At 33.0% G+C, this 58,004-nt stretch overlaps 9 protein-coding genes across 13 annotated transcripts; 6 read left to right on the forward strand and 3 right to left on the reverse strand.

Moving 5' to 3' along the window:
- Positions 1–1,212: 1,212 nt before the first annotated feature.
- On the reverse strand, positions 1,213–5,857 carry LOC106311557 (histone-lysine N-methyltransferase MEDEA-like). 2 transcript variants are annotated; one of them, XM_013748758.1, is made up of 18 exons: positions 5,828–5,857; positions 5,514–5,597; positions 5,071–5,324; positions 4,805–4,963; positions 4,355–4,442; positions 4,153–4,275; positions 4,029–4,076; positions 3,863–3,934; positions 3,710–3,791; positions 3,531–3,612; positions 3,169–3,295; positions 2,869–3,077; positions 2,605–2,736; positions 2,432–2,519; positions 2,294–2,341; positions 1,979–2,107; positions 1,812–1,889; positions 1,213–1,571 (listed from the first exon to the last, which is right to left on the reverse strand). In XM_013748758.1, the coding sequence occupies exons 1-18, from the start codon at positions 5,834–5,836 to the stop codon at positions 1,404–1,406; spliced, it is 1,980 nt and encodes a 659-aa protein (XP_013604212.1). In that variant the 5' UTR covers positions 5,837–5,857; the 3' UTR covers positions 1,213–1,403. The 2 variants fall into 2 exon arrangements, with proteins under 2 accessions (XP_013604212.1, XP_013604211.1); XM_013748757.1 differs by lacking the exon at positions 5,828–5,857 and having other exon boundaries at positions 5,514–5,621.
- A 22,661-nt stretch (positions 5,858–28,518) lies between these two features.
- Positions 28,519–29,502, reverse strand: LOC106310558. The gene is made up of 2 exons (XM_013747789.1): positions 29,247–29,502; positions 28,519–28,955 (listed from the first exon to the last, which is right to left on the reverse strand). Exons 1-2 carry the CDS (start codon positions 29,479–29,481, stop codon positions 28,528–28,530), a joined length of 663 nt encoding a protein of 220 aa, XP_013603243.1. The 5' UTR covers positions 29,482–29,502; the 3' UTR covers positions 28,519–28,527.
- Positions 29,503–32,329: 2,827 nt separating this feature from the next.
- On the forward strand, positions 32,330–33,669 carry LOC106310083. 2 transcript variants are annotated; one of them, XM_013747286.1, is made up of 8 exons: positions 32,330–32,575; positions 32,703–32,814; positions 32,892–32,987; positions 33,083–33,135; positions 33,211–33,259; positions 33,375–33,422; positions 33,504–33,582; positions 33,655–33,669. In XM_013747286.1, the coding sequence occupies exons 1-7, from the start codon at positions 32,355–32,357 to the stop codon at positions 33,576–33,578; spliced, it is 654 nt and encodes a 217-aa protein (XP_013602740.1). In that variant the 5' UTR covers positions 32,330–32,354; the 3' UTR covers positions 33,579–33,582; positions 33,655–33,669. The 2 variants fall into 2 exon arrangements, with proteins under 2 accessions (XP_013602740.1, XP_013602741.1); XM_013747287.1 differs by having other exon boundaries at positions 32,709–32,814.
- Positions 33,670–33,765: 96 nt separating this feature from the next.
- On the forward strand, positions 33,766–35,354 carry LOC106310082. 3 transcript variants are annotated; one of them, XM_013747284.1, is made up of 8 exons: positions 33,766–33,987; positions 34,108–34,167; positions 34,252–34,351; positions 34,431–34,526; positions 34,621–34,673; positions 34,767–34,815; positions 34,904–34,951; positions 35,070–35,354. In XM_013747284.1, the coding sequence occupies exons 1-8, from the start codon at positions 33,884–33,886 to the stop codon at positions 35,142–35,144; spliced, it is 585 nt and encodes a 194-aa protein (XP_013602738.1). In that variant the 5' UTR covers positions 33,766–33,883; the 3' UTR covers positions 35,145–35,354. The 3 variants fall into 3 exon arrangements, with proteins under 3 accessions (XP_013602738.1, XP_013602739.1, XP_013602737.1); XM_013747285.1 differs by having other exon boundaries at positions 34,111–34,167; XM_013747283.1 differs by having other exon boundaries at positions 33,766–34,167; positions 35,070–35,353.
- A 5,536-nt stretch (positions 35,355–40,890) lies between these two features.
- Positions 40,891–43,705, forward strand: LOC106310064 (polygalacturonase At1g48100-like). The gene is made up of 6 exons (XM_013747258.1): positions 40,891–41,446; positions 41,543–41,710; positions 41,940–41,987; positions 42,073–42,280; positions 42,750–42,834; positions 42,946–43,705. The coding sequence occupies exons 1-6, from the start codon at positions 40,985–40,987 to the stop codon at positions 43,454–43,456; spliced, it is 1,482 nt and encodes a 493-aa protein (XP_013602712.1). The 5' UTR covers positions 40,891–40,984; the 3' UTR covers positions 43,457–43,705.
- Positions 43,706–50,507: 6,802 nt separating this feature from the next.
- LOC106310501 (protein NIM1-INTERACTING 1-like) lies at positions 50,508–51,136 on the forward strand. The gene has a single exon (XM_013747733.1). It carries the CDS (start codon positions 50,534–50,536, stop codon positions 50,975–50,977), a length of 444 nt encoding a protein of 147 aa, XP_013603187.1. The 5' UTR covers positions 50,508–50,533; the 3' UTR covers positions 50,978–51,136.
- Positions 51,137–51,710: 574 nt separating this feature from the next.
- Positions 51,711–52,717, forward strand: LOC106309662 (ADP-ribosylation factor 1-like). The gene is made up of 5 exons (XM_013746742.1): positions 51,711–51,964; positions 52,057–52,133; positions 52,215–52,334; positions 52,408–52,547; positions 52,633–52,717. The coding sequence occupies exons 1-5, from the start codon at positions 51,814–51,816 to the stop codon at positions 52,715–52,717; spliced, it is 573 nt and encodes a 190-aa protein (XP_013602196.1). The 5' UTR covers positions 51,711–51,813.
- An 11-nt stretch (positions 52,718–52,728) lies between these two features.
- On the reverse strand, positions 52,729–54,555 carry LOC106309661 (cytochrome c oxidase assembly protein COX11, mitochondrial-like). The gene is made up of 8 exons (XM_013746741.1): positions 54,463–54,555; positions 54,237–54,361; positions 53,824–54,133; positions 53,670–53,722; positions 53,497–53,569; positions 53,300–53,404; positions 53,134–53,214; positions 52,729–53,054 (listed from the first exon to the last, which is right to left on the reverse strand). The coding sequence occupies exons 2-8, from the start codon at positions 54,317–54,319 to the stop codon at positions 52,899–52,901; spliced, it is 861 nt and encodes a 286-aa protein (XP_013602195.1). The 5' UTR covers positions 54,320–54,361; positions 54,463–54,555; the 3' UTR covers positions 52,729–52,898.
- A 345-nt stretch (positions 54,556–54,900) lies between these two features.
- LOC106309427 (leucine-rich repeat extensin-like protein 6) lies at positions 54,901–55,335 on the forward strand. Its single transcript, XM_013746454.1, has one exon. It carries the CDS (start codon positions 54,901–54,903, stop codon positions 55,333–55,335), a length of 435 nt encoding a protein of 144 aa, XP_013601908.1.
- Positions 55,336–58,004: the final 2,669 nt, after the last annotated feature.

The following is a 58,004-nucleotide window of genomic DNA, read 5'->3' on the forward strand; positions in this document are numbered from 1 at the left end:
TGTGGAAAGTGACCAAAATCTATACAAATATTTGTGTGTGTATATATATTTTAAGTATGTAACAAGAGGGCAAAACCAATTTGATTAGTGTAGATTGATCACCAGTCAATCATGTGCACAGTCATACTTAGCCATGGTCATTGGGTTCTTGTTCTTGATTCTGTTCTAGAAATTTATTATTCATTCGGATATTTAAAGGCTATTATCCAAGATAAATTTGGATCTTATTCAATTACAGTTTTTAGTTAATTTGGGTGTCAAAATTACATATCAATTTTTAAAATTTTGGATGATTCAAATAATTATAAATATTTCAGATAAAAAATTCTGATGATTAGTTTTGGATATTTCAGTTTATAATTAATATTTAAATTATTTAATTATTTTAAAACTAAATAGTTAATATATATAAGTGTATAAATTATATCATAGAAATTTTAGTCTTCATTCGATTCTTGTTCGGTTTCATTTCTTGATTCTATTGATATATAACTAAACCAAATCTCTTTGTTTTTCGGTTCGATTGTTCATTCCTAGGTTCATAAATATCTGTTCATGCGTAGCCATACTTAAGTTAAGGTTTCTTCCTTTTGATAGCGAAAGCATGACATCCACAAATCATCCAACTTCAATTATTTTGAAAATGGGAAGATATTTGTGAAACTGTGACATGATTTGTATCATCGAATTATTGTTTTTTGTCGTAGCAGATCATCGAATTTGGATTAGTCGCATCCTATTATTATTATTATTTTTCTATGATTTTTGTTACTTTTAATTATGTTATACGGAAAAGAGAAAAACAAGTTGGGCGAGTGGTCGAGGAAGGTTGGGCGAGTGGTCGAGGAAGTGGCCCCAAAGAAGTTGATGTTTATCCAATCCAACGACAATGCACGTTGCCACCAACGACTAACCACACTCACGCAGTGTAATTATACGACCATAAAGATCTAGCTGGAGACTCTCATCAGTGTTTTCACTCGTGAATTTCAATCGCTTATTTTGTACTGTTTACTTAAAGATCTTAATGGAACTGCACGTGACAAAAAGTTTAGTTTAATCATAGGTTTATCTTTTATAATTCGGATTGTTAGTGGGTTATTCATCAATTCGTTATGGTCTGAGTCGTCTGACAATGGTTGGTACGTACGCACTTCGAAATTTTCATAGGGATCTGATCAAGAAGATGGTAGTTTGGAGGAGGACGAGCAACATCAACATTTGGCTATAATGTTGAGAAAAAATAGTCGAAAGGAAACTTCAAGAGTTAAAGACATGAGACAGACAAAACCTTAAAACAATAAAACAATAAAACATAATACTTCAAAATTTGGTTTAGTTACGCAAAATAGCATTAGAATCCAAAAGCGACTGCTTTGTGTCGATCTTCCTCAGATTCAAGTCTAAGTAGATGAACTGCTGTTCTCTGACTTCGAGCTACCACTGTCGCTAGATATGCTAGGAGACCTATCCACTTCTCCTGGTTTATATTCGAAGAACAGCTCCTCACCTTCTCTGATAGCTTTACCAGCAAATAATCCAATCCTCTGATCTCCTTTAACAATCATCAACTGCAAAAACAATAAATTGTAAGCTAATTAAATGATGATCATTTAATTAGTTTGAGTTTCTTGGAATGTTTTGAAGATATATAATTAATTGTACATTAGAACTAAGCAGAAACGACTAAGTTGATACAAGCATGATTTCTAGTCAATTAATGAAAACTAACAGAAGTAACCTTTTCTAAATCAATCAATATTGTCCTAGGTATAATATATTTCCGAGTAAAAACTACTATAACTTGGTACCTTGGCGCAGCAGTTAGGATTTGATGAGTGATTGAGAAATCTAAACTTGTTTCCTTGACGGCGAGAATCAATGACGAACTGTAATATATTATTTCAACTTATGAGAACAAATTTGTAATAAACATGTAGTTATGAACGTAGAAGAGAAGGCAGGAGATCAAAATTACCTTATCATTCAAGTTAAAGAGGTAGGAATAACCAAGCTTGTGATCTGCTCTCTCACGTTCCTCTGCTTCATCGACGGAGACCAATTCTCCAGTATATTCTCCGAGAAACTCATTTTGTTTAAGAGAGTGCTGATAGATCAACTCAGTTTATATCATTAATGGTCTAAAGTTTGAAAAAAAAATTAAAACAAAAGAGAAAGGAGAACATGTTCACATATATAGGGGGATGGTTCTAACCAAGCTGGTTTGAATCTAAACACAACTCTAGTATTCTCCAAGATACATATGTTATATGATATTATTATGTTTTCTTACCCGTGTAAATGCACCCCATCCATGAACATTAGACATTCCAAGGAGAATCTAGTTAATAATAGAAAGAAAAAATAGATGATTTAATTATTTGGTATATTCGAAATAAAAATTCGATGCTGATTTGACGTCGATGGCAACCTTTTTATGTTTCTTAAGGAGGAATTGCATGTTCTTGCATTCGCTTGTCTTGGATGTCTCACCAAGAGAGCCATGGCCATCTCCACAACTATATTTAAAACAAAGTTTTCTTAGATTTTTTATTTTATTTTGAAATTTAATCACCGATTTTTATATTAAAATGAAAATGTTACCTAAGCGAACAACTCCGACATTGATCTGGATTGCATTCGCGAAAATTGGAAAAGCAAGGACATTTTCGGTTTATACATTGACCCTTTGTACAGTTACATCCTCCAAAGCGATTGTTGCATGTCTTTGGACACCTGAATCAAAAATATAAACTTTGTTTTTTGGTGCTGACCTCCATTGCGAATATGAAAGAACTTGATGAGTTTACGATATTAAGAGTTCAAGAATGTTTTCGATTGCGAATGTGAAGAGTTAATGGTACATACCCGCAATATATCTCACAGCAATTTCCATTACGGAAACAAGGGCATTGATCTCCACATACCGGCTCGCAACTGCATGGTGTGTACTGCTTATATGACTTCTCTATTTCGTTCATTGTATTTTTTATAGCAGCCGGATAACAAATGTGCTTTTGATGTTTGACTTTTTTCCGGACCAACCTAGGTTTTTTTCGCGATGTCTCTTTATTAACCTGCAATAAATTAAAATCATATCTATATGAAACTCAAAAAGTTAAAAAAAAAAAACATAAATGTCACGACGATTGAATATTTTAATTTTACCTGATTGTCTGTTTCTGAAGTTTCTTCATGTTCTAGTAACATTTTACATTGATCTTGCTCATGCATGTAATTGTAAACCTCTAAACACGTCTTAAGTCCGGGAAGTACGTTTCTTGTAATAAGACAACTGCGGCCAGTGCATGGACAAGGAACCCAATCACGTTGTAAGTATATATATTGCGAAAGTAACACCAGTAAGATACTTCAATTAGCTAGTTACGTGATAAACCGGATGTATGTGTGACCAAATGTTTTAGTTTTGATAAAGATTATTTCAATGATAATCGCGATAGCATTTAGGGAGAATTCTCAATTAGATTATTCGTATATTAATAGCATTTCTTTGTTTAACAATTTTATACCTGTTTCTACCAAAGAGTTTAGCTCCTTTGAGGTAAAGATCCATCTCTACAGACGTCCACTCATTGTATGCTTGAGACATCTCTGTAATTTCATTTATTTCTTGATTAGTATCAGTTAATACACAGTGTCCAGTTGATCAAAAAAAAATATACACAGTATCCAGTTTCTGTGTTTGTACCTGAGACCACATTCTTCCCTTTCTTGTTTGATACATAGTTATCATTATCCACCATATGATCAGCTTCTGTGACACCCTTTAGCTAAACCAGTAATAAACAAAATTAAGAAATGAACAAATATTGTGTGGGAGAGAGAGAGAGTGAGAAAGTACCTTAAGGTAGCAATGGTTACTGCACTGTTTTCTAACATCCTCCTTCTCAAACAAATTAGATTGGTTTTCTTTCTGACAAGCCAAAGTCATCTAATTAAGTTGATCTCTTAAGCTTCTGAGGCTTAAGCAATAAAAATAATAATTAGGTAAATTAACTAAAGCTTACAGTATAAATCTCAGGCTGATATTCTTCATGCACACGACAATCGAATCTCTGTAAAATAACAATATTATGCTTTTTTTTTGAGGGGGGGAGGGGGTGACAAAAAATAGAAGTTTCAAGAATTCACCAAGCAACGACGGCAAAAACGCCTTTCAGTAGTCTCCGGAGAAGAAGTAAATATGCGTACATCAGAAACTTCACCAGTATCTCCTTCATTGATCTTAAGCTTCTTGAGATCATTGTATCTCTCCTACAAACAAGAAAATAATATATTCATCGATCATTAAGCACAAACAAAATTATTGATGAAGGTTCGATTTCACTATTACCAAGATATCTGAAACATCTAATTCAAAGAACTTGGAGAGAGCACTTTGCACCACCAGGTCATCTAAATTATGTTTTTGCCCAACCTCCCTACAAAATTATAGTTAACGAACTATTGTTAAAGAATAGTAGAGGCCTCAATTCATATGTTCATATATACAAAATTTATAATCGGAAGTTGTATCAAGGGGAGGACACAGGTGTGTATGGGTACGGGGTCCTGTGCCCCTACTCTTTTTTTTCGTAAATAATTTAAGTCTATTTTGTTAAATATTCTTAGTTTAGAGAAGATTATGAAAAGGTGCCCCAATCTTATTTTCTTTTTGATATCGGGTGCCCCCGACTACAAATGTGTCTAGATCCGCCACTTATAATATGAATTCCTTTCTTGCATGCACATATAAATGATCGCTTAGTAATCAGTAACATATGCAAATTAAGCACAAACTAACCATATAAACCAATCTGCATCTTTGGAGAATTCCAGTTTTTCTTTCTCGGTTTCTTCTTCATCTTCTTCGTCGTCGCTGCTCAATTCCTCTGCCTGGCCATTGACATAAATTATTTGTTTCTTACCGATCACAGAATCACTTTCAGCCATTAGCTTATTACTGCAATGTTAACAAAAAATATAAATATATATATATATATATATTTACGTGTGGTATATATTGTATATGATTGATTACTGAAACTAACATGAAGTACAAAAACATACCTATCCGTGAAGACCCAGGTAATGGCTCGAGGTAGCTGTTTAACAATTGGAAGCTTGATAACTTGTTTCTTGGGAATTGGAGATGTAAATTCTTCCGGAGGATTATATTTGAAAACATGAAGAGGTTTTTTTATTCTCAAAGAAAGCATATTGTTGTCCCCTCCATCATTATTTACTCCAGCACCCCGGGTTGAGGCAAGAGAATGATGATATGCAACATGAGTAACCACATTTGGTCTATCCGCAAATGATTTCTGTCAATTCAATAATTCACTTTTTGGGGTAGAAATTTTTGTCAGATTATCATCTATTGGCAATACCTAGCGTATAACCATAACCTTTATAAGCCTTTGTTTAGTTCTCTCATCGGCTCATCGCTCATCGCTCTTCAACATAATTAAGATACGTAGAAAAAATCGTAGAAGCAACGAAAGTCTTATTACCTGAATGTGCAGAAACCTTTCTCTTTCAATTTGTTCCTTGATTTGATTCAGTTCCGGAGGCAAATTCTCACCTTCATGACTTTCCTGAACAAAACCGCGAAAAAGCATTAACACAAAGACCAAGTAAAATCCACAACATTCTTTTGGTGCTGGCTTCTCAGAAATTTAGTGAATCATGAGACGAACAACATGAAATCTATCAGAAAAAAAAATTAACATAAAATCTTATTTAGATGGACTTATCAAATGATCTTCGATTCCTCGTCAAAAAAGTTAGATAATGAAAAGAAAGAACATGTAACTAGTAAATTTACCCTCTCCATTAGTATCCCCTCGCCTCTTGTTTTCAATTGTTTTTGTTATATGTTGTTGGAAGGTATCACATCTCATTTAAATAGTAAGAACTAAGAAGAGTCAAAAAGAAAAAATTAACAGGAATATTATATGGATATATGAAAGTCAATGAATAAAAAGGAAGGAAATATTAAAATATTAAGAAATTTTTATTTAGACATATAATACTTAATATATGTATGGTTGTTGAATTGACTCTCAAATTAATGGGGTCTTATCATTTCAAGTTTAAAAACATTGTACGTGATATTGTGATAGGATCAAACGCTTGACAGCGTAAATTATTATTAGCCTGTCAAACATTATATTTTACTGAGTATTGGTTTCGCCTTTTGTATCATTTAGAGTCCATATCTCTTGAACCAATAAAAAAAGAAAAGAAATTGTGAATATATCGTTGTTTATGTAAATATTGTTTTCATGCATGAATCTACGTACTGATTCATTATGTATTTGTATTTTATGAAAATGCATGCACGAAACGCAATTTTTCTCACTCCATTACGTTTCCCGATTAAACAACTTATATATACAACAATATTGCAGGCTATTGATCCGTAGTTAGTAGTTACCCATTAATCAGCAACGAGGTATATTCTCGTTAATATCATAACACTCACTAATTTCAATATGTTTTCAAATGAATGTAAAATTTATAATAAACTGTTTATTTCAAGTGTTTAAAGAACTAAGGAATAAAGAATCACCCTTCCACTTTTCTATTACATCATTGTACTATATTAACCGGAATATAAGAATTAATGTCCTCAAAAATTTAATGTTGGTATAGACATGATTCTGCTTCTTACGGTTTTGCCCTTGATAATATACCCGATAATATCCGGATCCGACAAACACCAAACCAAACCCGATCTAATATTTATAATACCCAAATGATACCAATTTTCCTATATCCAAAATATCTGAAATCCGAATCTGATTCGGTATCCGAATGCCCATGCCTAGAGTTAACTAAGGGTTCAAGAAAAAAAAAAGATTTAACCAAATCATTACAAAAATCGTATATGCTGGCTTCAAGAAAGTAATTCTCTGTTACCATTATTTTCAGTCTGGTCCTAATTCAGGGTCTGACTGGTGTAACCGCAATGATTGCGGTTGCGGTTGCGATTGCAGAAATTTGCGGATACGGGTGGTTTCGGTTTTAAGTGATTTTAAGATATTTGTACGATTGGTACTGCAGTTAGAAATTGGTGCGTTTGCGTGATATTTATGACTGGTTAACCACTAAATACAACAGCGTTAAATAATAAATTAATAATATTTACATTTATATAATTATAAAAATATTAACATCATAATATTAAAATAAATATTTAAAAACTATAGAAAAATATTTTTGTTTTAAAAATTTATAATATAAATTAAAATATAATAGATATATTTTAGTATTTCTATTATTTCAATTTAAAATTTTTATTTTTATTTTTGTATTTATATTGTTTTCAGAAAAAAAAAATTATCCTTCTGCAGCCGTCCGCAACGGCAAACGCTAGCTGAAACCAGCTTTTGAATTTAAGAGGTTTAGAGCAGTTTGAAGCGGTTTGAGTGATTGTTGCAAAACGCCAGCAACCGCTACCAACTGCAAAAGCTGCGTTTGCAGGTGAGAGTGAGAAAACCAGTCATCTCTTTGGTGATTAGCTTTCCGGATTACTTTTGGTGTTTTCCCCATGAATTACGTTGAAATAAATATTTGATAGAATCCTTTAAGGCCTGATAAAAAAACATTTTTTAGGGTAATGCTACCATGTTTTAGGATTGCTAATGTCAGCAATTTTGCTAGAAAAAACAAAAGTTAAATCCAAGGGTTGAAAGTACTTTCTTATAATCCAATGGATGGTCAAAAAGAAAAATCTAAAACCCTGTCTATGGTTTCAGACTTCCAGGTAGGGTTTGCGTCAGCATTTTTTTTTATTATATGACAAAAAGTGAAGAAATCCCAACCGGTTAAAGTAAATAGAGTTCAATACAACGGACGGCCTAGATCGATCATATAAAAAATTCATTTGGTTTTGTCACATGTTCTTTATACAATCAATTTCACAAAATAAATATGACATGGCTACTAAAATTGATGACATGGCTTCCGGAAAAATATGACATGGATAATTTCACTTAATATTGATTTATATTTTTGGCAAATTTATTAAAATATGGTAATAATTCATATATTACATTTAATATTGATATTTCTTTTTTGGTAATTTTTTTTAAATATGGTAATAGCTCATACATCATCTATAAATAAATATATTCATATATAACATTTCAAATTTTGAAATATTATTATTTTGGTATAATTATACAATTTGTATTACTAAAGCTTTCAAAATTTTTTACAATTTTTAAAAAATTTAAATATATAATCGTAATATCATTAGTTTCGTATATATCTACAAAATTTATAAATATTGTTTAGGCTAATTTTTTGATAATTATACAATTTGTATTACTAAAGCTTTCAAAATTTTTTACAATTTTTAAAAAATTTAAATATATAATCGTAATATCATTAGTTTCGTATATATCTACAAAATTTATAAATATTGTTTAGGCTAATTTTTTGATAATTATACAATTTTATAACCCTAGCGTTTAATGTTTAGGTATGAATATATGTATATATACATATGCATATGAGTAATAAATATGTATATGCGTAAGTATATATGTATACGCGTAAGTATATAGGGTTTAGGTTTTAACCCTAGGGTTTAGGATCTAGGTTTTAACCCTAGGGTTTAGGGTTTAGATTTAAGGGTTTAAGGTTTAATATATGTATACGTATATATGTATATATATGCGTACGTATATAGGGTTTAGGGTATAACCCTAGGGTTAGGGTTTAGGGTTTAACCCTAGAGTTACGGTTTAGGGTTTAAACCTGGGGTTTAGGGTTATATAAATATTGGGTTAGGGTTTAAACTATGAATTATATAAATATATGCATATGAGTAATAAATATGTATGAATATGCATAAGTATATGGGGTTTAGGGTTTAGGGTTTAACCCTAGGGTTTAGAGTTTAGGTAAATTGGGTTTAACCTTAGGGTTAGGGTTTAGGTTAGGGTTTAGGGTTTAACTCTAGGGTTAGGGTTTAGGGTTTAACCCTAGGGTTAGGGTTTAACTCTAGGGTTAGGGTTTAGGGTTTAACCCTAGGGTTAGGGTTTAGGGTTTAACCCTAGGGTTAAGGTTTTGGTTAGGGTTTAGGGTTTAACCCTAGGGTCAGGGTTTAGGGTTTAACCCTAGGGTTAAGGTTTCGGTTAGGGTTTAGGGTTTAACCCTAGGGTTAGGGTTTAGGGATTAACCCTAGGGTTAGGGTTTAGAGTTTAACCCTAGGTTTAGGGTTTAGGTATGAATATGTTTATGTATATATGCATATGTATATATGTATATAAGTATGTATATGTGTAAGTATATAGGATGCGTAAGTATATAGGGTTTAGGGTCTAGGTTTTAACCCTAAGGTTTAGGGTTTAGATTTAAGTGTTTAAGGTTTAATATATGTATACGTATATATGTATATATATGCGTAAGTATATAGGGTTTAGGGTATAACCCTAGGGTTAGGGTTTAGGGTTTAACCCTAGGGTTAGGGTTTCAGTTAGGTTTAGGGTTTAACCTTAGGGTTAGGGTTTAGGGTTTAACCCTAGGGTTAGGGTTTCAGTTAGGTTTAGGGTTTAACCTTAGGGTTAGGGTTTAGGGTTTAACCCTAGGGTTAGGGTTTCAGTTAGGTTTAGGGTTTAACCTTAGGGTTAGGGTTTAGGGTTTAACCCTAGGGTTAGGGTTTCAGTTAGGTTTAGGGTTTAACCTTAGGGTTAGGGTTTAGGGTTTAACCCTAGGGTTAGGGTTTCAGTTAGGTTTAGGGTTTAACCTTAGGGTTAGGGTTTAGGGTTTAACCCTAGGGTTAGGGTTTCAGTTAGGTTTAGGGTTTAACCTTAGGGTTAGGGTTTAGGGTTTAACCCTAGGGTTAGGGTTTCAGTTAGGTTTAGGGTTTAACCTTAGGGTTAGGGTTTAGGGTTTAACCCTAGGGTTAGGGTTTCAGTTAGGTTTAGGGTTTAACCTTAGGGTTAGGGTTTAGGGTTTAACCCTAGGGTTAGGGTTTCAGTTAGGTTTAGGGTTTAACCTTAGGGTTAGGGTTTAGGGTTTAACCCTAGGGTTAGAGTTTTGGTTAGGGTTTAGGGTTTAACCCTAGGGTTAGAGTTTTGGTTAGGGTTTAGGGTTTAACCCTAGGGTTAGAGTTTTGGTTAGGGTTTAGGGTTTAACCCTAGAGTTAGGGTTTAGGGTTTAAACCAAGGGTTTAGGGATTAGCTATGAATTATATAAATATATGCATATGAGTAATAAATATGTATGAACATGCATAAGTATATTGGGTTTAGGGATTAGGTTTTAACCCTAGGTTTAGGGTTTAGGTATGAATATGTTTATGTATATATGTATATAAGTATGTATATGCGTAAATGTATAGGATTTAGGGTTTCGGTTTTAATTCTAGGGTTTAGGGTATAGGTTTTAACCCTAGGGTTTAGGGTTTAGGGTTTAACCCTAGGGTTAGAGTTTTGGTTAGGGTTTAGGGTTTAACCCTAGGGTTAGGGTTTCAGTTAGGTTTAGGGTTTAACCTTAGGGTTAGGGTTTAGGGTTTAACCCTAGGGTTAGGGTTTAGGGTTTAGGGTGTAACCCTAGGGTTAGGGTTTAGGGATTAAGGTTTCGGTTAGGGTTTAGGGTTTAACCCTAGGGTTAGGGTTTAGGGTTTAGGGTGTAACCCTAGGGTTAGGGTTTAGGGATTAATCCTAGGGTTAGGGTTTAGAGTTTAACCCTAGGGTTAGGGTTTAGGATTTAACCCTAGGGTTTAGGGTTCTGGGTTTACCCCTAGGGTTTAGCCATGAATATATATGTATTCATGCATAAGAGTAATAAATATGTATGAATATGCATAAGAATATAGGTTTAGGGTTTGAGTTTTAACCCTAGGTTTGGGGTTTAGGTATGAATATGTTTATGTATATATACATATATACATATGCGTATATGCATAAGTATATTGGGTTTAGGATTTAACCGTAGGGTTTTTAGGGTTTAATATATGTATACGTGTATATGTATATATGTATGTATACGTATATACGTATATATGTATATATAGGGTTAGGGTATAACCCTGGGGTTAGGGTTTAGGGTTTAACCCTAGAGTTAGGGTTTAGGGTTTAAACCAAGGGTTTAGGGATTAGCTGTGAATTATATAAATATATGCATATGAGTAATAAAAATGTATGAATATGCATAAGTATATTAGGTTTAGGATTTAGGTTTTAACCCTAGGTTTAAGGTTTAGGTATGAATATGTTTATGTATATATGCATATGTATATATGTATATAAGTATGTATATGCGTAAATGTATAGGATTTAGGGTTTAGGTTTTAATTCTAGGGTTTAGGGTTTAGAGCTTAGGTATGAATACATGTATATATCTATGTATATGCATAAGTATATTGGGTTTAGGATTTAACCGTAGGGTTTTTAGGGTTTAATATATGTATACGTGTATATGTATATATGTATGTATACGTATATACGTATATATGTATATATAGGGTTAGGGTATAACCCTGGGGTTAGGGTTTAGGGTTTAACCCTAGGGTTAGGGTTTAGGTTAGGGTCTAGGGTTTAGGGTTTAACCCTAGGGTTAAGGTTTAGGTTAGGGTCTAGTGTTTAGGGTTTAACCCTAGGTTTAGGGTTTAACCCTAGGGTTAGGGTTTAGGGTTTAACCCTAGGGTTTAACCTATATACGTATATATGTATATATAGGGTTAGGGTTTAACCCTAGGGTTAGGGTTTAGGGTTTAACCCTAGGGTTAAGGTTTAGGGTTTAACCCTCGGATTAGGGTTTCGAGTTTAGGTTTTAACCCTAGGTGTAGGGTTTAGGTATGAATATGTTTATGTATATATGAGTATAAATATGTATATGCGTAAATATATAGGGTTTAGGGTTTAGGTTTTAACCCTAGGGTTTAGGATTTAGAGTTTAGGTATATTGGGTTTAACTCTAGGGTTAGGGTTTAGGGTTTAAACCCTAGGGTTAGGGTTTAGGTTAGGGTTTAACCCTAGGGTTAGAGTTTAGGGTTTAACCCTAGGGTTTATGGTTCTGGGTTTACCCCTAGGGTTAGGGTTTAGCTATGAATATAAGTATATATAAATATATGCATATGAGTAATAAATATAATATAAGTATATATAAATATATGCATATGAGTAATAAATATGTATGAATATGCATAAGTATATAGGTTTAGGGTTTGGGTTTTAACCCTAGGTTTAGAGTTTAGGGTTTAGGTATGAATATATGTATATATGTTTATATGTATGTATATGCGTAAGTATATAGGGTTTAGGGTTTAGGTTTTAACCCTAGTGGTTTAGGGTTTGGGTTTTAACCCTAGGGTTTAGGGTTTATGTATGTATATATTTATGTATATGCTTAAATATATAGGGTTTAGAGTTTAGGATTTAATTCTAAGGTTTAGGGTTTAGGTTTTAATCCTACGGTTTAGGTATGAATATATGTATATGTATATTTATATATGAATATATGCATATGCGGAAGTATATATGTATTTATGCATAAATATATAGGGTTTGGAGTTTTTTTTGGGTTTAAGATTTAAGTTTTAACCATAGGGGGTTTAGGTATGAATATATGTATATGTATATATGTATATATATGCGTAAGTATATAGGGTTTAGGCCAATAAATATGTATGTGTGTATGTAAAATATGCATGGTATATATATATGTATATGCGTCTGAATATATGCTTATATATATGCATAAGTATATATATATGTATATGTGTAAGTATATAAGGTTTATGGTTTAACCCTATCGTTTAGGTGTTTCAACCCTAGGGTTTAATTCTAGAGTTAGGGTTTTAACCCTAGGATTTAGGGTTTACGTATAAATATATGTATATGTATATTTATATATGTATATACGTGTTGCTCAAAAAATATATGTATATGCATAAGTACGTAGAGTTTAGGGTTTAGAGTTATATATATATATATATATGTATATATGTTTTGACCAAATATATATATATGTTTCCGTAAAATATATTTGTATATATATTTGCGTAAGTATATAGGGTTTAGATTTTAGGTTTTAACCCCGGAGGATTTAATCCTACGTTTGGGGTTTAAACCCTATATATATACACCTATATACATATGTATAGGTAAATGTGTATATATATGTATATATGTGTGTAAAAAATATATATATGTATATATATGCATGTATATATAAATGTAAATCTATATGATTATATGTTTATATGTGTAAGTATATATGTATATACATATATACGAGTACATAGGGTTTAACAAATGATTCAAGAAATTATTTATTACTTGATTAATTTTTTTTTTTTGAACAAATACTTGATTAATTAATAATATAAACTTATGTGTGAAAACAAATAAAACATATATTATTGTATTATCGAGATTAAGGGTTTTTCCGGACTATCTCCAAATCAGACAAATATATATTTACATATAATATATAAAATACATAAATTATGGTTAGTTTATATAAAAAAATATTTTATATTGAATTTAAAATGCTCGAACCTTAAAATTAAAGTGGTTGTCTTTTGATTATAAAATATATATATAGGATGAAAAAGATGAAAATTAATAAAAAAGTAATTAAAAGGGCAAATCTCCAAAATAGCACATTTCTAAGTTTATATCACAAAAACAGCACTCAAAAACTAAAATGACCAAAATAGTACATTTCTAAGTTTATCCTTTGAAAATTTTAATTTTTTTATTTTTCAAAATTTGAAATCTTATCCCCAAAACCTCATTTCTCAACTCTAAACCCTAAAACCTAAACTCTAAACCCTAAACCCTAAACCCTAAACTCTAAACCCTAAACACTAAACCCTAAACCCCACCCTTTAACTCTAAACCCTAAGTTTGTGACTTTTGATAAAACATTAAGTGCTATTTTTGTGACTTTTGACCTTTAATGCTAGTCTGGGAACAAAAACTTGATTTAGTGCTATTTTTGTGTTTTTCTCTAATTAAAATTGTAACCTAAATACTTATTTATTTGACATATTTGGATTCTCATGAAAATACATTATTATAATTACTATTGATCTAAACTTATGCATTCATAGTTTTAATTAAAAAATCAACAAATAGTCATTATTTATATATTTTTTCTCTTTTTAATTGGATAATTCCAAATTTATCAAAATTTCACAGTCATTATCATTTTTATTGTTGCTCAAACTGTAAGTTTAATATGTAGATCACTTTATCAGAAATATATGGAAAGTCAAATAGGATGACAAATTGAAAGTGTTCGCTGTAATTAAAAAAACACTAATAATTAATATTTTAATAAAAAATTTAAGTGATACTACAAAACATTACAAAACGTTTCACAAAAAAATTAGTTGTAACAAACTGACGTCTGAGAAGCAAATTGATTTAAGGAAAAATTTAAAGTATAATAACTTTTCTTTTAAAGTATAATAACTTTGTGAAGAATCTGTCTTTCAATCTAGCATTGGTTGAAAAAAATATTCTTTTGAAAATTGAGAAATTGTTGAAAACTCGTGAACGACAAAAAAAAGAATGATTAGTAAGAAGACATAGCCATAGATATTCAGGAGAAATTTTTTTTAATATGTAACAAGTTGTTTATATGTTATCCCAGAGAAAAGATATTTTATATGTTAAGTTAAAGAACTTGTTACCTTTGACAAACTTTAACTTGTTACCTTTGACAAAAAAAAAGAAAGAACTTGTTACATATTAAAGAATTTGTCAAAGAACTTGTTACGTATTAAATTTTCTCCAGAATACTATGGCTATGTATTCTTACTAATCATTCATTTTTTTGTCGTTCACGAGTTTTCAACAATTTCTCAATTTTCAAGAGAACATTTTTTCAACCAATGCTAGATTGAAAGACACATTCGTCACTAAGTTATTATACTTTAAAAGGAAAAAAAAAAATTTCCTTAAATCAATTTGCATCTCAGACATCAGTTTGTTACAACTAATTTTTTGTGAAACATTTTGTAATATTTTGTAGTATCACTCAAAATCTTTATTAAAATATTAATTATTAGTGTTTTCTTAATTGCAACTAACACTTTCTATTTATCATTCATATTTGACTTACCATATATTTCTGATAAAGTGATTTACATATTAAACTTATTGTTTGAACAACACTAAAAATAATAATGACTGTGAAATCTTGATAAATTTGGAATTATGATCCAATTAAAAAATAGAAAACCTATATAAGTAATGACTATTTGTTGATTTTTAAATTGAAACTATAAGGGCATATGTTTAAATCAATAGTAATTATAATAACATATTTTTATGATAATCCAAATATGTCAGATAAATAAGTATTTATGTTACAGTTTTAATTAACTTTTATTAATTTTTGTCTTTATCATCTTTTTTTTGGGCAAACCATCTCAATCATCCTATATCTAATTTATTAAAACTGAAGTACAAATATGAACAAATGTTTAAAATAACCTCTTAATTATATCTAATGCCATTCCTATTCCCATCAATCTTTCATTTCCTAAAATAAAATATTGCAATCATTTTAAAAAGATTTTAATGGTGTCAAACATTAAACCATTTAATATCTTTTGGATTTCATTTCTCCATGTGGTCAAGCCAATAATCAAACCAAAACGTAGATATATCTTTTTTTATTTAGACATCATTTTTCAGTTGAGACCTTGAGATCATTTGGAACGTGTTTAACATTTTGCCATCTTTCCCACTTAGCATAAATGTTTTTAATATAAAACTTAACATATGTACTAATAAATTTTAGTTATATCTGATTGTTATTTATAGATTTATACATCATACATCGATTATTATTTATATAGTTAATGGGTTCGTACGTAAATTTGAGGTCATTGGAAATGGATCATCACAAACCATCCATTTTTTTAGTTAAATACATGTATATATAATTATATAGTTATCAACCACTGTTATTTCTTGGTTTATATATTATACATGTATCAGTTTTTATACATCATACAAGTGTCAGTATTGGTATTTATATACTATTGTTTATACGGTCAAGTATATTAGTGTAAAAACACTAAAAATTCATTTATGATGCACTAATTAAATATTTTAAATTGAAATATAAATAATATCACATTTACACTAGAGTTAATGGCAAATTGGCTAGAAATAATCATTAATCTTGGATTCTTGATCAACGTTTAATGAACGAACAAAATCTATATTATTCCACCAAATTAGCATATCTAATATATAAGTGAATAAAAAATAAAAATATCTCAATAATAATTTTGAAAAACATATAATATAAGAGATTTTGTTTAATTATTTTTTAGGAGATAAATAAAGGTTTCATATTTAAATAAACACAATCTTCATATCTTATCATTTTTTATTATTACTCATAAATTTCTTTTATTTTAAGACTTTAAACTAATTATGTTTTGTGTAAATGCTGCAAATGTTATAAGTTTATACTGGGTATATAAAACAAATTTTCATCCATATAAAAGTGAATAATATATTATATTACTTTTCTATAAAATCTGTATATTTTTAAAATATGATTTTGCTTACTTGAATATCCAAAAGACATAAAAACAACCAATACTATGTAATTATTTAGAAACAATTAAAACTATAATCAATCTTAAATTTTGATTATAAAAAATGAAAACACCCGTGCGTCTCAAAGTCTAGTATATATTTTATAATCAAAAGACAACCGCTTTAAATTTAAGGTTAGCATTTTAAATTCAATATAAAATTTCTTTTTTATATATGTATTTTATATATTATATGTAAATATATTTGTCCGATCCGGAGGTTGCCCGGAAAAACCACTAGTCTCGATAATACAATGATATGTTTTATTTGTTTTTACACATAAGTTTATATTATTAATTAATCAAGTAATAGATAATTTCCTTTTAAAAGTTTGAAAAGAAAAAAACGGTTCCTAAAAAAGAGAGTGGAGAATGTACCTCTCACCAAAAGGAACATTTGCCAAACAATACAGACTCGCCATTCCTCATCATCTGGTTCTCGTCTTCATCCTTGCCACACTCTGTGAAAGAAACATTTAAATAGTCAAACAAAAGTCAACCCCTGTCCAAAACCTGATTCAGATTCTTTTGTTTATTTTCTGATGAAAATTTGATGCTTACGTAATGATTCTCGATGAACTGCTCCAATTCGAATCGGCGACTAGGGGTTGTGGCGTTTAGACCGCCGCCGATGCAAACGGTTTCTCCACCGCTCGAGAGAAAGACCTCAAAAAGAAATTTCTTCCTTGGACAGTCAAAATCGACTTGATGGACCCACAAGACGGACAGCTCCGAGAAGTAGAGAATGGAGCTCACTGCCTCCGACGGATCTAGAAGCTTGGAACGGAAAGCGAGGTAGCTGAGCTGAGAAGAACCAGAGGAAGACTTGAAGCTCAACCTCACCGTTCAGCTTCATCTCCTCGCCGCAGGTCCCAGCTTCATCCGCCAGCAGATCTGGCCGGGAAAAGGCTTCGAGGCCAGAAAAGCTCCCAAGAGCAAACAATGTCGGAGATGAGAAGCTAATGATGAAGAAGAGCAAAAAAAAATAAGATAAGAGAAGTGACCCGCCACCGGCGGCGGAGAGCTGCTGGTGACGGTGAACGGAAGGTGCAAATCTCTTTTGGTTTTGGTTTTTTCGAGAGAGCGAGAGAGAATTTGACCAAATTAAATAAAAAATGGACAAGTAGCCGTTACAAACGGAGTGGGTCCTTGCCTCCAAAAGGTTTACGGATTAAAGGAGAAAGTTAATGTCAAAAGTAAGATTTTCACTTTACTTCACTCCACAGTCCACACAGTTGTATTGTCGTACCTAATTAATTAGTCATCTCAGTGAGTGAATCAATCTCTCGTTACAAGTTTTGTATGTAAAGACTGCTGGATCTTTGACGACCATTTCTAGTTTCATAACCTAGTTCTTGTCATAGTTGTTGGGGTTAGTAGGCCTGGGCACGGATCGGATATCCGGGTTTTTGAATTTTTGTATAATTATACAATTTGTATTACTAAAACTTTCAAAAATTTCTACAATTTTTTAAAAATTTAAATATCTAATCGTAAGAACATTAGTTTCTTATATATCTACAAATTTTATAAATATTGTTTAGGCTAATTTTTTGATAATTATACAATTTTATATCATTTTATTAGTTTTATACAAATTGATTTAATATATATCAAATCTATATTAAATATTAGTAAGAAAATAGTAAAATCTATGATATTTAATAAAATTTATTTTTAAATATAAGTTAGATTTAAAAATTTTCTTACTGCACATGGTGCAGAAAAACACCTAGCTTGGTTATATTTTAAGAGTATCGCTGCTGCAGGCTGCAAACCTCTTCTTTTAAGAAAAGTATTGCTGTTTGATTTGGATCTTTGGACATATTGTTGATTCCCGTTTGAACTTAATTAATCATAAGATCGTAACCCCGAAAAAAATAGATCGGTTAGGTCATATTCTGGTAGCATGGAGTTTGGTAATAACAATGTGGTAAAGATCATATTGGTGAGCTTTAAGTTTTCTTAAAATGGTTAATCGTATATAGGACGACTACTTAGACATATAAATCCTCCCTTTCATGATATTAGAAAACTGGATGTTGTTTACAGCGATAATTGTAAAACATGTAATTATAATCTTCATGTTTGAGATGTTAACTATCATTTGTTAAATTGCCAGTCACTCGTAGATGGTTTGGCCTAGGCGAGCTGTAACATTTTGTTTTGTTTTTTTTGTCTGCGCAAGGAATAAAAAAGCTCTAAAATGGGGACGAAATTGAAAAAGGCCTTAAGTTGGGAGATAGACAACCTCTCTGAAAGGACCGATGTGATGAAGTCGGATACCTTCTCAAGCGGCGGCTGCAATTGGTAAACTAAAAGGGGGGGGGATCCTTCTTGTGGTTGCATGGTGTCTATATCTAAAATTTTGATGTTTTCTCTTAGGTTTCTTGGCGTTTGTGCTCGTGATCACCTGTGTATGTACCTGAAAGATGTGGATACTCATAAATTGAGTTCTGGATGGAAAAGGAGAGTTAGCTTTTGCTTCGTTTTGTTGAATCAATCCGGCAAAGAGCTTTTTAGATCACCTGGTAGTGATGAGCTTCATTATATATGTTGCATTTATTTTTTTTTAGACGAAGGCAGACGCAGATTGTTCTGCGCTGAGGCCCCAACCTGGGGTTTACCTACGACGTTTCCTTTGACGAAGCTCCAAGAAAAGAGGCTTCTGGAGAAAAACAAACTAACCATTGAAGTCTACATGAAAGTATTTGAAGTTGTTCATGCAGGAAAATCAACCGAGAATGATGTTTTAGATTACAATGGTTTCCATATTTTTGCTTCTCAAGAAAGCTGAATGAGGTTTCCTCTTTCTTATTTAAACTAACAATTCCAGCATGGGTAGTTTGTTAATAATGTTTATTTTTGTTATTAATCATTGCTAGGCTGGTCCAGTAAGAGATATCTTTGCACAGCACCCAGACTTTGCGGTAGATGTCATACCAAAAAACCAAGGGGTGAAAACATCATACGTAGAAGGAACACCTTTGTTTCCCTCTGGTAAATACTTCACCAGAATGAATAGGAAACACTCCGTTATCACCCACTTGGTAAACTCATTTCCCTCTCATCTCTCAATTCATAATATATCTAACACTTTCTGAAATGTACAATAGTTGCTCATCAATAATCATATGATTTAATAAAGGTTCAATAAAAGGTTAAATAAATCACAACTTTTTTTATATATGCTAGTGACAAAAACCCTTTAGTTTAGTTGGGTAATATAGAAACCAATAAAAATAAATGTAGGTATTTAATAGGTTGTTTGGAAGTTATGTTTAGTTATTCTCCTTATCTTCTTGTGGCTTGTAGTGTGAGTTATGTTTCTTTACTATTCTGAGAAATTGTATATATAGATTAAATTTACTTATTGATTAACTCTGTTGTGACAATGGGTTACATAGACAAACCATTTCATATGGTTTATGAGAGGGTTTTCTCGGTGTTTTGGATTCTTTTATCAAGTCCTTTTATGGTTAGTTTGTTTTATTACTTTGCAGATAAGAAAATCAATGGCTCAATCATATGATATTACCCAAGTATGATGTATAACATTCTTTTGAAGTTTCTCTCTAGAAGATTTCTGTTTTGTGGCGATTAATGTCTATGTTTAGTGAATCAAAATCATGTATTTGTAAGTTAGATTTCATTGTGTCAAAACTTTAAAGAAGTTGGGAATATTACTGAGGATGACATAACGCATGTCCTTGACGAGAACGAGAATATAGATACCAACAATTCGCTTAAGATAGCATTTTATTAGTTCTTGATCGTTAAGTGCTCGGTAAGTGACATAGATATACAAATGTCAATGATTTGAGGTTTTCTTTTACTTTTATTTTTGGTACAAACTGTATAGAATAATGTTGCAAATGGTGATGACATTCTTTTTTACTTCTTGAGAGAAAAAATAATTATGATGAATAGAAAAGTGATTTGAGAATTAAATGCTTTTTGAACGTGTATGGAACATGCCACACTGAAATCTTCAGTCCGAGGCTCTACCATCTGAGCTATCCCCACTTTTGTCTTACACATCGGTAACAAATTTATTTTTCACTTATTAGCTTGTTCAAATTTGTAATGTTGATGCAAAACAGAGCAAATCTCTGAGGCCGTTTTGTGTGTGTTCCCTGCAAGTTAAAGCTCTCATATCTTCTCCAATAAACTGTTCAGTCTTTCTAATTCCATCTCATTCGAATGAATCTCACCAACGATCCCCTCTGCTTGTGCCATATCAAAGGTTTCTGTTAAAAGTAGACTGATAGATTGAGCAGCTAATTGCTAGATTAGAGTATGGAGTTGTTGTTGTGTCTTATCTCCCTGAGCTGTGAAAGCAAAACCTTCCCACTCAGATAACGTGGAAGGAAACTTTTCAGCATATCAAAACCTTTCTTACGGAACCAAAAACAGATCTCTACTGAAAATAAGCTTATCAAACATAGTTTTTTTATGGCCTTTTTAACAACAAATCAGATTAAGTTTTGCGTGTGAGAGAACATGAAGAAAGTTGATGAGGAGAAGAACCTGGAGAAGGCTGCTTCAGTGCTCTTTCCTGTATAAAACTCCTCATTTGAGCCTAATTGAAAAATTGGAATAAGATCGATCAATCGAACGATAGATTCAGTTCTTTCGAATCAGAGAGAAAGTACCTACCTGTTCATGAAGCTGACGCTGGGATATCTCCGGTGGAGACAATCTGAGCCGTAGATCGAACGGCTGAGTGAGCGTGCGTTGCTGCGCTTCGGCCAAGCTCATCGACGTATTTTTTTGCTGCTCCTCCGATGGGATTCGATCCTTTCATCTCAGTTAAATCATCATGAGCATGTTCCGGCTCGATTGATTTAGTTTCGGTACGAGCTAGATGAGAACACCTAAACCGGACTTGCTGGAAATCAGACCAGCTAACCAAGGAATATGATCGGTACAATTCAAGTACTCCGATTCCACGTTGTTTATTAGTCTCTAAAAACTCATATCCTTTCCCGAAAACTAAACCCATCGACGCCTTTCTTGAGTAAGTCACGCACTTCAAACACGGGTCCAGCAGCATTACCTATAAACGCATTCACCCATCTGAGTCAGTCACGACCATTCCATTCGCTTCTGCAGCTCTGCTCCTCCGAGCTTTTGATTTGCTTCGGGTTGAACATTTGGAACAAATCCCATGTTTCGGTTTAACATCAAAACCGGTTACGGTTTTGTCGGCAGGCCGGTCTGCAATAACCGAACTGTTCAGTATTTTCTTTGCCACTTCAGGATGACACGTCACTATCACCGAGATCAAACGCCATGAGCCGTTTGGCGTTACTCATCTTAGCCACAGCCGCTATGAGCTAATGAGCCATATGGAATATTGACCTTAGGCTCAGAGCCAGCCAGACCTGAATATTCATAATTCCTTCATCCAAAATTCAAACCCTCAACTTTACACTTGATCCTAAAGACTGTTGCCAACTGAACTGAACTATAGGTGTCTTTTTCAAAATGATTGGCCACTAAGACTTAATCTGTTATTTGGCCTTAAGCATGAAGGCTCATGCTTCCCACGAGTGGAACCCCTCTCGGACCGGGAATAAGATTCTTGGTTTTTCGGTTAAAGTAGGGAGTAAACCAACGAGTGTAAATATCTTCCCCAAGCCGTTCCGGGATGATGTGTAAGGTAAACCAAGTGATGGCTATGGGGACAAGGAAAGAAACAAAATGTTCCTGCATGAAAATATTGAAGTTTGATGCAAACCCACAAATTTGGTATTTCAAAGTTATTGGTTCGTGTTCAAACGGGTATATGCTAACAACCTAATATGCACTCGTGGTGATCTATATGCATATGTCATGTTATGTTTGGTACAATGCCACTCGACAAAAAATTTAGTGTAAATAAGTATCTATACTATTAAAGCAGGATCCTATTGTCATAATTACCTTAGGGGCATGTTTCCTTCACTAACATTGCATGTTTCCTTCACTAACATTGCATGTTTCCTTCACTAACATTGCATGTTTCCTTCACTAACATTGCATGTTTCCTTCACTAACATTGCATGTTTCCTTCACTAACATTGCATGTTTCCTTCACTAACATTGCATGTTTCCTTCACTAACATTGCATGTTTCCTTCACTAACATTGCATGTTTCCTTCACTAACATTGCATGTTTCCTTCACTAACATTGCATGTTTCCTTCACTAACATTGCATGTTTCCTTCACTAACATTGCATGTTTCCTTCACTAACATTGCATGTTTCCTTCACTAACATTGCATGTTTCCTTCACTAACATTGCATGTTTCCTTCACTAACATTGCATGTTTCCTTCACTAACATTGCATGTTTCCTTCACTAACATTGCATGTTTCATTAAGGGCAATTAAGTAATATTAATAACAAATCTATATTGGGTCATTATTTTTGGATCCAGCCCAAATCAAATCTCTCTTGGGCCATTTGGGCCTATTAAAAAATCAGATTCAATTCTCACCTTTTTTTTTCCTTTGGACCATTGAGTCCAAGTTCAAATAATTTTTTTTCAACTATTCTTAATTATTATTTTTTTCTTTTCTTAATATAATTTAAGCATTCATAAAAATAATTGAATTTTTTTATTGAAAAGTATAAATCTTTATTAAAAGTATATAATTTTTTAATTAAAATATTAACCCCATAATAAAATTAATTTATCAGAGTTATACCAACTTAATTCATTAAAAAAATAAAGTTTAATTTTTTTAATATAAATAGTCATTTAAAATGAAATACGATAAATAAAGATAAAATTTTTAAGTCTTTTATAAAATAAAACACAAATATATGAAAATGTGACATTTACTAAATATTTGTCAATTGAAAAAAAAAACAAAAATAAACCCGCGCTTTGAAAGCGCGGGTCAAAATCTAGTTGAAGATTATACTTGCATCTGTCTGATTCAAACAATTGTTAGAAAACAGTACTATGTATCTTTTAATGGTGGTCAGCTTTTAAATTTATTATAATTGTTTTTAATTGAGTAGTATCATATTTCTTATAATTTTCTAAGGAAACGCATACGTAGACAATTTGTATATATTGTTTTTTTTATAAAATCATGCTTTATATATGGTAATGTGTAATAAAAAGTGAGTATACTGTATATGCATCTTAATAAAGTAAACCGCATATCTTGCTTAGCTAAGACTATCTCCAACTCACCTTTATTTTCTATCTTTATAATTTCTTCTAAAACAAATAATCTACTTTATTTTCATCTTTATAATTTATTCTAAAACAAATAATCTATATTATAGAGATTGATCTGTTCCAATGTATACTTTCTCTATAATAAAATTCTTCGGTTTACAGAAGATAATATAGAGATGTGCTATTTTTACCTCTAAATGTAGAGATGTGTTATTTTTACCTCTAAATATAGAGGCTAAAGTAACATTCTTCTATACTTTCTTTTAGAATAGATAAACTCTATTACGTTAATATCTATACCATAATTACTATAATTTTCAAAGATGCCATTTTTCTGATGAGACTCCTCCTTACAAGTTGGGAACTGTATGACTTTCCGCCAGCAAATTGCTCTGACCTTTCCTTTGAATCTATCTCTTTTATGTACAGTTTCCAACACTGCAGCTCAGATATGCTAATATATTATTTAGAATAGATTGTTAATTTACCAAAACCATAATATAGCAACTAGTTTATATATATTAAGGTCAACTCCGGATTTTAATGGGTTTGATTCAATAAATACGTACAGTCATAACTTGAAGTAGTATTGTAGTAATTTACTTTTCTATTAGCAGAATCTTTCCTTTGCTTATAAACATTAACGAAGTAGTAACTTTACACGTATTACAGAGGTATCAGCGTGGAAATATCGACGTGTGTGGATGAATGCATGAGGAGGAATCATATAAACAAGTTATGATTATATAATCAATGCATTAAACAAATTTTAAAAGAAAAGTAACTGAGAAAAAACTTTTTTTTTTAGAGAGAAAAAACTTTGTAAACCCACAATGTTCATTTCTGACAAATAAAAACATTACAACGTTCGCTTTTATGATAATTAGTTGTTTTGGATATATAGTTTTCTCTAGACATGTAATAAGAATTTTTTTTATAACATATAATATAGCTAAGAGCATTTCACTATAGTGTTACGTCTTTCTGTCTCTAATCCCCTAAACTATATTTGCGAAATGATTTATACACTTGTCGTCATTACAATCATTCTCGCTGAAAAAAATGACATGACATTTAAAATAGATGACATGGTTTTAGAAAATAGTGACATGCCATCATATTAATTGTGAGATGTAAAATTTTCTTATAAAAATTTAAACTTTTTTGCAGCGATTTTAAATATGGTAATAAAAATAACTCATATATCATCATTAATATCAATTTTCCATATAAATATTTATTTATGGTAAACTATTAAATATATTAATAATTCATATATCACAATTAAAATAATAATATATATATATATATATGTATATATGTATCTCACATTAATAAAAATAAACTAAATAAAGTAACACTAATCCAAAAAAAAATTGATAGTTAAATATTTAAACATTATTTAAATTTATCTGTTCATCTTTATCATTTAAATTAACAAAAATATTTTTCAGTTTAACTAAAAACAAACAAAGTCTCAAATTTATTAGAATTTATATTTATATGTATATATTTAAAATTAGATGGGAAGATATATATATATATATATATTTAAAATAAATAATCATTAAACACAATAATATAATTAAAACTATTTTTATAAAATCTAATTTAAATAATTATACCAAATAAAAAAATAAGATTACAAAAATACGTTTATGATTTTTTATAACTATTGAAGTTAAAATATAAATTAATAATATTGAAATATAAATCAAAATTTTCTTTTGAAATAAAATATGTTATGTTAAAAATTACTATTTCTGCGCATGACGCATGAAAACTCCTAGTTGTATATTAACTAGCTAAATATATTCGTTGGATTCATTTTTTCTGGCACAAGTTGGACTTATAAAGCCAATAACAAATGGGCTCAAACAAAAATTCAACGAGTTGTAGCGAGTGTACAATTGAATCAACTTAAATGTTATAACATAAACCTTTTCTCTTAAATAAAATATTAATATTAAGTTTGATTAAGACATTAAACTGACACCAAAAAGACCAACTACCAAGTTTGATTAAAAGAAAACAACTTAAATAATCTTAAACTAGTGTTTGCCCGTGCTTGCGAACGGATGTTATTTTATTTTCTTAAAATCAAATCAAGATCCATTATGGTTTTTAGTTGTGTTAGCATATTGTTCTTAGATATTTAATCAAACAAATTGATATTGATTATTTTTTAAAACTGGCCAACCAATTAGACCAATTCAATCGTAACTCCTTTACTTAGCTGAATCCGCGTTGTTACTAAAACGGATTTGTGTTGACCCAATAAAATTACCAAAACTGCTAGAACTGTTACAATAGATGTCCTGATTTTGTTGAAAACCCCGATTTACAAATTCAATTATATTTGAACGATTGTTCTTCTAGTGGTTGTACGTCAAATATTGTTTCTTTACTTTCAATGCATATTTGATTTAGCTGAGTTTATTATAAGAATATATATAATTATAGATAAAACGGCGAAGAAAAACTTGTTATGTATAAAAATAAAATGTTAGAAAAATTACATGATGTAAGATAAAAATGAGAAGAAGAGAAAACATGAATCGGTAGATAGATGGTCCTTACGGAAAGAAAATATAAAATTAATATTATTTTATTTTTTAATATTCTAATACTATAAATTGTAGAAATGGTAAATAGATCTATAAATGTATATATACATATATCAAATTATTATTATAAAAACCTAGTTTTTTGACGAAAAATTAAAACCTAGTCGAACTTGAAATATTGACGTTTTAATAAAATTATTATTAGAATATTCCAATGAAATTGATATTAATGAAACAAATCTTACTTAATTTAATATAAAATAATGTTTTAGGAAAATTATTATTTGGATATTTCTATGAAAATGATACTAATGAAACAATGCTTATTTAGTTTAATAGAAAATAACAAATTTATTTGGAAGATAATTACATAGAAATAACAAACATCGTACTAGTATCAGCCAAAAATTGCTGAGTATCTTACACAAACTAAACAATTTAAAATTGTTTAACACATATTAAATAAATTTGGATAAAAGTTGCATTAAACTTTAAAATAAAAAATAAAAATAAAAATTGCAGAATATACTAACATATATATATTATAGTAACACTATATTCACATGGATAGTTAATAGTTAATAGTTAATAGTCAATTTAGGAAATGTATTAATAAAATTTAAAAATTGCACGTTTGATAAAGATTTAGGAAATTCATTAGTTAATAGTCAATTTAGGAAATTAATTAATAAAATAAGAAAAGACAAAGAATAATTAAATGTAAGTTTATTAATTATTCCAGCGGCATGAGGTTGTAATTATTGAGGAAAACTCAGAAGTATTTCAAATTTGTACTATTGTTTTAATAGTTTAGATAAAACTCAGCAACAATCGCAACACTTTGCGATACCAAGAGCAACCAAAAGCAGGACCATAAAAATTGAAACACTCACATGAGCTTCGTATCCTACGTAGAAGAAAGCCTCGCCGCAAGCTGCTCCTCCAAGAATGATCCCAATTACTTGAAACGTAGTCTTAATCTATGTGGACTTGAACAGCTTCGATCCCAAGATGCACGCAATGTAGCAGAACACGGTGGGTAGGAAAAAGGCCGATAGCTGCAACTGGAAAGATGAAAGGGTAGAAGGAAACACTCCGTTATCACCCATTTGATAAAGTCATTTCCCTTTCATCTCTCAATACATCAAGTAATCTTGGCTTGCTAGCAATCTTCAGGAAATCAATAAATAAATCCATCATTTAGTTTAGATTGATGATCTTGTGTTAGTAATTGGTTCTTTTTTGTTGTTGCAGCATGTTCCTAATCAGAAAATAAATTAATACATAAAATATATATTACAGCGACTGGACTTTAAATTAAGTTTTCCTAATTCTTTCTCTTAAATATAAAATAAATTTAATGACATGAAAATAACTTAAAAATAAAGCAAAAACAAAGGAAAAAATAGAAGAAAATAAAAATAAAAATAAAAATAAATAATAAATAAATATATATATATATATATATATATATATATAAAACTCAGTAGAGAAGCTAGTTATAAATCCTTGTGTTAAAAATGACAAAATCAGGATTAAGATTTGGAGTTGTTAACTTTCAGTTTGGAAATATAAAAGTCAAATAAAAATATTTGAGTTGGATTCTAATAAAACAGCTACCTTGTTTTTCATGTATGCATCAGCTGATCCCAAGCAAAACTATTTTTCACGTATGCATCAGCTACTGATCTTCGTCGCCGGCGTTGGTGAGTGCTTAGACGCCGGAAAAATCCACTAAGAAGGTGACAAAGCTAGTGAAAATTCGCTGAAAGACGCTAGGAACATGACAAGGGTGTCTTCTTTGTCCTCGAAAATCAAGTTCAAACCTTATCTTTTGCTGTAGGAACCTCCATATCTCTCACAAATTTGTATTGCAATATTTACTGAGTATAACATATATATAGAAGGTGATTAGTGGCGAACGGTTGTAGGGCTGATTAATGTCCTCGGATAACTCACGAGTATAACACATATTTATGTTTAAGCACACCGTTTAACAATTCTACAACAAACTTTTCATTTTTGAAAAAAAAATATTGTAGGACCAAATATCTAAAATTAACAAGAAAATTGGTTCAGTTTGAATATTTGGGTGGAGAATTAGTAGGCACTTAATAGATTTTGATGTTTGAGTTTTCTTTTTTTTTTTTTTGCTTTTTTTTTTGGTTCAAACCAACTTTCATAAACTAAGCTTAGACTCCATCAAAAGAGTAATCGTTCAACATGTAATATAACAGAGCTAGACTAGCTAAAGAAACTGCTGCATCACATGCAAAGCAGGTAACATAAACATAGATATAAGCAAACATAACACACAAGCAACTTAAGAGTGAACCCCTAGTGCTAATCGGTGAGATGACGCCACGGGAATCAGAAGCCACACTCGGTGAGCTGCTACCCGAACATGCTGCCGCAACAAATGCATAGAAAGCAGCAAGAAGCTTGGCTACAAAGGTGATCATGCATCTTTTTGATGAGCCTTGGAATTGTGAGGAGATCCTCAACCATAAAAGGGTGTGGAGTTGCAAGAACCACCACGGACAGACAAACAAGTCTGAAAGTAAAGAGCCAAGGTTGGATTTTTTGAATCCATCTCCTATCTTTCTGAGTAGTAGTATACCTGAAACGTCAGAGAACACTACCAACATACAAAAATATTGTATTGAGGGCAAAGAGAGATTCTGAACAACAACCTCATACTGAGGTAAAAGAACCTCATACTGAGGTAAGGTAAGGCAAACCAAGTGCCTAAACTCTTCATACTGAGTTAAACAATGACTAACAGGAAGCTTAAAATCCTCATACTGAGGTAATTGTTGTGACTGGTTCTTTAAACTGAGGGCAAGCAATCCGAATCTAAGGTAGGTTCCATCCCAATTAGAATCATTTAAACGGATCGCAAAAATCATACCTTTCGAAAATAAGCTCAAGAACATGGAGAAATCGTTTCCCCAGACAAAATCATAGATCCAAGATCTGCAACCGGCAGTAGGGAGAAGCAGATGCCTAACAAGCTTCACTCTAAGAGGTACGAGCAACAAACAGACTGAGCAAGCTGTTATCGTACAATTAAACAGATGAGACCTTGCAGCTGTTAGTGTGAAACAGAGACAAGGGAGAGACGACAGATCTGATTCACCGAACATGTCGGGAGGGTCAGGAGGATCAGGAGGATCAGGAGGGTCGGGGCAGGGATCCCACCAAGCAGGTCTAGAGGAAGAGCATACGGCGGCGGTTCAGGAGGTGGAGGAAGGAGCAACAATGACTCTGAGACTGGAGAAGTCACCGTTAACCCCATGGAAGAAAGAAAGAGGAGGGAGAAAGAAGAGTTTCTCACCGGAAGGCGAGAGGCCAGACCGGCGGCGGCAAATGAATGTCTTCATACTGAGTTAAACAATGACTAACAGGAAGCTTAAAATCCTCATACTGAGGTAATTGTTGTGACTGGTTCTTTAAACTGAGGGCAAGCAATCCGAATCTAAGGTAGGTTCCATCCCAATTAGAATCATTTAAACGGATCGCAAAAACCATACATTTCGAAAATAAGCTCAAGAACATGGAGAAAAATGATGTTTTCCCCAGACAAAATCATAGATCCAAGATCTGCAATCGGCAGTAGGGAGAAGCATATGCCTAACAAGCTTCACTCTAAGAGGTACGAGCAACAAACAGACTGAGTAAGCTGTTATCATACAATTAAACAGATGAGACCTTGCAGCTGTTAGTGTGAAACAGAGACAGGGGAGAGACGACATATCTGATTCACCGAACATGTCGGGAGGGTCAGGAGGATCAGGAGGATCAGGAGGGTCGGGGCAGGGATCCCACCAAGCAGGTCTAGAGGAAGAGCATACGGCGGCGGTTCAGGAGGTGGAGGAAGGAGCAACAATGACTCTGAGACTGGAGAAGTCACCGTTAACCCCATGGAAGAAAGAAAGAGGAGGGAGAAAGAAGAGTTTCTCACCGGAAGGCGAGAGGCCAGACCGGCGGCGGCAAATGAATGTTCAAAACCCTAATCGCCTTGGAGTCTCATGGAGAGAGAACCGACAAAGGATACATTTTTTTTTTTTTGCTATTTTCAAATATTTACACTTGATTAGTTTGAATGTTTTTAGATATTTTTTTATGTTAAATCTAAATATAACTAATATATTAAGTTATATAATTATAATTCAAATACTTTTGGATACCTGAAATATTTGGTTTGGATCGGGTTCGGTTCTGGTTCTTTAGGTATAAAAATTTTGGATACATTCGGATATTTGACAAGTTTCAGTTCATGGTTGATATCACCTTTTAGAATCCGGTTCGGTTCGATTTTTCGGACCCGCATATTTTCCCCAGCCTTATCTTCGCCATACCAATCACGACACAGATGTAATACATCCACCAGTTCACAAAATCAGAACCTCCAAACGAAGAAGAAGGTTACGTTTAACCTCTGCAACCACCACCAAATTTTCTAACTTTTCTCTTAGCTTCCACCACCATATTAGACCAAAAGTCACCACCACGACCGCTCTCTCAAACCATCTCTCCTTCTCGACGTAAAACGCCTTTGAAATTAGGGGAGGGTAGGATAAAAAACAAAGTGGAAGCTGTGTTTTGCGATTCTCGCTGTAGTCTTTTGCGTCATATTGGTGACACTGTTTCTTTACTACTGCGAGAAGTTGGATTTAGTGGATTCAGTATACTTATCTGTAATCTCTGTTGCGACTATTGGATATGGAGGCAAAGCGCTTGAGACGCTTGTTGGGAGGGTTTTTGCTGTGGGTTGGATTCTTGTATCAAGTGTTGCAGTGTCGAGTTTCTCTTACTACTTTGCAGAGATGAGAATATGTGGTTCAGTTATGCAGTTGCATGCGAACATGAGGTATAATGCATTTCAGTTATAAAATCATAAAATATTTTAGCTTTTAAATTATGTGTTTTAGAAAGATATACAAGAAGATATACAAGCAATAATGTCATTCTTTGTTGATTTAAATATGTATACAAATCCTTGTATTTTTGTTGCAGGGACTCAAATTGATTTAAATATTATACTAAGTTTGATTAAGACCAACTACATGATTACTATACACTACTAAGTTTGAATAACTTTTCTCCCAACATACATGTGACGTACATGAAGATAAGATGAAGAAAAATACTACGAGGTGTAGTTGTAATGCTGAAAGTGTAAGAACACTTTGTTCTTCTGTAGAAAACATTTCATATGAACAAATAGAAAACACTACGTGATTATCCACTTGATATAGGCATTTGACTCGTAGGTGAATTTCAACTCTATCTTCCACAACAAATGAGCCCAAAAATAAATAACAAAAAATATTTGCATTAGCATTTATAAGCACACTAATAATCTTACAACTATGAAGAAAATGCTAGATAAATACGAATATCATAAGGTTGGGTATATGCAATTGGCTTCTTCTGATATTCGTTGTGATGAACATATCAAATCTTATCAAAGTTAGAATCAGACGTGATAGAGTACTAAGATTCTCTCATCTCTGAATTCATAATAGATTGTGATGAACATATCAAATCTTTTTGAAATGTACAATAAATGTTCTTCAATGATCATGATACATAGTGAAAATGGAAGTCTTTTGAGCTAATAAGTATGTTATGTTTCAATCCGGCAACCATATTCTATTCATCAGTGTAATGTGTTCAAGCATCGGCGAAACCGAAAAGTAATTTATTCAAAAGATATCAATTATTTTACACTTTGTATTTTAAAAAAGAAAGAAATGCAGTGAGCGTGTACCGAACATGCAACCTTCAAATCTTCAGTTTGAAGTTCTCCCAACTGAGCTATCCTCACTTTAGGCTTCAAGAGGCATGTAAAACTATATTCAATCTAACAATGCGTTTCAATTTTTAACACGAGTCAATGCAAAACAGAGTAAATCTAAGGTCAAGGTCATTTTGTTTGTGTGGTTGTGAAGGTGTTACTTTTTCCAGTACTTTAGAAACATAGAAAAAAAAGGCAAAACAGAGAAACGTTTCAATGTCTGTAACAGTAACTCACATGAACACGATCAATCATGTGTCAAAAACTTGTAAAATTCCCAAACTCCAGTTACCTATTTGCTTCAATCGCAGATTAGCTTTCTCTTCTCCTCGTAAACTCTATCCGTATCCTCAGTTGCATCCCAAAACCCTAAATGGCTCGTCAAGATTCAATACTCGCAAACGTACCTCTGTTTCCATGGAGTGGCAAGACTGCATGTAACTCTCTCTCTCTCTCTCTCTCTCTCTCTTTTCTCTGCTTCAGTTCCACGTTCCTCCTGATCATTTCGATCCTTTAACGGATCATCTCCATAAAACTCACAATAGTGCTTTGTTTGCTTTGGAGATTTAGAGTGAAGATGAAAGTAGATGTTCCAGCGTCAGTAGCGTATAACTTCTATTTGTACTTGGATCCTGAATCTTTCCCTAAATTGATGCCTTTCATTTCATCTGTAGAGGTACTTTTTATGTCCCATCAACTCGCAGTTTCAACTTTCAGAGCTTTAATGCTTTAGAGATTTTACTTTGTGGTTAGGTGTTAAAGGACAAGCCTGATATATCACGTTGGTCACTTAACTACTCTGCTTTTGGCCAAGACATCAAGTATTCTTGGCTTGCTCGCAATCTTCAGGCAAATCAATAAATAATAAATCCATCACTCAGTTTATATTGATGATGCTTTTGGGTTTCTTGTAAGTAATTGTTTTTGTTTTTTTGTTGTTGCAGCCTGTTCCTAATCAGAAAATCCATTGGAGATCTGTTGAAGGTCTTCCTAATAAGTAATATCAAGTTTCTTCTCTTCTCTCTTTATACATGAGACTCTGAGACTAACATTTTGAATTTAACCAATGCAGAGGCAGCGTTAGGTTCTTCCCTAAAGGTCCTTCATCTTGCATTGTACAAGTAAACCACACTCCATTTCGGCTTTTACAACATCTCTAGATATCTACTTCTTGAATAGTTATCTCATGCGTATCCTTTGTTTTTTTTTTTTTTTGCATGTTGGTCATCTTCTTAGCTGACCGTATCATATGAAGTCTCTGCGCTTTTAACCCCTGTTGCATCTGTGAGTAACCGACTGTTTTCACCTTCAAATCTCTATGTGAGCAGACTGTTTTTCTTATTCATCTTTTTGCCTCAATGTCAGGGGCTCCGGCCTTATTTTGAAAGCTTGCTTAGAGGTGGACTTGAAAGATTTGCAACCTTGGCTAAAACCACTTAAGAAGGTCAGCTTTATATTTTAAAATATTATTAAAAAAATTTTATACTAATTAACAATCTTTCTTCTCTCATAACAGAATATCCAAGAAAACTAACAAAACAAGAAACTTAGTCACACAAACAGAGTTTTTCTTTTCTTTTTAATTTTAGCTTATTTGTCTAAACACGCCAACACACTTTGCGTGGAGTGTAATAACATTTAAACTAAGAGACAGCGAGATTGGTCTTGAAAAGTCTCTTCATAAAATGTATGAGTACCCATTTGATTAAGGTTCCAAATCTCTTTCTCTCTTAAGATCAACAAAGATGTCATCAATAGCTTCTGGTACAGTTCCAACCACCAAATCCGTTGCATGTTTCAGAAAGTCTGCAAGTTCTTCATCTTTGCTTCATCGATCTTCTTCTTCTCGGTTCATGCCAACTTCCTTATCACCTATTTATGCAAAACTCATAAACTCTAACAATAGTTCCTCAGTTTCTTCATCATCTTCCTCCTCACCTCCTGAACCCTTAAGACCCGTTATGCGCAGCAGAGAAGCTGATCGACTTGAAGAAGAAAGACTCCGCCAAGTACACTGGCAAGACGTCGCGTAAGTTTATTAAGGGAGCAAAAACTTGATACTTAGTGTCTAGAGAGATTCGGTTGTAAAAATTATTTGGTCTGGATGAAACAGGGTAAAGATGGTAGTGGACGCACCAGCTTCCGTGGCTTACAAGTTATACGCAGATCGTGACTTATTCCCTAAGTGGATGCCATTTTTGTCATCAGTTGAGGTAAACCTTACTCTGAAACGGAGTCTATAAGCTTTAATTCTTGCTCACCTGACTTAAATATTTTATTTGCGTCTCTTAGGCAGTGGAGGGTAGTCCTGATTTATCCCGGTATTTGGTAAAATTCAATTCTTTTGGACAAAATGTTGAATATCATTTTCTCGCCAAAAATTTGCAGGTATTAAATTAATATCCACCAATCCGATTATATTATTTTTGTTCATTAGAAATTCGAACTAAATATTATTTATTCTTGCAATCTCTCTCTACAGCCAATTCCAGACAGAAAGCTGCACTGGAGATCTATAGAAGGCTTTGCAAATAGGTGAACTCAAATTTGGTTTATACAAAAATAACCATCTTTTCAATTTTTCTTATTGATTTTGAAAAAAATGTATGTTCTGTATTTATAAAACAGAGGCAGTGTTCGATTTTTCCCTAGAGGCCCTTCCTTGTGCTTAGTAGAGGTTAGTAGTATCTCGTCACCATTTTTCTCACTTTCAATACATATGTGATCAATTTTAGTTTCATTTATTCATTACTTTTCTTTGTCAGATTAATTTTTCATTCGAAGTTCCACATGCTTTAGCTCCAGTTGCATTTGTAAGGCTATTTCTCCATATAGTGGATGATTATAGTTTTTTCGTAAATAATTTACGTGTGTATTTCTTGTTAACATTTTGTCTCATTATCTTTTTTTTTTATGTTTCAAAAATTACAGTTAATGAAACCGTTTATGGAGAAGCTTATTCGTGGAGGATTGGAACGTTTTGCTGCCTTCGTGAAGACCTCTTAAGGCAGAAATGAAGAATACTTCATTTGCCTTCGTCCAAATAAATTATTCTTCATGCAGTTATTTTTTCTTGTTTCGTAAGATGTCCAAACATGGAATGTTGTTACTTGTTAATTTACTGATGAAAAGTAAATATTCTAAAGTAATTAAGACATGTTTCTTTCAAGATTATACGCTTGCTGTGTGACAAAGCTATTTATTATTTAAAGCAATTATTCGCTGCATTATAATTGACTACTAGATTAAGATTCGCGCCTTACGCGGGATAAACATTATATATATAAATTATTTTATGTATTATATGTTCTTACATATTATGAAATAATAAATATATATTGAATAATTAAAAGTGAGCAACTATTACATATATAATTAAATTGGTGCGAACGTATAAATCAATTTTATGAATCCAAACAATTTAAAAAAAAAAAATTTGATAGGATATGTAATTAAATTTAAATGATATTAACATACATAATATATTTTTAATATTAATGTCTATTAAATGATGATTTCTACTCATTTGTTTTTTTGATCATGTGTATCTTTAACAGCAAAAACATTAAATTATTGATAACAAAATTTTCATTGTACGGTTAATAATTTTAGTAATTTATAATTTAAAAAAATTAATCAATGTTAGTTCAAAAATTTTATCAAAACAGTTTTATTCAAAGTAAATTTTTAAGTTAAAATGTTTATTTATTAAATATGGTTTATAGTTTAATTTAGAATGATATATATACATATATATATATATTTAAATCTTAATGATTAATTAAATTATACTTTTATTTATATGATTTTGTAATCATTTGTATTTTGTCATAACAAAAATTTTAAACCATGGGTCGCAAAATTTGAATGTGAGACTTTTAACATTTTTAGTAATTTATAGTCGTTTTTTTAAAATTTAAAATATGACATATACAGAAAAATATATATTTTTATAATATGGTTATTGTGAACTTTTTAAATTATTTAAATAGTTTAAAATTAAACAAATTTGATAGAAGATACATTTTTTTTATCAGATCTTTATTATTCAAAATCATTAATTGTCATATATACTTTAGCCACATTAGGCAATTCCGTAATCTTTATTTAAGGAAATAATAAATGACATTAATAATAAATTTATGGTTAGTTTAATAAAAAAACTTATTATATAATTAGATGAACTAACATATTTCTCTAATAATTCTAAGAATCATCCTAGTGATGACACGTGTCTACAAAAAGAAGTTGTAATGTTTCACAAATAATATATAGGGGATTTGGTTTCGTAATTTTAGAAAATAATAATGGTGATGTTCAATAGATGTAATAAGTCTTTTTTAAAACACAGTTTGTTCTCAAGTAATATGTTTTTCTTTTTAGAACAAGTAATATGTTTTTTTTTTGAACTGAACAAGTAATATGTTTCTTAGTTTTTTTTTTTAGTGTTAGTTGCGGTAAATAAGATAGCCATGTGTATGCATTGTTATCAATTTTTTATCATGTTCCCATATCATTCCCAATAGAATGCCGCTCAAATTTAACCACACCTTTGTTATCTTTTTGCTAAAGACCGTCCTAAACAACAACAACAACAAAAAACTGAATAGTTCTTGATAGAAGAAGAAGAGTCTCAACTCTCGGAGCATCTGAGAAGTGGAAGAAACAGTACTTGGGTGGGGTAAACTCATGCGGACAAGTCTCCTTTAATTAGGCTTGGGAATATGAGTTTTTACCCGCAAGGTCCGGCCCGTTTGACCCGCCGTGGAGCGGATGCAGGTCGAACAATTTAGAAAAATCTATTCGCGGGTGCGGGTGCGGGTTATGAGCATTTTATGCAGGGCGGGTGCGGATAGGTAGATTTTGAAACGCAAGTACCCGTCAACCCGCATTTTAAATTTTTTTTTTTAAAATATATATATTTTTTTGTAAAAATGTATTTTTTTTTGTAAAAATACATATTTTTAAAGAAAATATGGGAATTTTAAAAAATAATAAAAAAATATTTTAAAATATTTAAAATTTTAATTATAAATATATTATTTATATTATATTTTACAAAAATTAAATTAAATAAATATTTTTTTAAAATAAAAATATAATCTGCGGGTTCCGTGGGTTACCCGCAAAATTAAGCGGGGCGAGTGCGGGTACAAATTTATTTGTTCGCGGGTTGTGCGGATCTGATTTTTTGACAAAAAAAAAAAATTTGTAACCCGGGGGTTGGCGGGTCAGCGGGGCGGGTTTGACCCGCAACCCAGCCCGACCTTTAATCATTTCGAATTTAGCCGACATCTCTACTCTTGTGTATACATATTTTCCCGTTCGTTTATACCGTTGGAATGTTTCATATGGATATATTATTCGTTTAACTAAGTTTTTTTTTGACAAATTATTTGTTTAACTAAGTTGGTAGTTCTTTGTGTATCTTTTGTTGGATGCAAGACTCATTGCATTTTTTAACAAAAAACCTACGTGTATTAATGTATTATTAGTTCTCTTTCTAGAAACATATTGCTAGCTATAAAGATGAAAATTAGTGGATAAATATTAAAAGATGGAGCAAAGTATGGACTATGGAGACGTGCACTGGAAATGAAGCAAAGTGTACATCTACCAAATCCTCTAGATTGAGGGCAGAAGTTTGAAGAGCCAGTCTCCTATTCACAATCACACTATATACACACATGTGTATATATTGTATCTTTATATTATTCTATTTTACACACGCACAATGTTATACATATACATATTTGTGTATCTTTGTAATGAAGAAGCAGGCAACATCTTTCATACTCTTAAAGTAGACGTGGACATGTTAATGTCTCATTGCCTATAGGTATTTTTAAGCACCTAACAGCCTCTTGCCTTATATTGACCAACTTGTTCATATCAGTCTCCATCCTTTATCTTCCATTTTCAGCATGCTATTTCACAAATGTGACAAAAAGAAAAGAAAAGAAAATGCAATATTCAGAAAATATATATTAACATATGTATATGCTTATTTTGCTAAAAATCAATTTCAATATTAACAGGGTTAGAAATTTTAAAATATATAATATTTTGTTGAAAGTAAATGTATTTTATAAAATTTTGGATCACCTCTAGTCTAAGTAAAAATAAAAGGTATTAGCCTATCATGTTTGATTTATTGTTATTATAAAAATACTCATAATTATATATAACTATAAGTAAATTAACTAAACATAATCTTACATTTTCTTATTTAATATTAGAGAAACTTTAAATTACATATACAGATAACATATATTTTTGTATTTTAATTTTATTATTTAAAAAAAAAAAAAAAATTAAAATACAAAAATATATATGACTGATAATTGGAAAATTGTTCTGTCTTCTAACTTCTCTTTTTGTATACACTACCTATTTTTTTGTTATTTATATTCGAGATATATATATACACACACAATTAAATTATTATATATTATACAGTGTATACACACATGCAGTTTGATTATTATATAACATACACACATTCACACAATTTAATTATGATGCTTAACCTTATGTTTATAAAGTACCCGTCCTTAACCTACACAATTGTTTTTGCAAGTTCATTAGCTTTAGTATGTCGTATTATAGCCGCCATTTTTGCGTGGAGGATGATGAGGTCACAAGATGCATGTATAATTATAATTTAAAAAAAAAACAAACTTATAATTTATAAAAAAATAATTTTTTTTATAAAATTTGTTTTATAAGAAGTTATAGCACATAAAATATTTATAAAATATATAAACTAGAGCACATAGTTATTAACACTGAATGCAATGGATTAAAAATGCATAAATATTAGTGTTACTATAATCCATTGCATTCAGTGTTACTATAATTATGTGCTAAAAAGCATAAATATTAGAATTTTGTTCCTAAGAAAAGTGGAAGAAGATGAGATGAGACCAAACATAATTGAGTTCCACCGAAAAGTGTAAAGAGGGGCGGTGAAATTCTCAAATATGATCAAACAATTGTGTTTCTGAGTATGCAATCAATGATGGTTGGTCGGTCATACAAATATATATTTATATTCTTGGTAATTCAGTAAATTATTCACATATTAAAAAGAATCATTTGTACCTCACCTTTTCTATAATATTAAATACATGAAAAAGAATTGGGCCACTGAAGAAGCCGAAAGAGGTTAGATATAACCCACTCGCGGCCATTCTCTTCTTGTTTTCTCTTTAATAAAAAACTGAAACTATGTATATAACTATATTTTATCATAACAAATGTATTTAACCTTTTCTCAATTATCTTCAGTGGAGAATAATTCTTTTTACATGTTATATGTTTCGTCGTGTATTGAATAAACTGTCCCAAACTATAATTTATATACATATCCTCCAGAAAAGTTTTTCAAAGTGGGTATAAACTAAAATAAAGAGGATGAGAGATATTGTAAGACCTCCTAGGGTGAAGAAAAAACCATTTAAGAGATGGCATTTTAAGACAAACTTTAGGTGTGCATAAGAACTTTATTATTGGGAGCTTTTCATCCAGTTTTTTTCTTTTTGAGAAATTTCAAATTTTGCATAATAAGACACTCCAAAAATTATAATCAAATCTATATATTAAAACCAAAAATTGGATTCAGTCCAATTTGACAGCTGGTTTGATTCAGAACCGCAAGCTTACATGCCCACATTCACCTTGGCTGCAACTAAAATGTTATTTTGTGGAATAAAATTATTTAAAATACATTCCATAAAATTTCATAAAATATTTACCAATTACAATAAAATATTTTTAAAAACAATTCTACACGTTCCATTTTGGAAATAAAACAGAAAAAAAATATTTTGTAAAACCTATTTTCTTACTCAGGATTTTAAATCCTCGTGAATAAATAGAATGTATATAATTTACTAATATCATTTTTACATTTAATCCATCATTCCATTTTTCTATTTCACAAATAATCATCCTTATTATTCGGTATTCCTTATTGGAAAAACATGTTACAGCTATTGCCTTAAACTGTACCATAAGTATACGTAAGAATATATTATTTAAAAATTATTAAGATTAATTTTTTTTTTGGTCTAAATGTTAAAATATACAAATATTAAGATTTAATTGATTTCTAATATCTGATGTAGTCAATCATTTTCATATTATGAGGATATGTATTATGTAATTTTGATTTTAGAAACTAGTATTAATGTAGATACTCCCATGCATGCCGCATCCATAATAATATTCGTTCCCGAATACGTGGCCATAAATTTTCCCAAGGATTAAACTCAATTCAAAATTACACCAAACGATTAGTCTCATACTAGAGATAAACACCAGCAACCAAAAAGAATATTAGGAAAAAAAAAAAGAAATGGAAACCAAACAAAAAGCCGCGGTAAACTTTACCTACACTACACTTGTTTTTTTTTTTTTATCAAAACACTACACTTGTAACCGGGCCTCGTGGTCTGGTGGTAAAAGAACATCGGCTGAGGTGCCCGCCATCACGAGTTCGAGACCCGGCCACGGAATGACTTAAGCCCCCTGGTGGGTACAGACGCAGGCTGGTTCCGGATTCAGGGGGATTAGTCGGTTGGTCACGGCCGCCGGATCACCTCCTGATTAAAAAAAAAAAAAAAAAAAACACTACACTTGTTCAAATTAAAATAACATTAGGTTTCCACTTCCTATAGCCCACGACGTTGCAGTATATATATAAAGGAACCAGGCTTGTCTGCTTTTGATGCATTAACATTTCCAAGAAGCATTCTAAACTTAGTGAGTGCGACTCTCTTCTTACACACTTTTTGTCCAACATTCACCTCAAAATCACCAAAAATAAAAACATTTTCAATCCAATGAAAATGTTAATTTCTTCTTATACTCGCAACCAAATCCTTTGTTTCATCGCACTAATTATCACACTAACCTCTTTAACTGAATCCCGATACCATCACCACAAAGAGAAACACAAACACAATAGCCATAACCATCACTCTTCAAAACCAGAACCACCTTCTTCCTCAATCTCTCAGCCTCCTACTCCTCCTCCGGGCCCTGATGACTCGCCGTCACCGTCACTACCACCGTCACCTTCCGACGACCCTGAAGAAGACAACAATGGAGTCTACGACGTGAGAAAGTTCGGTGCGGTCGGAGATGGTGCCGCAGACGACACGGAAGCATTCAAAACGGCGTGGGACTCATCATGTAGCAACGGGAACGACACCGTTTCTGTTTTGCTTGTTCCTTACGGCTACACATTTATGATCCAGTCTACTATTTTTACCGGTCCTTGCCATTCTTACCAATTATTCCAAGTATTATTTCTCTTCCTAAAAAATCTAAACGTTTTGATATACTATAGACAATTATATCAAATGGGATTGGTTTTAATAACATTTTTATTGATATAGGTGGACGGGACCATTGTAACACCAGATGGACCTGAATCGTGGCCGAGCAATATAAGTAAAAGACAATGGCTTGTTTTCTATAGAGTCAACGGAATGGCTTTGAAAGGCGCCGGAGTTATAGATGGCCGGGGGCAGAAATGGTGGGATCTTCCCTGCAAACCTCACCGGGTAATTGACTAAAATAATTAGGACATCTTAAAACCATGTGGTCTTAAATATTGTACTATTCATTCATACTGTTTTAGGAAATTTTTCCAAGCATTTACACCAATTTACAGTTTATTTTAATTTTATTTATAAATGAATGTAAAACTCTACAATCATGGAAAGCTGACTCTATAAGTGAAATGGCATATATACAATATTTATAACTAATTATTTTGTTATTTTTCTACAGACTGTCAACAAATCTGCAATTGTTGCTGGCCCTTGCGACAGCCCCATTGTAAGTTCAACATAAAAATTTACGTACTAATTTACGACCCGATTTTTTAAATTGCTCTGGTAACTAATGAATTAAATGCATGCAGGCTTTGAGGTTCTTTATGAGTTCGAATCTAACGGTGGAAGGTCTACAAATAAAAAACAGCCCGCAGTTTCATTTCAGATTCGACGGTTGTCAAGGAGTTCACGTCGAGTCCCTTCACATCACTGCTCCGCCGTTAAGTCCCAACACTGACGGCATCCACATCGAAAACTCTAACTCCGTTACCATCTACAACTCGGTCATCTCCAACGGTAAAAAGACTTACATGTTATATATAGAGTGATTTACGCTTGGCAGTTTTAGACAATTTATTACACTTTATAAATGTAACTTTGTCAAAAAGAAAACTTTAGTTAGAAAAACAAACCGATAACCGGTTTATAAATGAAACTTTAAAAATACTAAAAAAACAAGCAAACCAAAAAGGTTCAAAAATGCGGTAGCGATCGAATAAATAAAATTTATTGTATTTGACATCGGCCAATAAAATATTTGGTTGATTAACGGATCAAATTGGCTGTGCAATATGTTTATGCGCCCTTAGATCAAACTTTATCAAAAAAGAAAAAAAACATATATAATATTTGGACAAATCCTTTCAAACTAAATATAAATTTACATAATACAACAAAATAAGTTAAGAAGAATAAATAGATTTCAACAAAAGTAAAGCGAAATGATTCTTGTCTGAACAATTAAAGTCATGCTTCCAATTTGCAGGAGATGATTGCGTGTCTATTGGTTCGGGATCCTACGATGTTGATATACGGAATCTTACCTGTGGACCCGGTGGCCATGGAATTAGGTTTGTTATCTCTCTTTAATTTGATTAATCTGATTAAAAACACTTGTTATGGCATAATAGATCCCAACCAATAACTATTTACTAAAACGTCATTATATACTAAATTTTTAGTATTGGAAGTTTGGGCAATCACAACTCACATGCATGCGTCTCAAACATAACCGTCAGAGACTCGGTCATAAAGTACTCCAACAATGGAGTTCGGATCAAAACATGGCAAGGTGGATTCGGTTCGGTCTCAGGCGTGACGTTCAACAACATCCACGTGGAGTCAGTCCGTAACCCAATAATCATTGACCAATACTATTGCATGACCAAAGACTGTGCCAATAAAACATCTGCCGTTTTCGTATCTGATATTACATACCAAGGCATCAAAGGAACTTATGATATTCGAAGTCCTCCAATGCATTTTGGATGCAGCGATGCAGTTCCATGCACGAATCTAACTCTTTCGGGTATCGAGTTGCTTCCAGCAAAAGGCGAAATCGTTGTGGATCCATTTTGTTGGAATGCTTATGGAATTGTGGAAGAGCTTTCGATTCCTCCGGTTTGGTGTCTCATGTCCGATCCTCCCACGGCGTTGCAAGGTGCTCTTGTTAACAAGTGTGGTTCACCGTGATTTGCATAATCGGATCAATAATTGATCAGTTAGGCTATATTCTAAACTCTTACGTGATTTTAGAGGGAAATGTATATAAGTGTGAGGAGAATCATTTTCTTGATTCTTCGTTGAGGAGTGGCACATTTTATTTGCCTCTCCAAGTATTTTTAAATCGTGTTTAATTTTCATTTGATGATTTTTGTAATGTGTGTTTAACTATTGATGGCGTGATATGATTTATATAAAAATAAGATTGTGTTTTATCTACGATGTTATACATCCCTATACGGACAGTTCTTTTTTTTTCCGTGAGTGAGTATATATATAATTTTTTGGTGTGCAATTTAATTATGTGAGACAATTTTCAAAAAAAAAAAATTTAATTATGTGACAGGATATATAAAGTAGTGGATTTAACTGAGTAGAAAGTCGAAAGAATATTCCAACTTTTTGATGTTGTCTTGGTCTCTTCTCTTGGTAGGTCGAACTAATAATATCGTATATATTTCTCAAAAAGTAATACTGAAAATGCACTATGTTCATCGATCTCTCGACGTGTAGCTTTCGTAGTCAAGAATGTGTATCTAGTTAATCGTTAATCAATTAATCACATAATGAATGATAAAGGAAAATCAAACGGTTTAAAATTTTGTTTTTGATCGATGACGCATATATTTATCTATCATTATTATTTGACATACATTGTTAAATTTGACGAATTCCGCATTTTGCAAACTAAAATAGAATAATCTCATATACAAAACGATAGCTATCTAGTTTCAGTGGGCAAAACCTTTTTTTAAAACACTTTAAACCCGAACAGTCTTTATTTATGTGTTTTGGTCCACGCGACTTCCAGAACTTTAATATCTCCCTTCTAGCCAAGACCAGCTGGAGACTCTTGCAGAACCCGAACGGTCTTTTGGGGAGAGTTCTGTTTGGGAAGTACTGTCCTGATACCAACTTCCTCCTAGCTTCGAGCTCTAGCGCTATGCCTCATGGATGGAGAAGCATTCTTTTGGGAAGGGACCTTCGCTTGAAGAATTTGGGATGGATCGTTGGGGACGGAAGCTCGATCAATATCTGGAACGACCCTTGGCTGAGCCTGAATGTACAAATGAGACCAATGGGACCATCAGGAGAAGAGCACATGCTCCTCACGGTTGCAGATCTTTTGATCCCTGAGACACGAGAATGGGACATACAGAGAATCAACCTGATCTTACCAGACTACAAAGACTTGATCACGAACCTCAAACCAAGCCGCACCGGGGCTCCGGACAAACTTATCTGGCTGGGAACAAAATCCGGCGATTACACCACCAAGTCAGGGTACTATACTACGGTTAATGGAGAGGAGTTGTTTGCTAGAAACCAGGGTGGTGCGAACTTCAAATGGAGCACTAATGTATGGAACTTGCCATGTGCACCAAAAGTGAAACTGTTCTCATGGAAACTACTCAAAGGAGCACTGCCGGTTGGCGAACAGCTACTAGAGAGACACATTGTTGTTGACCCCCTTTGTAAGAGGTGCGGCTGCTCAGAATCTATTACTCATCTCTTCTTCCAGTGTAGGTTTGCACAGCAAGTCTGGCAACTAGCCCCTTTCACGTCCGAACTGGATTTCAGAGGAATGATAGATTTAATGTCTAGCTGGACCTCTTTCTGTGCGAAACAATGTCTCCCCCCTGCAGGTATAACGTCGGGCTCTCTATTTCCTTGGATCCTATGGATGCTGTGGAAAGCTCGAAACAACTTTGTCTTTGATGGCCACTCTGCCTCCCTAGAAACTACATTGTCCTCTGCCATTGCACTAGCACGTGAATGGTCAAGGGAAGTGAAGAAGGAACCAGCGCGTCACCTCCACAAGCCCACACAGGGCAAGGCTCCTCCAGCGGGCGCAGTGGTTGTTCGATCTGATGCGGCATGGTCCAGCGCAAACAATTCAGCCGGCTTGGGATGGGTTATCCTCTTTAGCTCTGGTAACCAATCCTTCAAAGCAAAGACAAGGTGTGTGGGATCTCTGCTCATAGCTGAGAGTCTTGCTCTCCGCGAAGCAATCATCACCTGTCAAAATCTGCAAATCAAGACGGTTCTCTTTGAATCTGATGCCTCTCAACTTGTTAAATCTATCACCGACGGCCACTGCCCTACCGAGCTCTATGGGGTGGTCTCAGATATCTTGTTTTATGCTTCTGCATTTGAGTTTGTCAATTTTTCTTGGATTCCCCGAGAAAGAAATGTAATAGCTGATAGGTTGGCAAAGGATGCCCTGCTTGTATCCGAAACATTGTTTGTTGGGGATGCTTTTACTGCCCCCAATTAACCACCTAATCAATTAAATTCGTGTTCAAAAAAAAAAATTAAACACTTTAAACCACTGGGCAGTGAGCAAAACCTTTATTTATGTGTTTTGGTCCACCAAAGGGGAAGCTCGCGCTTTCCCGCCTACTTCCCACGACCTCTCTCCTTGGTCTGCTAGTCTGTTTGCTTGTACATCCTCTAACTGTTTTGTTGTAACCTAGCTTATCATGTTTCACTGGCACACCGGAGTTGTAAGTTCCGTTTATCCCCTTTTCGGGTTGAAGATAATGAATATTTTTAATTTTTAAAAAAAAATTAAAGTAGAGAACATAGGTTTGCTTCAAATAACAAGAAGGTACAGAACGAATTATCAAGACAAAGTGTGAAACAAAATTCCAGGAATATTTGTAGGTTAATAGTACAACCTGCCATTTTCCCCTTTTAACCAGAAATTTTCCTTTTTTAACCAGAAAACATTTTTTCTTTTTCTTTTCCAACAAAATTTCCTTTGACGATTAATAATTCTGTGTCGAGATCCTTTTTACTTTTGGACTTCTAAAGGTTTTTGTTTGTTTGTTAAGACTTCTAAAGTTGATAACTTATGATCAACTTGTTTAAAGTTTAACTGGTTCACCTCCGCACGCGCAGCCACTTGATCACATATATCTTCATTTATACACAAATATAAACGTATGCATGCAACATTGCGATATCAGATTATTTTTAATTTGATCTGAATTTTACGAGACAGCTTAAATTTGAATACGAGCAACATTGCGATATGTAAATCAACGCATACATCATAATTTTGTTTGAAGTAGAAATTAATGTTAACGTGTGTTTTAACTTATGTATGTATGTTTTTTGGTATAAATGTTACGATTGTATGTTCTTTGCTACTTTTGCATAAAGAGGTAAATTCTAATTATGGAATCAATCACGCGTATGTGTGTATATGCAATTATACAACAGAAGAAATATAGTACTTTCTTTTTGAGGTTAAAGAAAACTGAAAAAGCTTACAATGCCACCCGAAGATTCTAGGTTCCGACTCTCGTTTCTGAAAATATGAATATATTATCGTACGTTAAAAGATTAATAGTTTTATAACAAATTGAGAAGTTTGGTGGGTCGCAATTGGAATGTTAGACACACCCCACCTCCGATTCTCCCCTTTTTCGGTGTGACCACGTAATCACAGTTTAACGTATATTAACATTAAATATAACTATATGTTTGGTAAAGTAATCGGTAAATCTATGTGTAATACTATTTTTTTTTGATAACCCCGGCCCCACCGAAGTGGTCTAGACTAGAAACCGAAGTGAGCATGGACGCTGCCAGGGCGTCACCATGTGGCTCACCGTGTAACGGTCTTCGGTCTCGGATGCTGCAGCCCACATGTAAATTCCGCAGTGGCCAAGGTTCGAACCGGACGTGTAATACTATTTTACTTGATACCCGGTAACTTGAAAGCGTACGTAAAGAAAAAAGTGATTGCCCAAAAAAAATGGTAAAAAGAAACTGAGGTATATTTTAACTGAAAATGTTTGGACTAAATTAATCATGTTAATGTTAGACTAATCCTTAGTTAGTATGCTAATGATCTAGTCGCAAATTGAACCTTAGCATTTTAATGTAATAGAAACATAATCGTCAAATAAACAAACAAATAGATTATGTATATTTCTCTACCTAGCCATGGTTTTTTTTGTAAAATGTGATAATCATATGTTTTAATATTATATTTAATAATCAAAATTTATTTAAGAGAAAAAGATAAAAATAGCACTAAATCAAGTTTTTGTTCCCAAACTAGCACTTAAGGTCAAAAGTCACAAAAATAGCACTTAATCTTTTATCAAAAGTCACAAACTTAGAGTTTAGGGTTTAGGGTTTAGAGTTGAGAAATGAGGTTTTGGGGATAAGATTTCAAATTTTGAAAAATAAAAAAATTAAAACTTTCAAAGGATAAACTTAGAAATGTGCTATTTTGGTCATTTTAGTTTTTGAGTGCTATTTTTGTGATATAAACTTGGAAATGTGCTATTTTGGAGATTTGCCCTTTATTTAATCTAGCCCAGATATATATTTTTAATTAATCTCATATGCTATACATACATAAATATATATATATATATCGACGCATTTCTTTGCATCGATATTTTACAAAATGAGATTAACCTTAAGAGTTGGTTATATGAATCATCAGAAGTTTACAAAAACGACCAATCATGGAGGAATAAGTTAATAGAAACGAGTGGAGATATCATAATTTTTTTTTTTTGTAAACTGGCTTTCTGAGGTTAACTCATAATTCATAAATGATAGTTTAAGATTCTTCTTCTCGCTTTTCTGCATTATCTCCTCTACCTTATCACTATGCCCATCACATTCATATCCTCTCCATAGGCCATTCCCAATTCTAATAAGACGAGGCGTATCAAAAATGTCTTCTTAAATTGTCAATGAATCCTCCTAAATTTATTTGTTTCCCCCCACTTTCTAGTCTACTAGTATAGACTCTTATCTTTGAACGATTAAAAATAAGAGTTTGTAGTATTTGTTTGTCACTGCTGCAGAGAGTGTATTATCACATATTGACATGTCAATAAAAAATGATGTCAAAACTTTTTTTATCATAGTTTTTATTTGTTTCTTTATGTTGTAACTGAATGAATTACTCATTGATCGATCTGAGGCGTTAGCTAACAAACTATTTTTGTTTATTACATCAACATTCTGTAATATTATTATTATTATTATTATTATTATTATTATTATTATTATTATCATTATTATTATTATCATCATATTTAACAATAGAATGATTATAAAACCACGTATTGCATGGTTGCATTTTTTAGTTTCTACTATTGTCAGATAATTACTTTTTGTTTGCTCAAAAAAAAATTACTTTTTTTTTTGTTGTCAAACAACCATAATAATTACTAACCTCAATAAATCCAATGTTAATGGTTATGCCTCTAATAGTAATACATATGTTGTGTTGTGTATTTTTTATGAATATGAAAGAGAATATTTACGAACTAAAGATTCAAAAAGAAAAAGAAAGAATAAAGGCTTTAACAAAAAAAAGAATAATAGTTGCCTTCGACCCTAACAGTAACAGCCTTATGAATAACAGTCACTCTTACAATGTCGCAGTGAATAAAAAGTGATTATTATTCTCAATTTATTATGCATGTGTCTGGATTCGAATCAGGAAAATGGGAGTTGAAAAGACAAATCTAGAGGGAGAGATTAGCTTTGATAGAATATTAGACTATTAGTATAACATTAAGTGTTTAGAAGAAAAATAAGAGAATATGGCGCAAATATGAAGCTTTTAAGAAGTTTAATTTAAATACGTCCTAGTACTAATAGATTACGTTTTCTCCTTTTCCCATAAGATGTAGAGATTTATGAGTGAGCCTTTGTGGATCGTCGTGTGCCAAAAGTTTATACATATTAATATCTAATACATGTTTTATGAGTGAGCCTTTGTGGATCGTCGTGTGCCAAAAGTTTATACATATTAATATCTAGTGATTTTTTTCTAAATCCAATGTTATGATAGTCATGAGTTTACTACAGGCAATGTTTTGCAAAGGAATGTTGTTTCTCCCAATAAAGAGAAATTGTTTAACAAATCCCAACCTACAACAATCAAATTTTGAGATGTTTTCATACCTTTAGGCCCATTAGACTACTGATCCATGTTCTATGACAGCAATCTTAACGAACCCATTGGGCCATGGATTTCTCGAATCTCGCCTTTGATAAATGTGCGATTACGGAAGACGAGAACAAACTTGCTACTTTAGTCTTTTTCATACGTCTACCGAACATTGAATCATTTTAAATTATGCGTTAGTTGTTGTCTTTGTTTCTTTCTTCGTGTCGGGACAGTTCCGTGTTAGTAAATTCAATTAAACATTTTTTTGTGGAAAACCAGAGATATAGTTAGGTTCATTATTAAAGAACAAAACGAGAAGATTTATTTTTATTTATATGGATTAATAACTTGTTTATATATGCAAGTAGCCGACAACTTATAATTTGATTCGAAAAATCTTTATACAATCTCATCATTTCGAACAGATGTTAGTATGACGAGTATTTTTATGAGTTTTTTAATTATACAATACTACTCACTCATTCAAAAAAAGTTTCCAGGAAAATTGATCTAACGGTTCAGAAAAGAGAATAATGTAGGATCGATCCACTGGATCTTTCTTTCTGTCGCGACCTACCATGAGTAAAGTAAACGCAAGTTTCAAGTCAAGGTGTTGATGATGAATACCAATTATAATGTGTCAAGAATACGTCACCACGATGACGTAATCTCATAACTGCTTCATGTCGTTTTATCCACAAAGATCATCATCTGACGCAATCGAAACGTTGGTATCTCCGCATTCTTTTACCTTTGTACCCCTCTTTGTCGATTTTTTCTTCCAAAAACGTTTTCAAAGTGTTTGAATTGTTTTTCTTTTGGGAAATTAAACATACAAATATCAAAGTCTTTTTTTTTGACTAAAAGTACCAAAGTCCATAGTTTATTACATACAAATTAATTTTTGGAGTATTTCTGGTTTAAAATATAGTATTGTTAAAGAATAAAGCTAGAATAAAAGTTAAGAAAGACTAAAAGGAGCTGAGGACAGGTTGTTTTTGTCATTTTGCTAAGAAGTTTCGTGACGTCTAATTCTTCCTTTAAACAGACAAATATAGGAATATTAACCCATCTCACTCACTCAAGTTTCCAAACTCATTTTCACTTGGTAAATGTATCCCAAACAACTTAATCTACACGATTGCCCCTCTAATGCCCTTAAGACCATGAAGAACGAGAAGGACCAAAATGTGGAGATCAAGGAGGTCAACATGATCGACAAGAGAGAAAGAGAAGAGGAAGAGGAAGAAGAGAGGAAGATTGATACGTTCTTTAAGCTTATCAAAACGTATCAAGAAGCACGAAAACGAAGACGTGAAGAGTTCACTGGGAACTCTGGCGAGGCGAGGAAGAAATGGAACGGGGGAGAGAGATCCTGCGTTGTGGTCCCGGCGTTTCTTCCGGAAGATTTCTCTGAGTGTCGTATGGATTTGAAGCCAGTGATGGTTGTTGCTGATCACAAGGAAGATGATATCAAGTTGAAAGAAGAGGAAGATGAAGAAGCAAAGAAGGAGGGACAAGAAGAGACGGGTTTAGATCTTAATCTTGCATTGTAGTATATTAATCTATTTTTTCTGTTCTTTTCTTTTAATTTCTCACTTTCACTTAGGATTTGGGACTTGACTTATAAATATTTCAGTTTAACTCGAAAGTGTGTCCGATCAAACTAAGCTGGAACATTGGTCTCAATAAATCGCTAGACGGTACTTACTTTATAAGGAATTAGTGATTATGTGGCCGTCTAAACCGATTTAACAACACGCTTTACCAAATTATTGATATAGTTCCATGTTCAAACAAAGCTCAAGGCAGAAATCACCCCATAGATATACCCAAATAGATCAAAATCATCTGATACCATGAGACCTGGTAGTGTGCGGTAAGATCCATGTATCGACGAATGGGAGATGTGAACTGAACGTAACCAGGAATTCCGAGCACTCCATGTCGAACGGGACATCTGAAATTCATTTCTGCAGCACGCATTACTTTGACAATGGATGCAGAACGAACAGGCGCAAATGCAGACACGTCAATGTTTGACTGTGGCTGTCCTCTATATGCGCAAATGCAGACACATTCTCTGTCTATTGGCAACTTTATTGATAAACAAAGGAGAAAGTCTTGAAACTGATTGCACCAAGTCAACTGGTTGACTTTAGTTGTGATCTCTCAGATCCTGAAACGGACCACACACAACTCCTAAATCTTAATGCCTAAGCTTTGAACTAGTTGACTTTGAAACTCACAACAAGGTTGGTTCTCTCTCTCACAATCTCAAAGCTATTTTTTCTCTAAAGCCCAATCCTCAGATTCATCTCCTTTTGTTGTTGTTTTCCGGGTCTCTAAAGTCAACTTAGTTGCAGAATTTGATCGTTGCTGATTCAAGAAGATGGGGACAACACTGGGGAAGCCCTTTGTCGGTTTATTCCAAGAAACCGAACCGAGAATAGTGTTATTCGGCCTCCCCGGTACCGGAAAATCATCGATACTCCACAAACTCAAAACAGGTGAAGTGCTTTCCACAAACATGCCCACCGTTGGTAAGTAAAAGCAAAGCACATCATACTTTTTCTTATTCACATCATTGTTTTCATATAAACTATTCAAACAAAGAAGGGATCAATGCTTCTAGGATTAGACATGGAAAGCTTTAAATACAAGAACTCGAGCTTCTATTTCGTTGAAATGGGCGGGCAATATCGGTATAGGGTATGTTAAGTCGTTTTCTTTTCACACCAGCTTAAAAACAAAAACATTTAATATCCATACCTCATGATGGCTTTGGTGCCGATGATACCGTTATGGAAACATTACTTTCAACAAGTATCAGGGTTTGTGTACGTGGTCGATACCAAAGACAGAGAGCGAATGGAAGAGACAAAGAGTTTCCTTCACATGGTGATGGATGAGGTAACAAACCATGTCTCTTTTAAACATCTAGCAAGTTGTGTATAATGCCAAACATTTGATTCCCTAGATTCAGATACAGGGGAATGTACCGGACAATGTTGCTGTTCTTGTTTATGCAAACAAGCATGAGGTTCCCGGTGCTATGACTGCATATGAGATCAGTAACGAACTTGATCTCGCTTCTCTTCGTCAAAAAAACTGGCAAAGAAACTGGTAAAATGAGATATAAACTACCTTGTCAAGCCTATAATCCAGCAATTAAGATTGATTTTTTCTGATAATTTGTGCTGCTTGTTAGGCATGTTCAGAGCTCATGTGCACTAAGTGGTGACGGTTTACATGAAGGACTCGACTGGCTCCTGAAAAATGCTGAGAGAATGTAACAAAGTTCTGATATTATTTAACGAATCTTCTGTTTCAAGTTATTAAGCTCTTCGCGCTTATAATATTTCCATGTTTCTTAGACATAACTGAAGCACAAAACTAACAGCATAACAAAGATGCCTTCATAAAATTCTACAAAGATTTGAGAGTTTCTCTTTAGAAAAAATAGACAGACACTTTTTACTTGGTTTCTTGAACTGGAACAGAGCTTTTATTGTCGACCGAATCTGAAGTATTTTCCTCGGACACTTTGAAGAAAGTGTAAGACAATATCAGATTGTTGATTCCGTCCATTCTTGGATCAGTCTCAAACTCCGGATCAATATAGAAGAAGACCTGCAAACCAAAGTTAAACGAATGGGACTTAATTAAGGAGTACTAAACTGAAACAAGAAGGAAAGGGTAAGCCACCAACCGGCATGTCGATCTGTTCTCCGGGAAGAAGTCGCTGCTCCTCAAAGCAAAAACATTGTATCTTGTTGAAATAAACTCCCGCCTGGAAAAACCAACAAGAGTTGGAGAATCAATGGAAAGATGTCATAAGAGAAGTTAGATAGTCATTCACCGAGGCTAATACATACCTTCATGGGAGTGACATTGTATGTGGAGACTCCGGTTATTGGAGCTGAGCTTTTGTTTTCAGCAGTGTAAAAGGCCAGCGCGCTTTCTCCTGGCTTTACTCTCACCTTTAACAACATACCAAAACCAAAAGACATATATCAGTAAAAAGCCACACACACATTAACACTCTTCTTGACTTGTGAAGTCTAAAACAAACCTCTCTTTGAGTTGGAGTGAACTTCCACTGCATCCCATCTGCAACATCAGCATTGAACTGCACCACAATCTCCCTGTTTCCGAGACAAAACATGATAAAGAGTATAGTAAGCTACTAATTTCGTCATCAACAAAATTATTATAAAAATAATAAGATGAGAGAGGTAATAACACCTTTCGGTGACGGTGCCAGATTCTGAATGCCTAGCAATCTTCTCCTCAACAGTCTGTACTAGCATAAGTCCCAAAGATTAGGAAAGAGACTACGAATAACTAGGTGATAAGTGAAGGGAATAAACATAAAACAAATGGTGTTATATGTACGTACCTCTTTGCGTTGAACAGTACCTCCATAACCAGTAGCTTGGCAGAACGTTCTATACAATGGCACAGCGGCGTAAGTTAGCCCCACCATGCCAAAGACAACACCAGTTAGGTAGTAGAGCATTTTCTTTGATTTGGTTTCTGTTATCGACTGAGTAGAATACTGTCGATGAGCACCACCGAGCAACATCGATTTAGCAGCAGCGGAATGAGAATTCAAAGGGAAAAACGAAGATGAGCTTCCCCAAAGCGCTCTCTTGCTTCGGAGATTATACTGATTGCCATAACGAGACCAAGGAACAAGAGGCACGGTCCTACAATAAGAAGATTAATTCTTAATTCAAAATCAGAATCTTACATTGAGGAATATTAACGAACAGTTAATCTGCAATCTCAGGAGGGGAGGATCCATTTTACCTCGTTGAATGCAACGATGTTCGATGAAGATTCTCTAAATATGACGAAATTCGAGTCCCTCTACATGCCTTCGACCACGACATGGCCGAAGATTAATGATCTCAATCGATCGATGCAGTGAGACACTACACGAATAACGATGTAAGATTAGATTAAAGAGTGTAACGCATCAAAATAAGAAGAATGCTCTAAGGAGAAAACTAGAGAGAGATCATCGAAGGCTTACCGGTAAACGAACGGCGTTTCTGGTGTAGATATCAAAGACGTCACTTGAAACGACAACCAAAGAGACAGAACAATAACTAAAAACTCAACAAGTCAAAACAACTTGTTTTGTCTGGGTAAGTGGTAAGATTAGTCGGCTCTTTAGATTTTTTGCTGTTCACCTGTAATTGTAAGCCCATTGTATGAAATTGCCCAATTAGGCCCAAATGAAAATATTACGGAATTAATTGTAACCCCATGCAGTGAACTGTCATTGAATTACAAATATTTTCAAGATCTTCAACGTCATTAGGACAATATATTCATTTATTAGTTAGATCCCTATTAAGAATGTTCATATTATGTTATGGTATTAATACACACGTAGAGTCAATAAATACATTCCATAATTTGATCATTTTTATTTTCACAAGTCGAAGTCCAAAAACTCTCTTACGACATGCCGGAGATATTGCGTTTGATGGATCTCACGGCCTCATTCCTCATGGCCGTTGTGTTTCTTGCATCCCCGGTGATGATTGATGCCGCACGTTCTCCAGTTGAAAAGCTCAGCGAGGATCCCATTAAGTGCACATCTTGTATCCAAAATCCACCGCCTCCACCGTCTCCTCCTCCTCCTTCTTGTCCCTCGCCGCCTCCACCATCTCCGCCACCTCCTTCTTCACCACCGCCTCCAAAAATGTCCTACTGCCCACCGCCACCAAAGCAGGAGGTCTACTTTTCGCCGCCGCCACCTCCCCCTTCTTACGTATACGCGTCTCCACCGGGAGACTTGTACCCCGTTGACCATGACTTCGGAGGAGCGGCTGCTGGAGAGATGTTCACCACCGTTATGCTGATTGCGCTTCTAGTTATCGGTTTCATGGTTCTTTGAAAATCAAGGATTGTGGAATGTCTCAATTTTATTGTTTTCATGTAATTTTAATTTTGGAACTTTAGTCAATTTTTTAAAATGAATATTTGTTTCGGTTTAGCGTAAGGGTAATGTTATAGCTAGCTGCTTATAATCAACTCTTTAGTTACTCTCATGATAATTGATGGTTGAATTGATTTAAATTTACAGTTAGGATCCAATCATGTTCCCATCGTTGTTATTTGCATACAAGTGTTAATAGTATAATGAATTGTAGTTAAGTATTGTGACAATTAAATTTTACTGCCACACAAACGACTTATATAGTGTCTCCATAACTGTTAACATCATTGGAGTGCATATGGTGCCTGTGCAGGATCTCAACTAATATTTTCATGATACAGTATAACAAACTAATAGAAAGTGAGTTTGGATTCCGCAAGTTTTAGTTATAAGCTTATGTAGACGGCGTCGCAGATTATAAAGTTGAATAGTGTAATCCCACTGCCTCTATTCACCATCATCTGAGATATTGTTCTATATTTTGCGTTTCTTGTTATGGGGTCCAAGTAAATATTTTACACCTGAATTAACATAATATCTCAATATTTGCCTAGTTAGATACAATATAACAAGCTAGCACACTTGGACTTGCCTAGTACATTGGACCACACAAGATTCAAGAAACTTGGATTGGTGATTTTGATTATGAAATTTGATAAATAACAAAGTCATTATGTTATCTTGTTCGTATGTTTAACATTGGACCACACCTGAATTAACATTATGTTTAATCTGTTTTCGACAGTGCAGTTTTTATATTGTTCGTATGTTCTAAATCGTCGACTACATCACTTCTCTCTTTGTCAACGGTAACATAATAACATTACCGCAAGTCCGAGGGAGTTCTAATGCAATTCTTGAAGAATTGATGAGATTCAGGAAGACTTTCAAGAATTGTCTTTGCAGTTGGGTTGTATCTCTCATCTTGTTCAAAGACCTCTAGCTCCTTAGTGATAAAAAAAAAAAGCAAAAACCAATCCAAGAAAGTATATGTCATTGGGAATAACTTGTGGGTCATTGGTAACATAAAAAAAAGAAAGGATAATACTGCACAAAACTTGTGAAAATTGTTATAAACTTAATCATGTCAAATCAATGCTACATTTTTTTCTACTGAAAATTTGGTCACTTCGCAGATTAATCCTATTACATTTGTCATCCGCAGAACATCACAAACCAAACGTGTAAACAAGATTAAAATAATCAAATTGTTTTACAAGAGATCAATCAATAGTGATTGCTATTGAGCAGATGTGATGCTGCATCATGTTCAAACACATCTAGACCCTTGGTGATGGAAAAACCAACGACCAATCCAAGTAAATATATGTCGTTGGTTAAACCGACAAAAATGAAAAAAATATAAAAATTATTATCAAATTTTTATTATTCATAATCATTAATTGTTATATATATATTATTCATATTAAGTACCATAATTTCTATTTAATAAAAAATACATGATTCTTATATTTTGTATTAATATAATAGTTTTTGGCAATTGAATTTTAGACCTGTAAATTATTGAATTGACTATTATGCTGATACGTAAGCCAAATTTACATCATAATTAAGTGACACATCATCAAATTCTCTTTTGTAATTATTACAAAATATATGATATATAGAGGATTTTTTTTTCAACTAAGTTTTTTGAGAAATTGATTTTGTAAAATCTATGGAAACTATTATTTACTATAGTAAATAGTAGCAATAAGAAAATTAACGCTTTCAAGGATCTATGGAAACTACTACTCCCACTGTTTTGATATGTAAGTGGATGAGGCAGTATCAAGAGTGGAAGGGAAAGGATCCTGGAGAAAGAATATGGGTTCGAAGGTCTTCAAGGAAAAGGAAAATTAACATTTATTGATTTGCAACTGTATTAAAACAAGGAAAAAAACGTCAAAAAGAAAACCTAATGGTTATATTCCTAAATCTGTCTACGAAACACCGGTGGATTGGATCAACAAACTTCCAACTGATGAACACTGGAAGTTCGTAAGGTGGGCACTTGATCGACTTCTCACTGATTGGGCAGCACATGCCAAAGGTGAAGAACAACCTATTACCAAATATCAGGTAATTTTGTGTGATTCGTGTATTCAGTTAGTGAGTTAACTACCTTTGTTTGTCCTTACTCCCATTATCTTGGTAACCATTTACCCAATATCAGGTAATTTTTGTGTGATTGGTGTATTCAGTTACCTTTGTTGGTCCTTACTCCATTATCTTGGTAACCATTAGGTGGTGACATTGGTTGAATAGCCATGGTGTTGCGTGGTAAACCTGATTCTTTTACTTGCCTTTTGCCGATGCTGAGGGGGAGACCTAAGTATCAAGGCGAGGACAAGCTTCCGCTTATCGTTTGGATGATGACTCAGGTTACTGTGATATTTTATTTTATTTTTGTGTACCCAAAGAGTGTCTTTTCTTAAAGCTTTTCAACTGACAGGCCTTCCAAGATGATTTACCTACTGGCTTGTATTCATGGGCGCGTAACTTGTTACCGCTAGTAGGTAATAACAAGTGCTACAGCCCTGAGTTAGTGGATCTAATCTTGCAATTTGTTGAGAAGTGAGTCCGGTTTTAGTTTTCCCCCTCCCTCTTCTTCTGCTGTATGTAAC

The sequence above is a fragment of the Brassica oleracea genome, chromosome C8, assembly GCF_000695525.1.
Source record: "Brassica oleracea var. oleracea cultivar TO1000 chromosome C8, BOL, whole genome shotgun sequence".
NCBI classification, from domain to species: domain Eukaryota; kingdom Viridiplantae; phylum Streptophyta; class Magnoliopsida; order Brassicales; family Brassicaceae; genus Brassica; species Brassica oleracea.

Coding starts and splice junctions, on each gene's coding strand:
- LOC106311557 (XM_013748757.1), bottom strand. CDS start 5,621: ATGCTTTTTCGCGGTTTTGTTCAGGAAAGTCATGAAGGTGAGAATTTG. Junction 4,077..4,152: donor GTTTTTGCCGTCGTTGCTTG/GTGAATTCTTGA, acceptor GTTATTTTACAG/AGATTCGATTGTCGTGTGCA. Junction 2,737..2,868: donor TGCTGTGAGATATATTGCGG/GTATGTACCATT, acceptor TTTTTGATTCAG/GTGTCCAAAGACATGCAACA.
- LOC106310558 (XM_013747789.1), bottom strand. CDS start 29,481: ATGTTCGGTGAATCAGATCTGTCGTCTCTCCCTTGTCTCTGTTTCACA. Junction 28,956..29,246: donor CTTGAGCTTATTTTCGAAAG/GTATGATTTTTG, acceptor CTGACGTTTCAG/GTATACTACTACTCAGAAAG.
- LOC106310083 (XM_013747286.1), top strand. CDS start 32,355: ATGTCTGTAACAGTAACTCACATGAACACGATCAATCATGTGTCAAAA. Junction 32,988..33,082: donor GGCTTGCTCGCAATCTTCAG/GCAAATCAATAA, acceptor TTGTTGTTGCAG/CCTGTTCCTAATCAGAAAAT. Junction 33,423..33,503: donor TTTTAACCCCTGTTGCATCT/GTGAGTAACCGA, acceptor CCTCAATGTCAG/GGGCTCCGGCCTTATTTTGA.
- LOC106310082 (XM_013747283.1), top strand. CDS start 33,884: ATGTCATCAATAGCTTCTGGTACAGTTCCAACCACCAAATCCGTTGCA. Junction 34,527..34,620: donor TTCTCGCCAAAAATTTGCAG/GTATTAAATTAA, acceptor CTCTCTCTACAG/CCAATTCCAGACAGAAAGCT. Junction 34,952..35,069: donor CTTTAGCTCCAGTTGCATTT/GTAAGGCTATTT, acceptor CAAAAATTACAG/TTAATGAAACCGTTTATGGA.
- LOC106310064 (XM_013747258.1), top strand. CDS start 40,985: ATGAAAATGTTAATTTCTTCTTATACTCGCAACCAAATCCTTTGTTTC. Junction 42,281..42,749: donor CAACTCGGTCATCTCCAACG/GTAAAAAGACTT, acceptor TCCAATTTGCAG/GAGATGATTGCGTGTCTATT. Junction 42,835..42,945: donor CCCGGTGGCCATGGAATTAG/GTTTGTTATCTC, acceptor CTAAATTTTTAG/TATTGGAAGTTTGGGCAATC.
- LOC106310501 (XM_013747733.1), top strand. CDS start 50,534: ATGTATCCCAAACAACTTAATCTACACGATTGCCCCTCTAATGCCCTT.
- LOC106309662 (XM_013746742.1), top strand. CDS start 51,814: ATGGGGACAACACTGGGGAAGCCCTTTGTCGGTTTATTCCAAGAAACC. Junction 51,965..52,056: donor CACAAACATGCCCACCGTTG/GTAAGTAAAAGC, acceptor CAATGCTTCTAG/GATTAGACATGGAAAGCTTT. Junction 52,335..52,407: donor TTCACATGGTGATGGATGAG/GTAACAAACCAT, acceptor CCCTAGATTCAG/ATACAGGGGAATGTACCGGA.
- LOC106309661 (XM_013746741.1), bottom strand. CDS start 54,319: ATGTCGTGGTCGAAGGCATGTAGAGGGACTCGAATTTCGTCATATTTA. Junction 53,570..53,669: donor TCTGGCACCGTCACCGAAAG/GTGTTATTACCT, acceptor TCTCGGAAACAG/GGAGATTGTGGTGCAGTTCA. Junction 53,405..53,496: donor TCACTCCAACTCAAAGAGAG/GTTTGTTTTAGA, acceptor ATGTTGTTAAAG/GTGAGAGTAAAGCCAGGAGA.
- LOC106309427 (XM_013746454.1), top strand. CDS start 54,901: ATGCCGGAGATATTGCGTTTGATGGATCTCACGGCCTCATTCCTCATG.